This window comes from Centruroides vittatus, unplaced genomic scaffold, assembly GCF_030686945.1.
Source record: "Centruroides vittatus isolate TY-2023 unplaced genomic scaffold, ASM3068694v2 contig_963, whole genome shotgun sequence".
In the NCBI taxonomy this organism is placed as follows: Eukaryota; Metazoa; Arthropoda; class Arachnida; order Scorpiones; family Buthidae; genus Centruroides; species Centruroides vittatus.
Window position 1 is genome coordinate 269,318 of NW_027122639.1, and position 72,089 is coordinate 341,406.

At 29.1% G+C, this 72,089-nt stretch overlaps 3 protein-coding genes and 1 pseudogene across 3 annotated transcripts in view; 3 read left to right on the forward strand and 1 right to left on the reverse strand.

Moving 5' to 3' along the window:
* Window positions 1-2,307: 2,307 nt before the first annotated feature.
* LOC136985382 (uncharacterized) lies at window positions 2,308-18,539 on the forward strand. Its single transcript, XM_067282654.1, has 2 exons — window positions 2,308-2,546; window positions 16,290-18,539. The coding sequence occupies exon 2, from the start codon at window positions 16,330-16,332 to the stop codon at window positions 17,308-17,310; it is 981 nt and encodes a 326-aa protein (XP_067138755.1). The 5' UTR covers window positions 2,308-2,546; window positions 16,290-16,329; the 3' UTR covers window positions 17,311-18,539.
* Window positions 18,540-22,160: 3,621 nt separating this feature from the next.
* Window positions 22,161-40,747, reverse strand: LOC136985386 (rho GTPase-activating protein 19-like). The gene is made up of 8 exons (XM_067282657.1): window positions 40,536-40,747; window positions 40,367-40,453; window positions 38,269-38,478; window positions 36,957-37,168; window positions 36,669-36,821; window positions 32,320-32,472; window positions 24,868-24,963; window positions 22,161-22,303 (listed from the first exon to the last, which is right to left on the reverse strand). Exons 1-8 carry the CDS (start codon window positions 40,729-40,731, stop codon window positions 22,280-22,282), a joined length of 1,131 nt encoding a protein of 376 aa, XP_067138758.1. The 5' UTR covers window positions 40,732-40,747; the 3' UTR covers window positions 22,161-22,279.
* A 7,912-nt stretch (window positions 40,748-48,659) lies between these two features.
* Window positions 48,660-50,333, forward strand: LOC136985375 (DNA topoisomerase 1 pseudogene; annotated as a pseudogene).
* Window positions 50,334-54,217: 3,884 nt separating this feature from the next.
* The window catches only part of LOC136985381 (tetratricopeptide repeat protein 1-like), a 22,712-nt gene continuing 4,840 nt past the window's right edge, over window positions 54,218-72,089 (forward strand). Inside the window, 5 exon segments of the mRNA XM_067282653.1 lie at window positions 54,218-54,548; window positions 62,457-62,763; window positions 65,485-65,541; window positions 65,544-65,660; window positions 69,305-69,341. Of these exon segments, the coding sequence (XP_067138754.1) occupies window positions 62,476-62,763; window positions 65,485-65,541; window positions 65,544-65,660; window positions 69,305-69,341 (499 nt within the window). The 5' untranslated portion in view covers window positions 54,218-54,548; window positions 62,457-62,475.

A 72,089-nucleotide genomic window follows, 5' to 3' on the forward strand; every position in this document is an offset into this window, starting at 1 on the left:
ACGTTTTTACTATAGTATCTACCGGTTACAGTTCTTTGTCAAATACTTATAGTTCAATATATGGATTGACGGTTTTTTTTTTTTCTTTAACTCTTTCCGCCCTGTGGGCACTAAGAGGGCCTCTTTTAGTAGGCCCATTATGGGTTCGGCCAGGCCCACAATGGGGCGACCGGGTGGTGAGGGACGGGGCCCGACATATCCGAACGGACCACCCCCCGAAAAATTCTTGGGGATTATTCGACCCGTTCGGATTCGATCCCGGGTCCCCCAGAGCGGTAGGCTGCCACCTTTACCGCTCGGCCATCCGGCCGTTGGATTGACGGTTGGTGGCAGTCTACCGCTCTGGGGACCCGGAATCGAAAAAATTCAGGAATTTGTCTGGGGTGATCCGTTCAGCTATATTGAGCCCCGCCTCTTATCACTCGACCACCTCGTTGTGAGCCTGACCAAATCCACAATCGGCTTGCAAAAACGTTTCCTCGGTGCGCTCGCAGCAAAGAAAGAGAAGAAAACAAACAAATCATAAATCTAGTAATGGATTTTTGTTTGTTTAAAAATAAAAATCTCTTGGCGCTTTTCTCGTTATTTATCGCATCATATTAGTCCTAATAGCAACTTTTGTAATACGATATTTCTCTTCAAAGTTTTTCCACGTAGTAATAAGAGTGTTTCCTTTTTCTGTTGATTCTTTGTTTTACCTTTTGATTTTTTTTAAAATCTTTAAATGAAATTTCGAATAACGATACTTTAATTATTTAATTGTGCTTTAGCATATTAATATTTCTATAATTTTTTAACTAAATGAAATTAAAGTATTTGTTTCAATCACCTTATATTTAAAACCATATAATAGTAATATGGAAGGAACATTCCTACAGTGATTCGATCAAATAATAAAATAAAAGAATCCAGAATAAGGCAGTAATTTGTAATTTTCAAGCACTGTCGACGGAATTAAAATAAAAAAGAAATAAAAATCAAAGAACAATTATTTAAGCAACAACTTTGTATTCTGATAATTACAATCCTGACATTTGTCATTTTCTTTTCTTCTTTTAATACTTTTTTTTTAATATACAAAAGAATAAGTTTTCAAAAGAAAAATCAATATCGATATTTAGATCGATATCGATTGCTTACCTATAACCAAATATAGAATATTTATATCGTAACAAAGATTGTTTTAATATTAAAAAATTTTTTAAAAAATAATTCAATATCAGTTACAGAAGATACTGTATTAACAATTGTCTCGTTCGCATCCTATCGCTTTGATCGCATCGCATTCGCTGAGCAAAGCATTCAGTATGAGTATGGCGCGTTCAGTGTCGTTTTTTCTTCTATAAGTTATTTTAAATGGTTTTTTATCATCATTCTAAAAGTACTCTTTAGTGGTTTACTAATTATTTTCTATACATATAACTGTATACTATACATAAACTATTTCATGTCTCATTACAATTAGCATAAAACAACCATCCTGTAATATTCAATAACACAAATGCCAAATCTTTATTAGTCAAATCAATCCAAAATAAATAAATTAATGATCCAATTAACTTTATTCTGCGTGATACGTAATAAATAATTAATATGTTTGTGATATTTACATATTCACGCACACAGCCAAGTGCATGGACGCATGCAAACGTGTGTTTGAGTAAAATTTTATATTTCGTACTTAGTTTAAGTACTTATAAAAAAACCAATTAATTATATATAAAAGTTTAATAATCCACGAAAAATGCTACAATCAAAATGTTTATAGAATTTTATGGGCAATTTTTAGATTATTTAGAAATAAAGGATTTCTTTGTTTTATATAATTCCAACAATAAACTGAATTTTTTTCGTATTTTATAACGTAATTTCTAGAAAAGAACATTTTAAAAATATTTTATATTCTTTTAAACTTTAAAAAAGGTTTATTTTTCTATCTTGATACATAAAACAAAAGAAATGAAATGACATCATATAAAACTAAACGTTATATCAAGAAAGTAAACAGGGGAAAAAAAAAAGAATTTTAAAATACAAAATCATTTTATTTATTTAAAAAACAACAAAGTCAAAATTGTCCAGCGAAAAATCAATAAGCACATTTCACTCTTTTTAAAAATTTTACCTTTAACCTAATTTAAAATATAAATATTAATTAATAATATAACATTAAAATAGTGATGTGAATTTTATAAAATAAACGATTAAAATTTGATATTGTAATAGTTTAAAAACGAAAATAAAATACAAAATAGTATGATTTTTAGATAACAGATGGAGTGAGCAATTTCCATCCTTTGATTATCCTCCTCCATGTATCCTCAGCTTCATCTCGTTGTTATAGGTCTGCGACATGTTTCTTCTCTCTTAAATCTATTTTAGTTGTCTCATCAAGAAACAGGTCTCAGACTAAATTGAATCGCTTTCTACGATTTAATTTGGATTGTTGTAGTAAGATTGACATCAATACCAAGAAGAAGATGTCAGAGAAATATCCGTTATTCGATAATAAAGTGGATGTGTTTCGAAAGAAGTACGTCTAGTTGGTAAGTATTTTTTATTTCAAAAAAAGATTTACCATTTTCGTCGTAAAATTATAATAAAATTATTAAAAGAATGTAATTAAAATAAATTTTATTATAGAAGTTTAATCGGGTTTAATATTTTTATATAACTTTAAAGATTAATTTTTAATATCTTATATATAATTTACCTCAAACAGAAATTTTATTTTAATTATAGTCAGCTTATGAATAACATTTGATAAATCCTTCTGATAAATTTCTATTAATATTTTAATATATTCATGTTTTATTAAAAGTAATTACAGTTTGGTGAAAATTATATTATTAGCGATTAAATAACAGCTTTATTAAATTATTTATTAAAAATTTTGATGTACCGAAAAATAAATTTCATAAAACTTTCGTCAGCGATATTAAAAATTCTTAATATAAAAGCTAAATTTACAATCATTCGGTAATGATAAAACTCTATTAAGGATAGTTTATATGCGGCCTTCGAGTTTTCTGAATAGAAAATATTTTTCATGAAAATCGTCAGAAATTTATATGCAAAATATCGGTTTTTTTCTACTTATTTCTTAAAGAATAAACACTTTTTTCCTTAATACTAGATTGAAAATTTATGTTAAAAGTTGAAGACTATTTTTTTAAATAATAATGCTTAATTAAATTTTACCGTTATATATTTAACTAACAAGTATTCTACTATAGTTTCTGATCGTGAAAAATACTTATATTAACGCTATATTATATTTAAAAAAATAAGTTTACCAACAAAATTATTTATTTTTTTTATGAACTTTTATATTCAATACCCAGAAATATCCTTGTTTTATTGACATTGCATGATTATTCGTGATTATGTGTAACGTTCAATCGTGTTTTTCTTCCATTAAAATATCATTATGCAAATAAAGTTATCAGAATAAATCAATTAGAAATATAATTTTTTTTTTCTAAATCCGATTTTTAAATTTAATGCCAATAAATTTCTAAACAACATAATTTAAAAATAAACAAATATCGTTAAGAATTTGTTCACTCGAATATTAAATCTTCAGTTTGTTTTCTTCTTTGATTGGAGAATTGATGCGTTTTGCGAGATTTCTATGCACTTTCTCTTTAATTAAAATATATTTTCATCAAAATATATTGAATATTCCAAGAGATAACTCATTGACCACTGCTTTTATTGTCATCTATCGATTATTTTCTAGTCAATAAATATGGCAGAAAGAATTTATGGAGTTAATGTTCGTTCATCTATTTTATATACTCTGTAGTGTCAGTTACACAACACCAACCCTTCAGTAGGACAGAAAAATAATAGGGTTCTACTTTCATAAATTTATACGAAAAAAAATTATTTCTCTTAATATAAAATACTTACAAATAAAACTTCAAATATTATCTCGTTGTAATTATTATTTACAACGTAACTTGATTTAATTATGCTAATATTTGCAAAATAATTGATATTGTTATATGTATTCCCCCCATAATAGGGGAAAATTTCCCTTGGAAAATAAAATAATGATATATTAGATTAGATTTTACTAATATTTAATCACTTTAATTAAGCATTAATCTTAATTAAGATTTCACTAATTAAGCATCTCCATTATTTGGTATGTGATGTATTTCTAATATAATCGAATAAAATATAAATTACATATCGTAATTTATATGGAATTTAATGGAAATATCGTAAAGATTGTTGGAGTTGTCATATCAACTACATCAGAATTTTATGGAGGAAAAATAGCAAATCGTAAATCAAAATAAACTACATTGTAGATATTGTAAAAATTTTTATATAAATCTCAAAAATTTATCTGTTCTAAAAAAATTTATATTTTAAATGATTCTAAAAAAGAATTATTTAATATCATTAGAATCCTTTTCTTCCAAAAATCGATCGACATTTTAAATGTCTTAATAAAATTTAATTGATAATTAAAGCAAAAGTTTTTAGAAAAATTAATTATTTTTTACAAAATATATATATATAATAAATGTATCCATTTGTTTTACTGATTTTAGTTCTTGTTAATTATCAAATTTGTCTTATTATTAATTTAGAATTATGAAAATAAAATAAAATAAAAAATGTTAATTATTAACTTATTAATTTTAATACGAAACATTAATTTTCATGGTTTAGTATAAACATTTGTCTTTAAAGAAGTTAAATCATCACAAACTGTTGTTATTATAGTGATATCAGCTGATCCTCTTGGAATATTGATTTTAGATTTGCTTTTTTTCTATTAAAATAACATTATAGCAAAAAAACTAATAAATAATTTATTTATTTATTTGCATAGTTTAACATCTATAAATTAAAAAGTCATCAATCATTATAATTGTGAAGTATAAAGACAATCTTGCGCTCAATTGCTCCAATTGCACTAAGTTGTTACTAAAATTGGTTTTAGAATTTATGTAATTTAATTGGCAGAATAAAAAAAAACTCGAATAGCCCATTTGAAATTAATTTCGTTTAAAAAGGAAAAATACGATTGGTTATTTACAGAATTGTTTGCGATGTAATTCAATGTTTCATCAATCAACACGTGGCATTTATAAATAGGAACAATTTAAGAAACACCTTATCTCATTTTAACTTACAAAAATGGAATAAATTATAACTTTAAAAATTTTATAAGGAAACATTATGTTAATGTTATGTTAATAACCAAACAGGTCTGTTATTTTAAAATCATACGAAAGAATACAAATTATATATTATTTTAAATTATTATTATAGTCGCTTTCATTTAAATTATTTTAACGTTTAAAAAAATTATAATTAAGTCAAAATTACCTACTAATTTATATAATCTGCTGTTGATCTGAAGAATTTTTAAGTAAATTCTACACACGATTTAAAGTGTAAGACAGAAATTACTTTTTTTACTTATAAAACCTGGTTGTTTAGAATGCTATATTCATATCGAACAGGAACCGTACTAGCTCACGTTACACTCTATCCTTCTTAGAAAACGTTATTTTTATAAGATTTTTTTAATTTTTATAGCATTAAAAAGGTTTAGATAAGCTAAACCCGAAATAAGTTTGTTTCTTCAAAACTAAATTTATTTTATCTGTTTCTATGCTATGCAATTGATCTATCATATCTTTCTCTATTCAAAATCGTTTACCACCCGTTAACATTATTAAGCATATCTTTAAAATTTCTTAATCTATAACCTTTCCAAGCCTTTTTTAACGGTCTTTTCAAACGTTCTGTTAGAAATCGTTACTTGGGTGAATATCCTAGAACTTTTGGGTATAATATTGATATATAAAAACTATTATCTTAATACAAATACAGCAAGCTTACAAAACTCTATAATAAGAAGTTAAATTAGATTTTTTGTGGTTTTTTAGTATAAAATGAGTTACATCATCATTCCAACTTCATCCATTATAATGGATCTGACTCGAAATGATGCTGCAATATGGATGAGATTAGGTAAAAATACCTGACTGGTAATATCTATTGAAAATCACAAAGGAATTCAAACTCAAATATATCAGATGTCAAGGAAATTATTGAAATTAACAAAAGAGAACATTATGTGATTTTTTTTTTTTTTTTTTAGTTATCAAAATTGGCATGATTCGATTTTTTTAAATAGATAACAAAAGAAACGTGGAGGTAAAGCCATTAACATTTATCACTCCTGAGTCTTCAAGTTTGTTATTGAATATTGAAATTTCAGAAATTGGAAAATTGATTTTCTCGAAATTTGAGACGAAATCACTCTGAAAAAAATAGAGGACATTTATTTCAAAATTATAGGGCATATTACTCAAAATTACATGAAATACAGTATAGGCATGTACAGTACAGTACTACATGATGTTCTATAATGTTATATTACGTGAATTTTAATCTTGGAAACTGCATTATGCTTATTAGCAGTCCCCGGACTTTCCGGATTTATCCGATAATCCGAAGATGGTTCCGAAAATAACACATTTCGCTTCTAACCGACGAAAATGAACATTTTTTTTACATTTTTTGAACCGAAATCAGCAAAAATGCTCGATTTATTAGATTTTCTTGCAATTTTTAAAATACATTCATAATTTTCGGAGAAATACTGTCATGTATGCGGTCCTTGATGCCATTGTAGGTACTAAAAAAACCATTTCCGATTTCAGAACAAAAACAGAGATATTCTGACGTCGTTTTGTTCACGAAGTTGCCAGGTTGAATTATATTATGCCAAATTCAGGATTTTTTTATTTTTAATTGACAAAATAAAAATTATTAGCGTCTTAGGGGTCGTCCATAAATTACGTAAGGTATTTTGGGGTGGGTGGGGGATCAAAGATTTCTTACGATTTCTTACTCAGGGGTAGGGGGTAATAAATCTCGTTTTACGTAATATTCTTATTTTTATTTTTTAATCTCATTGAGTGAAGGAATTTTGAATTTAGCTTTAATTTGGCGGTTTCTATTAAGAATGCTCGTTGTACTAACGCCATCTCCTGTGACGTGATACAATAATAACACTAGCAGACTCACGCTCTACACATTTTTTATCATGGGAGAAAGGCCGTGTGGTGGTTTCTTTCTCTTGTTTTTTATTAGAATAAGTGCATCACTCCTATGGGTGTATAACACTAAGAATATGTAAACCAAAGTACATGATACAAAGTAAACATAAAATTAGTATTCGGCTTTTACTGAAAACTAAAACGTAAAACTAGAAATTATAAATTATAAATAGTCTTTTCTTCCATATATTTTGAACATAATTGTAAAAGCATCAAACAGTGGCTTCTGAACAAGTATGTCAAGTGGATACGGCCTCCTGAAACCAAGCGTAAAGATTTCTAATTTCAGAATAAATCTATCTTGATCGTAAATTGTTTTTTTTTCTATGTGTCTATGTTTTCTGCAGAGCAAAAGCAAGAGACAGTTTCTGTCCGGTTATACATCGCCAAGTAGCTTCTAAAATTACCATGATTAGTAAGAAGTTGAGCAGTAGCAAACGTTAAATCTTTAAATGGTGATGAGAACCTGCATTCAACAGTAGGAAAATAAAGTCTTGTTATTCTGCCAGTTTTACTCTCAACCATTGTTGATTTCACTTTTGCATAGCGTTGTCACGAATATAGGCTAATGTTTAAGGCTGCTACGTGAGAGAGGGATGTGAGTCTAGTCCAGTCAGTGTCCTTTGCAGCTGATATAGCCTCAAAGTCGGCTTTTTTATTTTCAAGTATGCCACTATGGCCAGGAACAAATATAAAAGTTATCTTATTTACAAGATTTTTAATATGGTGCTGGATATACGTGATTTTATTGCTATTGCAATTGGGATTTAATAGAATCACTGACTGAGAATCACTGTAAATGTTGATAGACAGAGTTTTGTTTGATATTGAAGTGGCCCACTGAACAGCTTGGTAGACCGCATCTTTAGTTTGATAGATACAGATACCCCCACATATTTCTATCTTCTAACATATTTTGGGCAAAATATGCCAGTTTGAAGGAATATACAGATACTTAAGCCGACATGAAGAGGGCTTAATATCTACACAGATATAGATATGTCTGTGTACATTTTAATGTCTGCATGGTTATCCATGGAGGATGCAGATGACACCAAATGTACCCTGGGAATAACCTTGTTTACAGAGTGATGATCAGAGATAGTAGGGTAATTGCAATGTGGTAGCATATGAACAGCCGTAGATAGGAATAGAGACCGTTGTTGAGCCTTGATGTTTGTAGTTCTGACGTAGTAGTTTAGAATCTTTCTGCGATACATTGTGGCAAAGGAAGGAGCTCTACTAATATCAGAGAGGCATTAGTAGAAACAGTTCTGTAGCACTTTGAAATTCTGATGGCAAACTGTCTTTGAAAAGTAATTTAATTAATTTACTTGCTACTGAATTTTTACTAGTTACATACATGATTCCAGCTAGAGCCGCATAAAGTAGCATTGGTTGTATTGCCCCATTATATAGAGTTTCACAAGTTTTATGATTTAGTCCCCAGGTGTACACCTAGCACATTTTATCAGCATGTAGTTTATTTTCTTGGCCTTAGCCAAGATGTAATCAATATGGTAACGGATGTGGTTTGTCTCTATTCTCTCTTGTTTTATTTTGTATGAAGTTTCTGTTTACACGTGACAGATCGACTAGCACTAGCTAGTCGATCTGTCACGTGTAAACAGAAAGTTTTTTCCGTCCTTTCGTGAAAATTAAAATTAATATAAAAATGAATATTATGACGTTGAATAATGATGATAATAATAAAAAGATTGTTAATAATTAAAAAATAAAGTTCTTAAAATAAATTGTTTATTCGAATTCATTACATATTTTTATTTTTAAATTTATTCACATAGTCTTTTATAAATAATAGTACATATTAATTAACTAATTAATAATTATATATTTTGGACCTGAACTTTGAAATAAAAAAAATTTTTGTTAAAATCTTTTTAGAAAATTATGCCTAAATATTACGTAAGATAGGGAAGGGGAGGGGGGATCAAAGATTATATTACGGTTTCTTACGCAGGGGTGGGTGAGGGTCTAGAATGATCGAAATAGCCCTTACGTAATTTATGGACGGCTCTAAAGAAATCACATTTTGAAGATCATGTGCGTTCTGCAAGACACATGCAAGCAGCACGTCGACAGGATCGAACATCCCAGATGCTGCTCACAAAAATGGAATCTCACGATCAAGAAAATATATTTTCTTAGATACTGCCAGTGGTGATATTCGGCGGGTTCGCACAGGTTCGGCCGAACCCGTTGTTAAAATTTTCAGTTTTCCGAGCGGGTTCGCCCGAACCCGTTGTTAAAGTTTTCCGAACGGGTTCGCTCGAACCCGTTGTTAAAATTTTCAGTTTCCCGAACCTTGTTAAACACACGGAACATTTCTCAGTGGGTTTGTTTTTTTTAAAAAAATATATTAAAATATGCGTATTATACTCTGTAATACTACTAAACTAGGGCCTTATACCCCGTTTGCACCGAGCATTTCAATCTAGATTGTGAGCAAGGTCAGGGAGTATGTCGTGGTGCGATCTCTCTCGACCGTTTCAATCGAGGTTTAATCGCGATCGATTCAAGAGTGTTCTTGAAAGTAGATCCAGTCATAAGAGAGATCCCAGAATGCCACGCGCGCGAGACAAGATGGCTGTGGAACACGTGTCGGGCTATGGACAGCGAAAGAAAAAGTATAATGTATCTCGAGAGATGATGACATGTGCCTATTTCTAGAAGCGCCATATTGCGGTAAAGAATTTCTCTGCCTTAAAAAAAAAAAAAAAAAAAAAAAAAAAAGGTCGACAGCCCTAAAATACTATTGTTACCTGGCCTTCTCCCATGGCTCGTTACGTTCTAAATACGCCACTGATTGTTAGATATATGGTTGCAAGAAAAGGTATTGTATTTATTTCTAGCCAAAACTTCCATTTCGTTTGTCGGTGATTGTCAGGGAAAAATTTTCTGCTAGCGAACCCCTTGTTAAATATTTCGAATATCACCACTGGATACAGCAAGAACTCTTATAGGATATAATAAAGAATTGCATAAACTGAAGTATCCCTTGTTCAGGAAGTACTTAGAAAAATAAGCAAAATCTTCCCGATGAATCAACACAGCAGAAAAATTATCTTCCACGTGTTCACCATAAAGTGCTTGAAGAAATCCGCAAAGAAATTAGTGACAATGCTACATGGTTTGCTGTAGATGAAACTACAGACTCATATGGACGATATGTTGCTTCTATGATAGCGTAATCTTTTTTGTCAACTTTTCCTATTAAAATTCATCTTTTATGCAAATTTCTGGAGAGGCGATAGCAAGATTTGTTCAGGAAGGTCTAATGTAATTCTGGCAAGATAAATTTCTTCAGAATACTGAAAAAGTTCTCGTCATGCTTACAGACTGCATAGCATACATGAAGGCTGCTGCCCACATTTTGAAGCCTTTTTTATATAATCTGATTCACGTAGCTTGCCTGAATCACGCATTACATCTTCTGGCCGTTTACATTTTAAAGATGTAAACGCCCTCATTTGTTCCAGCAAGAAACTACTTGAAAAGGCACCAATGCGAGCTTCTGTGTATCGTGAGCGTCTGCCAGCTACTCCTTTGCCACCCACTCCTATAGTTACGTGATGGGGCACATAGATAAAAGCGGCAGTATTCTACGCGGAACATTTAAGTAACTTTCAAAGTTTTATCGATGAACTAGATGAATTAGAAAGTTCTTCCATTGTAGAGGATTAAGGAAGCTTTGGAGAATCCACACATAACCGCTTCTTGGTTTACATCTGCGCCCATTTGTTAAATCTTCCGGATATCATTGACGCATTAGAAGCAAGAGAGTTGTCACTTGAAGAATCGCTAAAAATTTTCAAACAGCAGAGGATTCTATACAAAACCTTCCTGGTGTGTGTGGAGACAAACTTCGCATGAAGCTAACGGCGCTTTTAGAGAAGAATAGAGGTTTTTCTGTGCTTCGCAAAGTTAATAGCCGTCTAGTCGGAGATCCCTGAAGATGTAGGGCTTGCCAATGTACAGGACTGTACCTTTACTGAAATACTGTCCCGTGATCGGTCGAGGCCAAGAGAAGTTTTCCATTGTATAAAAACATTCTCACTGACCGTCGACACCGTCTGACAGAAGAAATATTAATAGATTTCTTGTATGTGCATGGTCATATTCAAACAGTTTATAATATTGTATACTACATTAATTAATAAACAGATAACTGAAGAAAATTTGATAGTTTTGTTTTATTTTTATCATCATCATTTCTTTGTTCCGAAACTAGATCCGAAAACACGATCTTTTCGATCCGAAAAATCCGGGGCTTAGTAATATTTTGCACGTGTTACAATGAAAACATTGCATCTTCAAAAAGAGTTAGTTTATTATTATTTATTAGCCCAAATACATTAATTTTGTAAAAAAACTATTTTTTTTTGTTTTGTTTTACATAAGCCTATTGTAAATTTCTTAAATTTTTACTCTTGGAATGATCAGTCTTCACTCCAACAGACAAATATCTTTTTGTTCAGAAATCTATCTGTGCCTTCTCCAAGTTCCATCATTTGAAACTCTTAAATCTAAAGCCTTTTTTTTTTATTTTTCACAAAATCGGCAATTCTGACATTCACATTCTTTAATTGTGTGCTGACATTATTAACAATTTTATTTACAGTTTGCGGAGAGGGACAAGCTGCAGGGGTATTCTACCCCCTGCAGCTTGTTCCTCTTTCATATTTTGAATTTCACATCCCTTCTGGAAACGTTAATTTGCTTTCTTTATAAGTTCCTGGCATTGTAACTTTTCTTGAAGATCATCTCGTTCTTTTAACAGTTTATTTTCTGCCTCCCTGGCTTCCGCCTTCCTTTTGTGCATTTATTTTCTACTCCCTTCTTTTGTTCTTTCTCATTACTTTCTTACATTAATTGCGTGCATCTCTAGCAGCTTTTAGCAAAAGTGGAACGTTGATTGAATTCTTGTTCATCGGTACCACATCGTTGATAGTACGTAGTCCATTGATTGTTTCGATTAAAATTTTTTAAAATATATCATTATTAAAAGAGACGCCTTTCAACATCTGCCAGTCCATGGTAAATTATTAATGCTGTTTTCACAAGCTTTTCTAGCTTGGATCAGTCATCTTTTTAAGTACTGTGACCAATAAACAAACTCTCTGGAGTTTCACAAAGTGTTTCTCATTTTCATTCAGCCCTCCTTCCAAAATGTGATTTTCTTCTTTTTTTTTAATACTGTTATCAATAATTTAACATTTCCATTCGAAAACAATAATATCACTTATTTCTCGAAATCACCTGTGGCAACTTTTTTGCGGGTTTTTTAGTTGTAAGAGGAATATTTTCTGTTCATACTAATAAATAGAGACACTGAAGTGTTTGCAGCAATATATTGTTGAGAGGTAAACGTTGTATAAGATATCTTATAAAGACACAAAATATTAGTATAAAATGCCAAAGCTGCAAGAGTCTGCAACAGCCCTCTTTGCTGATCTCATTCAGACACCCACCAACCAATCACTTTTTGGAACCATTCAACGGAAATAAGAATATGCTTAATCACTACGGTAGATATTTTGTGTGAAATTTCAATAAAAAATAAAGTACTCAAGAAAGTCTAATTTGTAAAAACATGTTACGATAACTAAAATGGATAGTAAAACAACCACACTTTTAGAGATGCTACAGTTTGTTTCCATGAAGACTATTCAGAAACACTGGAGCGGCAGCTTTCTGTTGTTACTAGCAGCGTACTTGAAGCTGGAGGTGGCTTCACTGTAGAACAAACTGCCACATTGTGAGGGGAAGAAAGTTTGTTTTTCTGTTGAAATCGACGTTAGATAAGAGAAGGCAAAGATAAAGAATAACATAAAAACAATGAAGAAAACATTCGGTTAGGTTTAATATTTGGATTCACGAGTTCTAACATAAAAAAAAATCTCACGATGTATAAATTTTTTGCTCGAAATCCTACAGAAGCCAAAAATTTACATCAAAAGTTGGGTTTTGATAAGTTGTGATCTCTATAGGCAGCGCTTTTCATTATTCTTCTGTTTTAACAAATAAAAATAAGGTCTCTTTCGCGATTTTTTAGAAGAAATTAAATACGTAAAATGCTTCTTTATTAATAAAAAGCCGTCTTAAAGATTTTATTTTCTGTTAGTAAAAATAACATTAATTTTCATAGGGATAGGAACCACTACAGGTTCCCACCTCTAGGCCTGGGGGGAAATCCTTAGCTCCTTGAACATCTCTCTAGAAGCGAAATTATCACGGAAGCAGACATCACATCTTTATAGGACAAACAAAATTTATAGAAATAATAGATTATAGTACACACTTCAAAAATATAGGACAGATGCACACTGTTTATATTTTCTATATTATAAGCATTATGAAAAATTTTAGGAGACAATTCCTTTCCAAATATTTAATCAAACACATAATTATTTTCCTTGACTCTAGATAACAAACTATCGAACATCATATTTTTTTTTTTTTTTTTTACCTTTTAACTTATTACTACGAACTTAAACCATTGTACTGCGTCATTAACAACGATTACCGGAAGAATGAATGTGCTTATTAGCTTATGAGATGACTTCGCTAGCAGAAATTTCATTGTCTGCTTAATAAGTATAAAGCAAAGATAACGAGTTAGGTTTTTTTTCTGTATTATTCTGCTATAATGCAATTCTTAACAAAAATTTAAAAAATTTTTAATAGTAAACCGATAAAGAAATTTTTAATTAATTTCAATTTTTAAATTAAACGAGGACTTAAAGATTGTAACTTAAAATATAATGGAAAGTAGGATTTAAACACCAGGAATTATGATTTATAACATTAATTATTTTTAAACTTTTGGGCATTACGGCCTTTTTCATGCCATAGTGCCAAATACACAGTGGGGTTATTGAATGATTATGATTTTTAGTTTAGTTTGATGAGATAAAGCAGCAACACTTGGGCGATCTGCTAAGGAAGTGGATGCTTCCCAGCAGAACTTTCTATGGGAAACTAGCCTCCTGTTTATGCGTTAATATTTTTTTTAAAAAAAAAAAAAAAAAAAAAAAAAGAGATTCTTAAAGATCGCATCGTAACGAAGTTAAATACAATGTTACTTAAGCGTTACTTTTTTAGTTTGAAATGTTATAAAAATTAAGTGAAAAGTTGGAGAAATGTATTGACGCAATGAAGTTTCTGCTTGAAAAACTGCCTAGTAATAATTTATAAAATATGTAGCCTATATTCATTTTTACATATTTGCATGATTTATTTACGTCGGTAATAACCATTGGTTATTAAGTTTGCATTATCATACAAATTTCGTTTTGTGAAGAATTATAGCAAACTTCATAGAAATACTGTGTCGAAAGGCCTAATTGTAATATAAAATAGTATACAATTTATAAATTATAGTTAACATATAAAATAATTTTTCGAGTTGATACTCTCTTATTCTGAATTGTATTAAGCAGAAACAACATGAAACGATTTCCAGTTCATAACTCCGTTGTGATGAAATTTTTAGTATAATGAGTATTTTCTATCAATAGTTAATCAATCTAGAAAACAGTTTCGTTACGAAAATTTGAAAATATATCATCATAATTATTATTTTTGGCGTAATTTTGTCGCAATGTTCAAAACCCACAGCTGCCATACGGCAAATAATGTCCTCAAAATTAGCATCAATAAACACCTGGATAAATTATCTAACAATTCTACCTGTGTATTGATTTTTCTTAAACCAAGTTTTCAAAATATATTTTAAATTCAAAACTAAAATAATAATAATAATAATTATTATTATTATAAGGGCTGTCCATAAATTACGTCCACATTGTTCTTGAAATTTTTACTCCCCCTCCCCTCTTCGGACGTCCATTGAAGTTCAACCTCTCCTCTCTCCCTTGTCTGACTTTGTCCAACTTGTCATAACTCCTCCCCCTATCAGTATTAAGGATAGCCCTAAGTCATGAACGTTTCACAATTACAAAATGCTTAGTCATAAAAAAGTTAATTTAAAACATTTTGTTAAATATTTAGATTCAATCAAATGAAAGTAAACAGTATGAAATTAGGCGAAATTTCTCTCTCTGTTTTCCGTTTAATTTTTAAAAATGAAAGATAATCAATAGAAAAATACTGTGCCAAATTTCTCTTTATTAAAAACCCATTAAAATAGTTATCCATTTCAAATTTACATTATTAATCACCAGACAATATTTTGTATTTCTAATTTGATTTAAATTTTTTATATTTAAAATTATCACTAATTATCTCCAGCAGGACATTACATAATTTCTAAATTTAGCTGAGAGATTTTTAAAGAATTTCTTCTTTGTATTAAGTTTGTTTGCTTCTTATACAATATATTTAATAAACTTACATTCTAAAAATATTTAGTTTTTATCACCCTTCACAAATGAACTTTCTCAAATTACTCCTAACTCCACTAATTTACTCTACATTCCTGGATATAAACAAAAATTTTCTACACATTTCTAATTGTTAGTTTTAAAATTCATAAAGTAATTTAACCAAATTGAAAATTATAGGCAGATAATGAAGTGTGTGTCCAAAACTTTCAATATTGTCTCATTTTTTTCAAAATTCTCAACAGTTTGTTTAAAAAAACCCTAATTAGTAATATAATTCATAAAAACAATACTTGCTCCATTTTCAGTGAATATTAATTAAGAAAATTATTATTAAGAAGTAAATATTTTCCATTTATTTATATAATGTGATAGAAATACAAAATTTCCAAAAATAATAGAATAATAAATATGACATTAACATATAATACAAACTTACAAAATTGTATAAAACACTTTTGTTATTATATTATTTATCAATGAAACTAATATTACTGATTATAATATGATTATTTTGATGTTAAAATTGTCAGATTTTCAGCTTACAAGATTACATGTCTGTAATTGATAGTACTTCAATATTGGAATGAAATTACCAACATGTTTTTATTTCTTAATATTGAAATTAAATTAAATAAGTTAAATAAAATATGTAGAAAATATAATTTTAATTATAGTAATTAATAAAACACATTATTTTGATGCAGTAAAATCAATGTATTTGAAACTTTGTGAAATGACTGCAAGAACAATTTCACAATATTAAATTAAAATAAAATCAAAATTACCGACTCTCAGATTTCTCATTCTTATTTTATTTTTTCAGATACCAATTTGAGCCATTATGGTAAAAAATAATTGAGGGGATGATTGGTGAACAAGATATAACCTGTGATTCACTGAAGGTATCTTGCATAGTAAGGTCTCCGAGCCACGAGTCGTTTGCTACAGATTTGTCACTGATGTCTTTATCAAGTTTGGGCTCAGATTTAGGTTTAGTCAAGGAAAAGAGTATAAGAAATGGAGGAGAAGGAGAAAACCTGAGAAGAAGTCCCAGAATGATGGAAGGAGGAATAGGAGGATGGGCTTCAACTAAAGGAAGTAAAATTTTTAAGGGAAACTTCCTTCAGGTACCATCAGAATATGGAGATAAAAACTGGCATAAGGGACATGAGACATTGTTTGAAGAAGAATCAGAAGTAATTAAAAATTGTGGTGCTTTATCATCTGTCCTTGGATTAATGAAGAGTTTTAGTACTAGTGATATTGTAAACTGTTCTTTAAATGAGAGTGAAAATCTTAGACTGACTGTATCAGAAATAGCTCTATGTAGTTGGAGTAGATATCAACTACCACATGGAAAATTAGAATATGCATCTAGATCTTGTTCTACATGGGTTGCTGTTGGAGACATGAATTCAATTTCCCAATTACCTTCTCCACAAACCCAACCTGGTTCCATAGGAGAATCACCAGCTATAACGGCAGCCGAATTAATCAGGTCGGTTAATAAAAAAGTCCGTCAATTGTATATAAAAAGAAGAGTTCTTTCTACATACAAAGCTCTAGAAAGACTCACTCAAAGCCAATTGAGTTTGGATTCGGCCTCACATCCGACACTTCCAAATGTTCCTCAGGTACAGATTTCCACTGAATTAGACACTAGCATCCGCAACGAAGTTGATATCGCATCAATTGGATTCAAAGGCAATGCTAAAACTTTAACATTGACTGTAAAGGATATAGAAAGACAAAGAGGAAAACCACTTTCCAAATATCAAAGAAATATGATGATTTTTAATTGGTTACAGAGTTTGGATGAAAATGCATTTGACAAATTGTCATAAATTTATTACAATACAAAGGAAGACAATTTACAATTTGATATTGTAATTGTAATGATAGCTATAATTAATAACTCTACAGATTTTATCTAACATTCTTTATTCATAAAGTGAGAATGTGACATTTCAATAATACATATTTATAGAAACTATAATATCATTGTAATGTTTTCATAAATATAAAATTTATAGTTGAATTACTTAAGCAGTAATCCGCAGAATATATGAATTGACAGTGACCAATAAAATGTCCAAATTTTAAATTGGACTTATTCATATATCATATTCAATTTGATACATAATTAATGGTGGATTTTAAGAGATTGACTGAATATAATTATCTAAGGTTATTGTTTAAGTATGTCATGTATCTAAGAATATTGTTTAAGTAATCAGACTATGAAGTAAGTACAGTATTTGAAATTATTAAAGTCAATTGTTGATTATTCAAGGCTAGAGTTATGTCAAAGTATGTTAATTATCCCAAATTTCAAATTCAAATCATCAAAAGTACCAAATACAAACATGCTCAAAACACATGAATCAGATATATTAAATAATTAAGTAAATTATTTTCTGATAATGTAAGTCATTACTGCTTTCATCAAGCATTTAATATAGAAAAAATGACATTTAAGTCCATGAATCCATAAAATGCCCATAACTGATAAGGAGTTAGTTCAATCATAATTATACATTAAGCATTTATTGATATTATAAAACAATATTTTAATAAAATTTTGAATTAAAAAAATTTTAAACTAGTATTAATAAAGCAAAATTTATAAAAAATGAAATTCAGTTTTTATGAAAAGTTTTATTAATAAATTATAAAAAATTAATTATGTCGGAAAATTAAGTTTTGTTTGTTAAATTTTTATGACTATATATAAAAAACTTTTTTAAGAGTTATATTGGTTTTTTATCATGATTTGGGCAAGTCTGTAATTAGTTTTCTAAGAGTTCTTTATAAAAAGTATTAAAATTTTAATAAAATAAATATTTTAATCAAAGTTATTGCAAAATTGTTTTATTATTTTTAGTAAATGAATTTAATATTGAAGAATAATGACATTTAGTGCAAGAGTAATCAATTTAATAGAATTTTGTAGTTTTGGGAATTAGTTCATTTTTATACATTTTGGTACAAACAGGATTTTAAGAAGTTAGATATTACTTTTAGAAGTTACGTGCTCATAATATCAAATTATAAGCACATATTGTAAAATTAGAATGAATACTGAAGAGGCAATACTCACAAAAATATATCAATAATTTATATATTTAAGTTGAAACATTTTAACAACAACAATTGTAAAAATTTGCAATTAAAATCTGTAATACAGACTTTGATAAACTTTTCTTATATAATTTTATTTTCTCAAACATTATTTTTCTTTTAATTCTATACACAAGAAAAATTTAGTCTTTCATTGTAAATTGAATCACAATATCATCAATTTATTCATATTATTTCCAGAGAAAAATAAGTTTTGATATATAAAGTTATTTGCAATTAGTTACATGATAGCAATATTGTCATAAAAAATTACTTATTGAAGATGTCCTGCTAATGTCTTTTTGCATTATTTATGTAAAAAAACTTCATCAGATACAACAAAGTAACCATTTGTAAACAAAATTCATTTACAGAACATTTTCAAAATTAATATTATTTTCTGAAGTAAATAATATGAAATTTGTAAATTTTCTATTTAAAAACTCTCTCTTAAGTTAATTAATTTGTTGTATCTGATAAAAGTTTCTATGTCAATAACAAAAAAATTACAAAAAATCATTTCATTTTGTGGTGAATAATTTTATTTTAAAGATATTACTGAAATAGAAATAACTGATTATTTTTTATATTATGTCAATATTTATTAATAAAATATTGTAAAATTTAAAAAAAATCAAAAATGTATTAATTTTTTAAATATCTAGACTTTATACAGAAAAAAAAAAACATTTTGAATTCCCAAAATATGTCTAATGATTCCAAAATGGACATTTTAATTAGTAAATGCTAATTTGCTGTTGAATATTTAAATTATAAGAATTTATTTTCATTAATAATTTAAATATTGCTTAGTTAAAAATTTATTTATTGAAAACTTTTACCAGAGTTTGATACTTCAATACTTTTTAGGTAATTTTAATTATATACATTTTTTTATTGTTATAAGAAATAAAAATTTATTAAATTCAAATTTAAATCTGTATGATATTTATAAATTGTTTTAGAAAAATTTTAATATTGAAAAAATTTGTATTTTATTTAAATATTTAATTTTAATATGTTTTGCTATTACATATCTAGTACATTTTAATAAAATATTGTAAATGAAATAATCAATTGTACTTAATACATGATTTCAATGTTTTTCAGAGTTGTTATAAATGTTGTTATAATGTGTTGTTTTTCTGAATGCTAAATTAAACCATGATTATATTATACTTTTGGTTTTATAATTTTTAATATCTGACATGCTTAACTGCAGTTATATTCTATTTAGTATCATGAAAGCAAACTACTGTATAATAATTTAGAAAATATAAAAATTTAATTAATAATTCAGTGATTTGTTAGATTTAAAACAAAAGAAGGTAAAAGAAAGTTAAAAATAACTTCAGTAAAAATGATCTAAACTGTAGATATTGACAGATCCAAGTGATCTGTCAGATGATCTGCATATGCTAAAGCAGCGATTCCCACCCAGGGTATGCCAGAGATTGTTTAGGGGTACAGAACAAACAGTTACGTTTTTCAGCCTGCTTCACAGGCCATCTTCAGGCTTGGAATACATTTGAAATTAAAATATATTTTTAATTTCAAATGTATTCCAAGCCTGAAGATGGCCTGTGAAGCAGGCTGAAAACGTTTGTTTGTTTGTTGCAAATAAATATATTTTTTATAAACAAAAGAAGGTAAAAGAAAGTTAAAAATAACTTCAGTAAAAATGATCTAAACTGTAGATATTGACAGATCCAAGTGATCTGTCAGATGATCTGCATATGCTAAAGCAGCGATTCCCACCCAGGGTATGCCAGAGGTTGTTTAGGGGTACAGAAAAAAGTTAGTTATTATGGCAGAAAAAATAATATATTATGTATCACAAATTAATAGTATTAAAAAATTATTAGGTAAAAAATGTTCCTTGTAACAATCACAAACTTTATTATACATTTCAAAATGCAAAAATATAAATAAAAACTTATGCTGCCGATTGTACAATGCAACAGATCAATAAATGTTGCGTAGTCGGTCAATGTAGTGGGGACACCATTATGCGTGATTAGTGATTATGCTACAAACTTTTGATGGTGGAGTCTGTTATTATTATTATTATTATCTCTCAACAACATCCCCACGTGTTGTTTCAAAAAAGTATTTTTTATTGTTAGCAAGGAAAAAGAATAGCTAGTTTCTCCAGATTTTCTCTACAAGCAGTAATTTTTTTCATTATTTATTCAGTATTTTTATTAATATTTTATTGACAAGACCGTGTCTTGTTTATAAAATCATTCTGCCTGCTGTGTTACCAGCATAGAGGTATGAAGGACTACATGTCAGAAGTTGCAATTTGGCACAGAGTATTAAGTGTCCAAATCATGCATGCATAAAAAAGCTAGAGTTGTAGGTACTCAGGGAACCAAGAACCGAGTCAAAATAAAATTGAAAATGGCAACACACTCTACAAATAGGAAGTGCGCAAGATTTGCACATGCGTTGCTCGTTGGAAAGTTGGAAATGCCATGGGGATACACTAATGAAAAAAGATTGGAAACCGCTATGCTAAAGACTTACTATTTAGTTTCAGTAAATATTATGAAATTGAGTGATCTAATTTAATCACTACACATATTATGCATTTCTTTTTTAATAAAAATTAAGATATAACACTGCTAATTATGATTACTTTAAAAATAAATACTTATTTTTAATCAATAACTTAAATAAAAAAATTACTCTACATGAAAGAAACAGATTTGAGGTTTTCTTAAAACACAAAATACCATTGTTTCATAAAATTTAATAATTTTTTTTTTCATTTACTTAATAACTATGCTTATTAAATTCATTTATTTTAAAATTATCCTACATTTTATTTTAATTAAATCAAATAATGAGAAATATTATTTAAATGTTTATTCTTAATAGTTACTAAAAATAAGAATTTAAAGAAATACAAAATTAAGCATAATTGTATACATTACATTTAAAAAATAATAATACAGTATACTAAATATGGAATAATAAAATTCTATTTATTAATTTATAAAAATACTTAACAGAATATTTGGCAGTTTATGACAATTAATTGTACAATCTTTGGATAAATAAATAAATAAAATTATCTAATACAATTTTAATTTTAGTTATTCTTATATGTGCGTAAAAGACTAGAAAACTTCAGGAAAAGCTATACTTATTTACTGTAAAGTATATACAAGTTTAAATCTATCATTTAAATTTTATTTTATGAAAATGAAACACTTATAGTAACAGAAATTTTATAATTAAATCAGAAAAATTTAAAAATTTAAATGGATAATAAAGTTCACATTTTCAAAGAATATATCTTAAAAATATGTTATAACATCTAATACAGTATTTGTATTCAAGTGTATTATTCAAAAATCTCATTACTATGAGCAAAATAGAACATTAAAATGTTTAGATGCTCTTATTCACTTTCTCAGATTGAAAATAAGCTGCTTTAATATTAGACAATTTATTTTTATGGAGCATTATTTCATTAATTACTATATATTATTTACACTTAATTATATATACTAAATAATGTTTTTATTTTAATAAATATATAATTAGTTTCAATATTTATTTTAAGAAAAGAAAAATAATCAAGTTATATTATTTTTTCAATGTATAATAAAGTCATTTGCTTCTTATTATGATGTTCTGTACTCTATGCAATGCAGTGTTCTTCTATCAGTTAATCATCAATGTTCATTTAAGATTTTCCTGATTATTCTAAGAAAGAAATAATGGTTATTAAATTATTTTTAAAAATTTCAAATTTTCTTTAGATAATATTGATTTCATATGGATATTTTAAATTAAATGATGGTTTTAGTTAAATAAATTAAATTGAACAATTTCAAAACTGACACTAAAATATTAAAAATTATCTTCATTACTCTCATAAATTTTTATACATAAATAAAAAATGTATTTATAATTTCATCTATTTTTTATATATATAAAAAGAAATAGTTAATTTGCATTTTTATAACATGTATAATACAATTTTTAATATTCAAGTGTAATATAAAAATTCTTTGCCAATTTTTTTATAGTTTTTTCAAAAATCAATAATTTTATTTCAAAATATTTTTTTTATTCTTATCATCTTAACTTTCCAAACTATCAATATTTAATATTAAAATTAGTTATAAAAATTTTAAAATAGTTCTAAACTGTTTTCATTAAAATCAATAAACTTATCTCAGAAACAAAAAATTTATATATACACATAAAACTAATCCAATTATTTGATGATAGTGTAATTTAAACAATTTAACTACATTTGAAATAATAGATTAAAATGTGAAAAAAATATGAGAGCAAGAAAGAAAGAAAATCAACAAAATAAAACACAGGTATCCCTCTGATAACATGGTTTTGAGAATTGGGGAAATCTCAGATATAACACTGTGTTCTTACAACATAGTTTCACTCTAACACAGTTTGAGAATTGGTGACATCCCTGTACAAAATGTCATAATTTTTAACTGCAAATACCATCATTCAATATTTTTTTACTCAAGCAAGTATGCATGTTGTTTCATATTTGCCCATGGATTTTAAAATGTTGAAATTTTTAATGTTGTTTTGCATCTTTTGTCCTCTTTCCTGAGAACTGATTGTTGTAGCCAAGTAATAAATAACAGAATCCAGAGAATCGCTTGGTGTTGATAAAAATTTAATGGTTTCAAAAGTTATTCCAAATCCTGAACATACAAATATTCATGCTTACAAATTAACTGGGACCGGTCGTTACAGTACAATTGACGGGTTCCCAAGTACCGACAACAAAGAGCTTACTATAGCTTAGGTTTAACTTAATTATACTAATATCGGGCTCAAAATTTAGAGTAAAATATAAGTCATAGAATTATACAGGAATTATACAGAATGAAAAGTTTAAAGGGGTGACTGGCAATAATAAAAAAAAAATCTTTGAATCCGTTCCTTAATAATTGTCTTCTTTATGTACTCATCCTCACATATCCTCCGTCCTGCTTTCCTCTCTCCCCGAAAATGTTTTTCTTTGTTCCGTTCGAATCTACATCCCTCTTCTGCCAGTAACCCCTTGACCAATCAGGTGTCACCCCCTTTTGTTTTATAACAGATCAGACCACATGGGTCAACAAACTACAGTGGGGTTAGGGAAACAGAAGCCGGAAGTACAGTTTTACCGCAGGAAGATGGTATAAGGAAAATAAAGAAAAGAAAAATAAATAACAAGGCTTAATAAAGCCAAATTGTACAGTTTTTCTTCTTCCTTGTCCTAGCTTCTTATTCTAGCTTTCCTTTAAACTAGGTATCACTGTTGTTGGGAATAGTGTTCTAAATAAACCCAAAAGACTGTCACTGTCACTGTGTTTTGTTTTTATAGATTAAATTAAAAGTTACTACTAAAAAATATTAAATTTTTAAAAATCTCTTAAGGCAAACACATACAAATGAAAATGAAAAAAGTAGAGAAAAATTAAGATGTTGCAGATACTTCGTGTTAAGGTCAACATGAAAACTCAGATGACGATATTTTGCCAAAAAGAAAATGTCCTCGTTTAACAGTTTTTTTAGCAGAAGGAAAAATTAATATATACATGCAATAATTTTGATTGTGATTGATTGTTAGTTAATCAGTGATTGCTTTAATAAACATATTTCTCTTAATAATGAAGAAGAATAGTATACTTTTGATATAAGGAAGAAAGTGTATAGGCTTTCTTCCTTATAATATATTTGGCATCTTACGTGAGCTAATAAAGTATTACAATTTATACTTTTGATAACTTTTGAAACTTAACCCTATGTTTTGTACTAGTCCTTTGTTTCATATAGCATGGATTCACATAACACAATACTTTTTCAGAACCTAACTACCTTGTAAGATAGAGAATACATAAATTGGTTTTATAAGTTTTATAAGTTAAAAATGAAATCTACTAAAGTTATTATAACATGTATCTTCATTAAAGTTTGTTCTACATCTTATTAAAATTCTTTATATTCAATCAATAATACATTTGTAAAATTACTATAATTAATACAAAATTTAGTTTCTTTCACTTCCATAGTAATAAAACTGTGATCTGATGATGAACAGTTTTAAGTTCAAAACTCTAGAATGTTAATTTTTGTAAGTTATTACTCATAAAAAGCATTTTCTACTTATAATTAATGTAAAAGCAGTTGATTAAAATAAAAATACATAACATTTATTTTTTTACAAATATATAATATTAAATTTTAACATTTATTATTAATTGTAATGATACAATAATTTATAGTTTAATTCAGCTTACCTTAAATTTACTACCAAACAATTTTTTCTTCAAAATCTTTTTCAGAGATTGTGATGGAGAATTTATTCCATTAATAACTGAATTATGATTGTTAAACTAATTAAAAAAAAACAATAATTTAGTAACTCAAACCAATAAGAAATTAATAAATTTTAAAGATTTTAATTTCATTTTTTTACATAGAAATTTTGAATTCACAATGCTTGTTTAAAAAATTTATTTAATTTTAATATAGTAAATTTTATATAAAGTTTAAATTTATTATTGTCTATATATTTATTGTATTTGAAAATATTAAAAATTAGTAGTTTATATTTACATGAACTTTGAATAAAACAATATTCCTGAATAAATAAACACAATATTCAATATCTAATAATATACAATATGTAAAAAATCAAAATATCCTTATAATTTTAATGCATTAAATATTAAAGAAAATTGGTACATTTTGAAGCATTTAATATTAATTTACATTTATCTAAGCAACTATAACTATCAAACTAAAGTAAAATAAGAATGTTTTTTATATAATTTTTTTAATTTTAAAATATTTAAAATTGAAAAATTCATAAATTTTAATATATTATTTTTAAACACTAAAAAAATAATGAAAACAATTGAGTAACCTACCAACCTGGTTAATATAAATTTTAAACAATGTAAAGAAAAAGAGGCTAGCATACATAAAAATAAATACATATTTTATTTTCATTTTTGACTCTCTGCTCTGTAGGTGGAGAGTCTTTTCTCCCTGTCTGTAATGGGTTTGACAAAGCCCACAATGGAGTGACCAGGTGGTGAGAGAAAGCCCCATATATCTGAAAGAGATCCATAAAAAATCCTTGGGACTGCACATCAGATTCAACCTGGATTCCCAGAACTGTAGACTACTGCTGGTAACTGTCATCTGGCCATCCAACATAAGAATAAATATTTGAACTGTCAAGTTACATACGTACAAAAATATTTGATAGAAATCACATAATAATTTATTAAATTCTGAATTTCCTTATATATCTGATTTTTATCAAATCATTTTATAACCTGATTTGAAAATTTAGGTTACAAAATAATTTGATAAAATTTTATATTTGGAAAGAATTTAATTTCCTCAGATTGAACCAACTATTATCTACTTTAAAAGTGGAAAATTTATATTTGAACTCAAGCTAACAGAAATTAAAGAAACATAAATAACTGTTAAAGTGCATAATGCATTCTTTAAAAGAAGCAGTAATAATTGGTGTGTAAAATATTAAATGAAAATATAAAAGTTTCAAGTAAAATATTTAAACTATATTAATGGAAACTGCATGTAGATTAAAGATTTAATTTAAGACTAATTTAATTAAACTGATACAATAAACTGAAAATTAAATCATTTACAAAAACATTGTACAACTGTAGTTTGGCTAAATATGATATTTCATTGCACTACATTTCAAAAAGTAATAGCATATACCATAAATAGATCTTAAATAATTGATTTTTGATTATATCATTGTCTACTTTGGACTTTTATGTAGTATGGGTGCTGTATAATACTGATGTATATAAAAAAATCACTTCAATCTAAATTGGTTGATTTTTCTCACAGCTATTAAACACCAAGCTAGATGACTCAAGACTTTATTGTAGCATATTTAAAATGTACTATACATCATATGCATTTTGGGCTGTTGTGACTAGAAACAAGGGTATGATTATAAGACTTGACATTGTTGTAATTATTTATTAAGATTTTTATAATATGATTTGTATATTTACTTATATGTATTGGAAAGAGAAAAACAGTTTGAAACTCTGTTATACATTCAATGTTTTCCACATAAATACAATTATAAAACCATAAAAAATATTTTAAAAAATGGGTTAAAAAACCATTACATCTATAACACACATCAAAAAACAAAAATACTCCAATCTTCAAATACAATAATCAATAAATCTTACTTTATACTTATTACATCCAGTTTAAGTTACTGTAATTTTAGCTTTTATTCACAGACTGCAAAGATGATGGTGACTACAGATCAGCTTTCTCACATGGCTGGAGTACTGTACAGTTGTATAATAAAAATTTAAATTATATTGAATAAAAAAATAGAACATACAATATTTACATTGTAACACCTACTCATATAGGTTTACAAAATATATTAAAAGTTTTTTGTAATGTTCACACAAGTACATAGATAATAAAAAATGATGATGTATAATACATTTTAAATATGCTACAATAAAGTCTTGAGTCACCTAGCTTGGTGTTTAATGGCGGTGAGAAAAATCAACTGATTCGGATTGAAGTGATTTTTTTTATATACATCAATATACTTTGGACTATGTTTATTAATAGAACTTATTACACTGGTGTAGTTTCCATTTAGCAAATAGAGGAGATTCTAGTCAGAAATAATAAGTCCTATTAGTAAGCAAAGTCCAAAGTAGATTTAATTTGTATTGATTTTGCTGCCACTGTTAGTGATTAAAGGAAATGGGCCAAGATTTGTTAGAAAAAATTGGTTTTGTAAAATGTTTTTAAATGTTCCCGTTTACACGGTCTAAAACAGTTCACGGATTATTTATAACACAACAACAACAAAACTATTTGAAATTTATTTTCAACACTAGCGAGTAACACTCTGGCACTCCACAAGCGAGTAACACTCAGGCACCCAACAATTAATTAATAAAAACACAACACTGGTTCTTTGCCAGCCACACAGCCACACACTCTGGTCAGCACAGACCGGACACACCAAAGGGAAAGCACAATTTCTCCCGCTCTGGACAGGAAGATCTCTCCTTGCATTCCCAAGTCTATAGTTACACAACACACCTGACACGTGTGATAGAGCTGTGGACTACATCAACACTACATAACATAAACACACACGTTACAATTTTGTTGAATTGAATATCGAACTTAACAGGTTTGAACCATTGGGAATCAGAATAGAGGGACTATATCACCAACATGATGCAGATGATCTGATGCAAGAATTCCAGCATTTATTCAATAATTCAGAAATGGATCTATTTAGAGGCAACGCAGTCAGTTTAGCGATAAATAAAGAAACAAAGCCTATTTTTATGTGAGCAAGACAGGTTCCTTTTGCATTGAGAACAAAGGTAGAACAAGAGTTGAATCGACTTCATCAGTTAGGAGTTATAGAATCAGTTAGAACTTCCAAGTGGGCCACTCCTGTGGTACCTGTTGCCCCAATTTGGTTTCTTCTCTGGTTTGGAATTTTTCTTCTTCCACTCTTTTGTTTCGTGATACATACTTTTTCTATGTGCCCTTTGTTCCGCAGAATTTACATATTACCTGAGCAAATTGGCAATTATTCAGGTTATGATTCCCGGTGCACTGAAAACAGTGTAATATGGCTGGCTCATTATTTCTCTTGTAATCCACCTTTAAGTTATACACTTGGGTGTTGTTTCCATCTGACCCAAGCTAGTTAACATCTTTAGATGCTGCCTCTGCTGCATCCAAATGGCCTTATAAGTAGTGTTCGTTTTTGCCAATAACATGTGTTGTATTCCTTTATCCCTTAAACCAGCCAGTAACCTATCTCTTAACATATGCTCTAGTGAGGCACCAAAGTTGCAATTCATTGCAATTTTTCGTAGTTCCATGACATAGTCGTTGATACTCTCTCCTGGTTTTTGTGATTTCTAGTTAAATTTGAACAATTCAAATGATTTCACTAGGTTTCAGGTCAAAATGGCTATCAAGATCATTAAGTACTTCATCGAAGTTAACTTGTGTTGTTTCTTTCGGGGCTATGAGTATTACTACAAGTTCATATAGAGTTTCACTGCACACAGTAAAAAATAAAGCACACTTGTCTTGGTCATTTTCAATCTGGTTTGCCTTCAAGCAAAAATTAAAGCGATCCTTGTGTTTTCCACTGGCTGTCCATCTTGAATGGTTAAAAACAAACTGCACTGGTTGATGTTCCTGGGATCAACATTTCTGGCTTTTGATCTCAAATTGTAATTTCCACTGGTAAGTCTCTATTTTAATCCTCATCGCCACTTTTGTATTGATTTTGTTTTTGACACTGTTTCACATAAAAACAAGTAGTTAATTAACAATTAACTTTATTCACTCTCAGATATGACTGACTGGGGTGATGACAACACAAGGACTTTCTCAGACAAACAAAAGTATGTTGGAATTTCCACCTTTGACTTGATGCCCAGATCAAGTTACAACAGTAGACATGGATATAATCAAACATCAATAAAAGTAAGGATATAGAGGCAAAAAATAATTAAGATCTTAAATAAATTTATTGCTATTTGAAGCAACAGTGCATCCAATCATTTGAAATTATTTCATTTAATTTATTTATATAAAATCAAAAAAATAATTTTGTTTCAATTTTTAATGTACTCATGATGTGGTTCTGCTTGAATTCAACAAAAATTTAAAATTACTGTTATTTGCAAAATTCTGTCTACTCTACCTATTTCTGTCTACTCTTCATATATATTTACATTGCACAGTTTTTTCATTTAATATGTTCATTATTTAACATACTTTTTACAATTTAAAATATGAAAGAGACTAAGTCATCTTCACTCCCATCCTGTCTCATTTACATATATATTTTAAAATGTTTTGGCTTATCATCAATGCATTTCAAAACTGTTTTACATAATTTTGCAGAGGCATAGCCTTAATAAAAAGTTTGTCTTCAAGGAAAGATTGTTTTTCGTTGATGATTGGACAGGATGAGAGTGAAGATAACTTAGTTTCTTCCATTTTTAAATTGTGAAATATACCGTCTGCCATTTTATTTTGAAATTATAAACATACTTTTTATTGGTTTTATTATAACTTGAAATATAATAAGAGCCATTTTGATATAATGTAAATATTTTCTTTTTTTACAAATAATAACAAAATGATATTATTTTAAAATACGTGAAATATGAGGATCTTGATGTAAGATTCTTATGAAACAGTATTAAAAAAGTACAAAATAAATTACAATTTTAAATTTATTAATTTGAATTTTATATAAAAAGTTATACTGTTTCAGAGTTTCGGTGAGAAGAAAGTTTTACTGAAAATGTGAAAATAAAATTTCAATAAAAATAAAAAATTATTGTTACAGAATTAAACTTGAATTGTCATTATATTTATTTATTGAATCTCAAACAGAGAAGCTAGATGGCCTGTCAGGCTAGAACGTTGCAAATTAATTATACAAATATTAGAAAAATAATCTGGACTAAAGATAGGTGTTGGTTAAGCCCCCATCCTTTAGCCAAGTTTTTATCCAATATCTTTGTCTTCAGCAGTTGATTATAACTATAAATTGGGCTTAGGTTCCTATGTAATTTTATATAAGTTATATACACCATGCCAAGGTGCTTAGAAAAACATAAACAACTGTTAATTGAATGTTCTTAGTGCATTCTTTAAAAGAAGTAGTAGTAATTGGTGTGTAATTTCTTAATACTATAGAGACCATCATTCTCAACTGGCTTACTGAGTGACTATATATCTCATAAATTAATTGGCCAGAAGCAAAGATCAGATAGAGATCTAGCTAGTATAATTGGCAACAATCTGCATGGTAAACAGAAGTTGCAGGTTAAAGTCCTGTTTTGGATCAATCTTTTCTTCTAAAATATTCTAAGTGAAATTTATTTATTTTTAATTATAAAATTAAATACAAGATGGCAGCTTAACTGCCTACCTTTAGTCCAAATTACACACATCTGTGTCAAGTTCTAGCCAGACAGGTCATCTAGCTTCATTGTTTAAAGTACACATTTCATTACATTTATATGACTTTCATAATACATAGAAACTATTGGAAAAATTTCATCATCTACACAAACAAGAACATGCTAATGAAATTTTATTACAAGTAAAAAGCTGTCAGGGATGAAGAAAACTATTAAACAGTGTAGAGTAAATATTTGTTTACAAATATTTATATATTTATATATATTATATATAAATTACACTTTCTACATTTCACATTATTGTCAATTTTTTTTATTGAAAATATTTTATTTTAGTTTAAGTATATTTATTTTTTAAAAGTAACAATGTATTCAGTGATAATTCCACTCTGTTTATTTTCAAATAAAAGTATCAGTCTAAACCAAAGATGGACAACCTTTTTCTATGTAAGGGCTGCATTTTAAGACTTTTGAACTGATGCGGGCCGCATACAAGAGAAAGAGGAAAAAAATGTTGGTAAATCAGAATTATTTATTCATATATATTTATAAATTAGCATAGGTATACTTAATTTAGCTTCTGGAACTGATGTAAACGTAATATATTGGAAATATTTGGTTAAATATTCATCACTGCTAGTTTTAAATTAGTTTCGATGTGTCTGTTAGCCGGTTTCTTGTTTTAATTTTTACTAAATTCATTGCGGGAAAAACTATTCACATACATAAGTTGTAAAAATAATGTTTGAATTTTGTTGCATACTTCCTTAAGCTGGAAATTGATATATTTATTCACATTTTATGCATCGCGGGCTGCAAAATATATGAATGCGGGCCGCATTCAGCCCGAGGGCCACAGGTTGCCCATCCCGGGTCTAAACAAACTTCTGTATTTCAAAATATTTAAAAAAATTAAATTCCTGTTTGGTCTATTGTAATCAATTTTATTGATGTATTAACAAATAATATAAATTTATTATAAAGGACAGCTAATATTCAAGATTGTTTTTTGTTCATTTTAATATTAAAGACTGAAATAATAATTTAAAACTTTATGGAATTAAAATAGTAACATATAATTACTTGTGTTCAAGAATATTTACAGCATCTGTTGAACATTAGAATTAACTCATGCAAAAAAATTATAAATACAGCACTTTGGGATTAATATATATATATGTGATATCTTTCCGTCCCATTTGTTATTAAAATAAAATCAGTAAATTATTTTTAATACAAATAAAATATTAAACTATTTCAACTAGAATGTGAAAAGACTAATATAAGTAAATTTATTAGAATAAACATACAGTAAACCTGTTTAATGATCAGATAACAAAATTAATGTAATTGTAAAACATTAGATAAATAAATTGTTGTATTATAAAACATCATAAAAAATAAATATGCTAAACTTACTGATTTAAATAAAAATTATGTTTATATAACACTAAATAACTCCATAATAAAATATATCATTTATATTGTAATTAATATGATTTTTTTATTCAGTCAACTATAAAATTTAATTTCTTATGAACCCTGCAACTTGAACACAAACTATATGGTGTATTTTCTCGGACACATGGCAAATTTCATCACTAATTTTCTTCAGTTGATTAGTGATGAAATTTGCCATGTGTCCGAGAAAATACACCATATAGTTTGTGTTCAAGTTGCAGAATAAGCACCGGCACGGTTTCATAAACACTTCTTATGAACCCCTTAATATATTACCTGTTTTAAAAATTTCTTTTTCTTTGCAGAATCAGGCATACTTTGTACATAAGCATATAAGTCTGCCACAGCATATTTAGTATATTCAGCAGAATCACTTTCTGTTGATGTCTTTCTGTTACAGAAAACAACTTCTGTTTGTACAGATGTAGGCTGTAATATTATTATTAGATAATTAATTTTATAATTCACTTTTTTAAAAAATGTATAATATATATAGAAAGAAAGAGAATATGGAAACCTAAAATTTTAAGCTGATAAGCTTTTAGTGATTAAATGTAGCAATTTTTATATATATTTATATCCGCTAGATAGCTTCTTCTCCCCTTGCCCAAAATTCCTCTCTCCCCACAAAAACATTGTCTTTCAGCACCTCCTGTGCCGATTTGTTTTCTCCTGTTCCAGGAAACTTTTTTTTTAAATAAGAGTGAAGGTGTTGGAATTTGACAAAAGTGAAGCCATTTTGTTTTATATTCTTGTTATTTCAAACTAACTCTTCAAACTAGAAGACAATGACAATTTCTATTATAAATATTTAACATTAAATCCAAAATATACGCATGATATATATTTTGGATTTTCTCAAAGAAATTATTTTGTTTAATTTCCATAATTTGTAGAAATGGTTTCTAATCATGAAATTGAAAGAAAATTCCAGATTGCATTCAATATACAAGAAAAATATTTGAACTTTATACAATATGATGACATAAAAATTCATTTATATATCAAATGCAAAATTATTTTTACAAATATATATCATAGTCAATAATTCATAATTCAATGGAAATGCTTTGAATTTTATTTAAATTCTTCTTTGAAACTAATTTCACTTGACTTTTTCAAAATTAAGAAAGTTTACAAGTGATTGAAAGAAAGCAAATGATGAAAGGGAAAACTAAAAAAACAAAATAGAAATATATTCAGAAGAATTGTCAATAGAATTATAGAATCAACAGTATGTTGTGGAAAGAATATCATTAATATAGAAAAATTAATCATAAATTATAAGTACTGAGAATTTTTTCAATATAATTCAGCTAATAATAAGTCATCATACAGAATTGTTCAACTAATGATAAGGAAGTGAACTGAAGGACACTTTTTCCTTAAAATTTTAATTATATTTATTTTATACACATTGTTATTGCATATCTATATGTCCTATTTATTATCATTGTATAATTTTTTAATGTAATTCACTAATCATGTATTTCCTAATAATTAATAAAATGGAAAGGAAAAGGCAACAACAAAGGTTTTATCTTTTGTGAATGCTCTGTATTTTACATTTTTTTAAAATTAATAAAATGTTCATAAGAAATATGAAAATTTTATTAATTATTATATCGATATACAGTAAGACCCCGCTTAACGCTGCCTCACTTAACGCTGATTCAATATAACGCGATCTGCTCGAAGCATAAAAATAGCTCAAAATTTACACTGATTTTAATTTTCACAGAATTTCATTGATTCGTACATTATACGATTATTTACGAACACAAACCAATCAGCAAAAGGTGGCAAAAAAGTGTACTGTACTTCCCTTAAATCTATGTTTGTTTGGTGCAATTTTGGAAAAAATATAACATTATGGATGCCATAGGAAATATCGACTTGGCTTGGCAAGAATTAACTGATAAATGCGTGAACAGAGTATGGAAGAAGTTATGGCTGAAAGTATCCAAGAATTCTCAACGAGAAGAGCCTATCGCTGTATCGTCAGGTTGACCAAATTGTCAACCTAACCGATACAGTATGACTAGGAGATGTGTATGAGCAGAATATTGAGGAGTTACTGCAGGTTTCTGGTGAGAGCCTTATGAACGACGACCATCAAGAACTGGCAGAAGAAGGAATTTGTGTAGAACTGGAAAATAGAGATTTTGAAAACAAAGAACCCAAAGAATTTCTCCACAGATTTCCTTAGTAAAATTTGGTAACAATAACCAAAATTGTTGAGCAAATGATCCAGATTTTGAAAGGAGTGCAAAAGAAAAACGAGACGTTTTGGATGAGATCTTAAGAATTTCAGAAGAGCCAGGACCTTCGTCACAAAAAATGTACTTTATATTTCTGTGTGCATATGTTAATGTGTTATTTAACATATATTATTATGCAAATTAATATAAAAATAACTTAAAATTAAAGTAAAATCTGTTTATTTTTGGTTGCATGTTAACCTATCCCTATTTACTCAATGTTAAAATAACCTCATTTAACGCTGTTTCGCTTAGCTCTTTGTCGTCTAGGAACGCATCCCCCACGTTAAGCGGGGTCTTACTGTATGTCAATATTCTGCATCATTGTGCTATATATAGTATAAATCAGATAAGTACATAAAATATAAGTTCCTCAAAATTTTATGTATAGTACTTATCTGTGTACCCACTTAACTGTACACCTTATAGCAGCACAAACCACATAAATGCATGTATTTTTTAAAGCCAACTGGTGTTTTACCATCGAATTTCAACTTGATATGTGCATTAAAAAATTCCAACAAGCAACAACTATTAACAGACAGCTGGTTTCTTACCCCAAGACTGTACATTGCAAATCTGTCCAACTTTTGCAATTTTAATAGGTTCATGACTATTCTTATTACTATCATACTTTTGTTGTCTCTCACACTTTCCTACTGTTGCATTCATTTGAGGAGTTTTTAACCAGGAAACATCCTTGGTTGTTAAGCTAAGTTTAGGTCCATTGCATATCCACTTTAGTCACGGCAGAGAGGAAGAGAAAACTTACCTATTTAAATTTTGATCAAAAATTGAAGATTTTGAATTATTTAAAATCAAGCTGTAAAACAAGTAAAGAAATAGCTAAAGAATACAGTTATGATTTGTTAACTATTTCTTATATTGTAACAAGAGGCAAAAATTAACAAAATGGCTGTACAAAATGGAAACACCTCAAGGAAATAAGTCTGAAAAGAAAAGCATGATAAAATTGATTAAGCTGTTTGTATGATTAAACAGATGAGAAGCATGGAGAATCCATAATGGGTATGGAAAAAAAGACTCTTTTGGTGATTACAGGGCAAAAAAGAACAAAAAATAAAATAAAAAGTAAAAAAAAATCTCCATTGCTGTGTGAAAAACTGAAAATTTTTTGACATTGAAATTTGTAAAAGTAAAAATTATAATCAATTTGTTCAAAATTATTGAGAAAAATCTTATCAATTTCCTTCAACTAATTTGTATTGTAAATATTTTTAAATTCTGTGATTATCTTTTTTTTAATTTTCAAATGATTCAATTTAATACTATTTTTATCTACAGTAAGTGCTAGATATATTATTTTTTAAATACATATTATTTCCTTAAAATCATGGACATTGATTTTATAAATATACAGTCTGAAAGCATTCAGCAAAATATTTTTCTAAATCTTACATCAAAGTAATAAAATTTTAATATTGAGCAACTTGTTATGTTTACCTATATTTTATAACATTTATTTTCAATTACAAAAAAAAAAAAAAAAAAAAAAAATTATTTTCAACAAATATAAAAACTGCTTCATTAAATTGCTTAAAAATATTGCTTAATTCATCTAGAAACTAATTCAGAAAAAAATTAAAATTTATAGTACCATGCCCAATTATTAGACCTACTGACTAAAATGATACTTCTTTATACTATTTTCTTTTGTTTTCTTCATAATATTGCTGAAGGAATGAGTATATTTTTTATTTTATTCTTACTCTATTATAATTACCAAATATTACTAATACATTTTTTAATGGTGACACTAAATGTAAAAATATCAACTTTTCCTAAAAAAGGAAACTGATAGAGGTTTTTATTAAGGTATGGCACCAGAGCCCATTGATGAGAACAAAAATAAAAATATACATAATGAGTATTCCTCATCATATATATGCACTATTGGCTGTTAAGGTACTGGTCATACAAAATACTAATTTTAATTTTTAATTTTTTTAAATTTTATCATATTACAATTTTTATATACAAAAACTTACTTTTTATTTCATAAGACATAATAAATATAAATATTTAAATAATCCTATCAGCAATTATATTATTATTATTACATCAAAAATTGTATGGATCTAATAATTTGGCAAGGCGCTGTGTTTATTTTTTAAGTTTTTGATAAATGACATCAAATACCATTTAAAATGGTTTAGAAATTTACTGCTTTTGAACATGTAGTAAATTTAGTATACATTTTGTCATTATTTATAGACAAATAAATTTTTAGTAATTTATGATTGATAATCTGTATTTTATATAATTAATTAATTAATCAACTTTACCATAATTTAAAAAAATACTATTGTACAGTAATAATTAATTTCCTAAAAATTTTCTTACCTCTGGTAATTTTGTATCATTATTTGAAAGATACAACTGAGCATCCTTTATTAGTTCAGGTGGATGACAAAATAATTCTGGAGCATTTTCAATCATAAATGTCATAGCCAAAATTACAGAATTTAATTTTTCTTGCATGGTTTCAGGAGATGTCTAATGTTTAAAATGTATAATTATTTAAGAAGTCTTATAAATAGAATCAGACATAATGATAATTTTATATCAAAACAAATTCATAAATATATTTAAAATCATTTAAAATACAATTTAAAAATTTTATATTCAAACCATTTTTGGATACAAAATATGAGGTCCAAAGATCATTGCCAGATTAGAAGCATCCATGCAGTTATCTTCACTAGCTTGATTTACACGATAAAGCAACATCAGCAAATCATTTAATAAACTTTTATTTTGTGGTGGCAATAAGAGAAATAATAATTGAATGGCTTTTATTCTTTTTTTAAAAAATTCTTGATGATTTGTATCTTTATACATTTCTAAAATAAATAATTAAAAATTAATAATTCATTACTTATTTAATGAAAATAAACAAAAATTAAAAAGTTAAAATTAGTATCTGAACTGAAATAAAAATTTCCCTGATGATTCCATATCATTTGAATAAATAAGACATGTAAAAAAATGTGTTAGTATTTATCTATAATTAATAAAAATAAAACTGCTTTTTTAGATAGCCAAAATTATTTATTTCACAAGAAATTATACATAAACACACTTATATCATCTTTTATTAATTTTATTTAATAGTTTAAATGTACAAATTTACCCAATTTTAATATGTGTGTGTTTTTTTCTTAACTCTTTCCACTCTATGGGCACTAAGAGAACTTTTTCAAGCCATTGAGAATTTGGCCAGGCCCACAATGGGATAGTTAGTTGGCAATAGATGGACCCAACAAATCTAGGACAGACCACCTCCGAAATACTCCTGGAATATTTCAATTTGCTTGGATTCAATTCCAGGTTTCCAGAGCTGTAAGTTGGTGTCTTAACTGCCTCAGCAATCATGTGTTTATTACTGTAATCAAAAATTATTGGAATGGTTCATTTAAACTATGCACTTGCAAGAGGGCACTGTTGTCATTTAGTATGACTTTCATTGACATATAGCAGCAATCCATATGTCATTTGTCTGTTTTTGTTTACAAATAATTGTAAATATTTTAATTGCAAATAAGTGTGTAAAGAATTTTTGCACCAGCAATTTTTCAAAATGTTTAGTATAATTAAGCAAAGAACATGCATTAGATTTTGTTTTCACAGCAGAATTACTGCTATAAAAACATTGGAAATGTTGCAAAAAGACTTTGGTGATAATAGTCTATCAAAAACAAGAGTTTTCAAGTGATCATATGTCATATATATATATATATATATATATATATATATATGCTAAGAAATAAAACTAAGTAAAACATTTTAACAATTTCCTATGTGAAGAATAAAGATATTGCCAACTCTTTTTTGCAATAACATCCAATTTATTTATTTTAAGAAATAATTATCTCAAAATTAGTATTTATTTTATTTTAAATTTCATTTTCTCAGCAGGAAAATATTAATAAATTGTTTTTACCTGTAATTTGACAATGAGCATGGAAATGTGCTTCAGTTAATAATGGCTCGGGTAAATCTGACAAAAAATACTTTAAAACACTTGCACAATCGTGAACACCATATTCCGAAGAATCTAAGTCAATTTCAGTTCCATTATATATCACACTTTTTAATAACTGTTGTTTGTTAACATTTCCTGTTTTGCGAAATATTCCTATTTGACGAATATCTGAAATTTTAATATTTATAGAAATATATTAGTATAAAGGAAAAAAAATAAAATTTTAGACTTCAATACTATCTACAAGAAAGCAACTGCTATAAGTTTTTATGCATTCTACTGTAAAAAAAAAAAATGTATTTTTATAAACAATTCATTTATTGAATTCCTATAATCACAGATATGAGGAAGAACCAATTTTTACAGTAATTTAAATGTTATTATTTCTTTAAATCGATTTGTTGAGACAAGAACTATATTACTACAATAAAAAGAAATACTAGTTTTTAATTTTTTTCTGTACAAACTCGAGTATAACAATTTCAAACAAAACATTTTCAAAATAAAATTTATAATAAAAAGCAGTTTGATATTATAAAATTAGAAATCAAATAATCTAACATTTAATACAAAATAAAGCCATTAATATATTTTTTTGAAACAAAAACATACATATATAAAAAAAATGACATTTAATTAAATCCCAATCTATTGCAATTTATTGAATATCAATTAGTATTTCAGTTTTATATATGAACAGTAGAATTTCACTAATCTGGCACTATTAAAATTCATCTATTACAAAATTACTGGATTTTCTGGATTATTGGATTGTAGGTAAATAAAACATGTATCTAATACATGCAAGTTATCATAACTTGTATTATTAAACTCTTTAATACAGTCAACTCCTTGTTTAATAGGGGCAGATTTTCTGAGTTTCAGTGGTTGGTAATGACAGGAATGCATGTGCAAAACAATTGCCAATTTGTTCCTGATAGTGCATGTCTAGTTGTTAAATTCAGTAGTGTTGATTTTTTAGGTTAATGTACTGTACCATTTATAATTATCATAGTTATGTAGCATAATTAATGCACAATTAATTATTTATTCATATTATTTATTTAAAAATGCTATTGTTTAGTTTTTAAATGAGTAAAGTCTTTGTGACTGGTAATGAGCTATATTTTTCATATTGTACTATGCATTTTATTTTGTTTAGTTCCCTTATGACATTAAAATATACTAAAGAGTCTATTATTGTGCACATATTTATTTTCAAATTATTTGTGAATTTATTGTGGAATTCAAATTACTATGGTCTACGTACCCTCCATTAACCTGCTAAATTGGGAGTTGACTGTATACAGTAATTAGTTACAGAAAAGAAAACTATATATAGTCTTCTAATATTACATTGTATCTCTGTAGGCTATTATGTATTTGATATCAAAAAAGTTATTGCTTAGAAAAAGTGTTCAACATATGTTTGTCTTTTTGCAACAACCATTTTAACCTTAAATACTTTTTCTAGTTATTTGCAAAAAACATGGCTTATTTAATAAGAATTTCACACCATAATGCAGATACAAATGTCTCCTGCTGGACCTTGCACTGTAATAAGATGTAGTGCCAGAATACTGGATTGCCACAGAAGCTAAGTGCCAGCTTAGTGAGATTCTACTGTATTTCAAACTTGTTAACAAAAAGATCATTGAAAGATTATTACTAACTTTTCAAAAATAAACTGAATTTATAGTTTCAAAAGTTAAAATTGCATTGCTTGATTATTCATTGCATCTAATTATGAAAAGTTTTTGAAATTAAAATCAATATTCAACATTTTTTAGAAATTCAAATAAAACATTTATGCAGTATTTAATACAAGCAAAATAATCTAGGCTACATACTTTTTGAAACTTTTTAAACTGATAATTTTATTAAAATATTGTATTGAAATAAAGATAATGAAAATTGTTTTCAAAATTATTTAATTTTTAATAAATTATTATTAAAAAATAAATAATTATTATAAAAATTAAATAAGTTATTATAAAAAATCTTTTACTTATTCTATATCATAAATTAATCATATTTTTTTAAATATGAAACTCACTATAATCTTTTCCCAAATATGCAATCAGTTGATACACTCTACATACTCCTTCATGAGTTAACGGAGATCCACAAATATTTTCTTTATCTAATCACAGAAAAATATATAATTTGAATTTTAAAATTTAAATTTTAAAATATTCATTTTATATCAAAATTAAACAAAATACCTTTTTTAGATTTACAATCATTAGCTTCATTTGTTATGTTTCTGTTTTTGCTTTCTAATATTATCTCTAATTCTTCATTACTTAAATCTAATAAAAATGATAAATGCATAATACATAGTGTAGAATATGTTTCAGGATCTTTCATTTCTAACTTCATAGCAGCATTCATATCTTCAACTTTGTTTATGTTATTCATTTTGTTATTCAATTCAAAACTTCTAAAAATGATAAAGTTTATATGGATACAATTCTTTTTATTAAAAAAATTTCTAATTTTTTCATAAAGTTTTAGTATTTATAGATCATATATTAAATTCAAAATAAAACTATTATACAGCCTTTAACAAACTATCTTTATAAAATATTTTGAAAACAGTACATCCCTTTCAATCAGACAAATACTGCAGTACATTGCATATTTAACTAGAAGATGGATATGACAAGTTGGAATATATTTTTTAGAAGAAAAATAAGGTGCCTGTTATATAACAATTTTATGAACAAATTATCTCATAATACTTATTTATTTTAATGTTTTCTTTTAAAGAAATACAAATAATTACATATTTTTCATACAACTCATTAATAGATTAATAAAAATTAAAAATTTTTATTGTAAGTAGCCAATAGAAAAAAATGAGGTAAAAGATAACAAGATTATAAATATTTACAACTTTCAAATTATAAGTAAATTAAAGGAAATTTTTTAATGGGTAAAGACAATTTTTTGGCTTTTTCAGATGAAATAAAGAAAACATTTAATGATCTTAAATGTTATACTGATGTGAATTTTCTTCCAAAAAATAGAAACTACAGCAATTGTTTTGCCAGAATACTGTATTTCTATGCTGCCACTCTACAAAATACAATCTGAACTCTAAAATGTTTAAACGAGTCTCTCGTCAGTTGACAGCGAGAGCTTACAATAATCTTAAATGTTTTTAAAGCATATATAACTTCACTTTTAGAGGTTTTTTTTTTTTATCATCATTCATTCAATTGTATGTAACATGAATTTATCCAATATCATATTTTTTCAAACCACAATTGGCAATATTGTTTTTTCATTTCATATTTTAAGATAAATTCATAATTGATCTTCTAATGATGATGATTGTTATAACCAATTGCCAGTAAATGAAATTGTATATATTTAAATTATTTACAAAGAATTAAAATAATATTATTAAAATGTTTAATCTGTTTATATAAACTTTTAAATAACTTTAACAATCAAAATTAAGATAATTAATATTTCATAAATAAAAATGAAGCATTTATAAATTAAAAATGTGATCAAAATAAATAATGTATATTTTACTTTTGTAAACAATCGATTACTTACAAGATTAACGAAATTCAAAATTTGAACCAACCGCCATTCAATTAAACTGTAACAAACCAATCCAGACTCTGATTGGTCCGTAGCGTAAACGTGATATATGGACCAATCAAACTATTTCTTTCTTTTATTTGATATACCAGAAATTAATACGATATTAAAATGTATAATATTTTTTACTTTCTATAATTTATTATTATTTATTTTTTATCAAATTCAAAAAAGTTATATATAAGAAATGTGATTTTACACAATTAGTTTTCGACAAATATTCTATTTAATAAACTATGCTTTTTTTTTTTTTTTTTTTTAGCTTTTTCCGCCCTGTGGGCACTAAGATGGCCTCTTTTAGTAAGCCCATTATGGGTTCGGCCAGGCCCACAATGGGGCGACCGGGTGGTGAGGGACGGGGCCCGACATATCCGAACGGACCACCCCCCGAAAAATTCCTGGGGATTTCTCGACCCGTTCGGATTCGATCCCGGGTCCCCCAGAGCGGGGGTCTGCCACCTCTACCTCTCGGCCATCCGGCCGCTTAATAAACTATGCTAGAATTTTGATTCTGATATTATAGTTTTGGCATTTTAATTGATAATATAGAACAGGGTATTTAAAATATAATATATATAAAATACTGTATATAAATTGGATATAATTTTTTACTCGATATAGTAGTTTACAAAGGAATATTTGGCGGCTTACATTTTACTTTCTCAGCTGTTATGTATGTATATGTATAGGGAAAGTATTGGAATCGTGTCAAATTTGACCCTCCGAGAATTTTCTCCGCGTTTTGAGATGTCTTGAACCAATAAAAATTAAATTTAAAAAAACGGAAAAGATTCCGTATATGTGTGTGTTGACGTCTATTTTGTTTAAACTTTAACTAAACAAATGCAATCCAAAGTATATTAAAATTTTTAAAAAGAATGTGCAAATATCAATTTTTTTAACAATTTAAGTATGGCCTAAGAAGAGGGTCATATTAAAGCAGCCGAGGTAGACAAATCAAGAATACTTGAGAACAAAAGAGTACTCAAACGCATCTCAAAAATGAACTAGAAATCTTCGACGCTACGGGTGAAAAAACAGGTTTGATCTATGTTTATTTTTTCTTTAAATTTTCAACTCAATTTAAAGGTATTTATTATTATTTTTTTTTTGTATGCAGTTTCCAACAAACTTTAATAATTTTTTTTCCATTTGTGAAAATTTCTACGTAATTCAAAGGTAATTATAATATATATTTTACACAGCATTATTATTATGATTTGGACGTTGCGGAACGTATTAAATTTCTTTTAAAAAATCGAAAATAATTATATCATTCAAGATATTTTTTATATTTTAAAAATAATTAATTACATCCCGGGATTTTCCGGAATACCGGAGAAACAGTGTTTTTTCCCCCGAAATCCCGGGACAAGCAAAAGACCTGGAAATGAGAAACCGTAGTAAATACCATGGTGACATCATAATATCTAATCTGATAGCTGCTTGATGCTCTTTTACTCTTTTCTGAGAATTTTTTTTCGTTTCTCCTATATACAGAGTAATATTTAGATTGATTTTCACAAGTACAAAATATCCCGTAAACCCTTCCAGCTCTTTAAAGGTTCTTTGCTTTTTTTCCTTTTTCATATAGTAATCTTGATACTCTATTCTTTTGAGGAACCAATGCTATGGAAAATTTATTAAATTCACTTTTATATCTTCCAAATAAACCTTTTATATATGGAAATTGGAAATATTGAAAAGTGTGGTTTTTATTTTAACTTTAAATCTTTATTAAAGATAAATATGTTTTATTTAGTATGTACTGTATGTCTACAGTATTTATACTGATAAAGTTTAGGTTTAAAATTTATAGTATTAATTATAATTTTAGTATTATTTTAATATTAGTGATATCAAAAAGGTGTATCTAAGCAATTATAAGAATTATACTAAATCTATAAAATTTTAATATAATTCTTATAATTGCTTCGATACATCTTTTTGATTTCAAAATTATTCCAAACTTTATTAATACTAACAAACAATTGTGAAATCCATTAATACTCACAGAAAACGAATTTAGAAGCAGCACAACGTATAGCAAATAGAGAAAGAAGAAGAAACGAAACAGATGAACAAAGAGAAAGAAGAGTCCAGTTAATAGTGAGAAGGCACGGGCTAGAGGAATGCAAGATAGATAACATCAGGAGAGACAACACCCCACTAATACATAATTCCTAGAATATTTTGAATGTTTTCGATCCACAGTTGGAGAGAGGATCCGATTAAGGCTGCAGAGATGGATTGTACTATATGGCTCCTTATCGCTTGATATTTTTATTTTTTTTTAAAACTCTTTCTGCCCTGTGAACACTAAGAAGGCCTCTTTTTTTAGCAAGCCTATTATGGATTCGGCTAAGCCCACAATGGGGCGGCTGGGTCGTGAGGGATGGGCCCGACATATCTGGACGGACCATCCCCGAAAAATTTCTGGAATTTTTTGACTCGTTCGGATGCGATTCCGGGTCCTCCAGAGCGGTAGGCTGCCACCTGACCGTTTGGCCATCCAGCCGTCCAAACCTATCTAGCAACCTGGGGTGAGAACAAAACACATATAGGTTGCTAGATAGGTTTTATAAAAAGTAAAACAGAATTCCTTAAAATATAAGTCCAAATTATTAGTAGCCTCAAAAAGTAGTAGCCTAGAGCCTTACAATATCTTAATCTGCTACTCGTAGCCCAATTTTGCAATCCTGAAAACTAGTTGTATTTTATGAGATAAGAGAAAAAAAGGCATTCATGTACTGTACCCCATTTACCCAGGAACTAACCTTTTTTTCTCTTCGTGACACCCGAAAATGTGTTAATGTAAAAGCAAAATCATATTGATCAGGTTGTTCTTGGTCTATTGTTCTTTTATTGGAAGCAATTCGATCTAAACGAACGACTTACACATATCACAGTTTGGACAGAATTTTCACTTCAAATTTCGATGTAGCCGTATTTCGAACTAGCTTAATTTTTTAACATGTAAATCTCTATACAACCAGCTGGGACAAAAGTACAGTTACGAACTAACGTGATTTCGAACTATCCCAGTTCAAAGTAACGAAGATTTCTTGTAGATCAATGTCAATCCGGAGAGTTCGAACTTTGACTCTGACGCTCGTATACGAATGATCGAAGTTAAACCGAATCGAGAAACTGGGAAGTTTAACAAAAGAAAAAGTCAGGACTAAAACCATAACGATCTAAAATACGAGTGCAGGTTTCGAAGTTCCATCAACATCTCCCGGTCAGAATCGAGAAACGATGCCGAGTTAAATACTGAAGATCGATCTTTCTTATGACACGATCCAATCTTATTTCCACCTGGAGAAAAGGAAAAAACCCAAACGGGAGACGACGAGACGGAACCGGAACCAGTCGGAATAATGAATTCAAGGATGAAATCCTTTAAATACCCCGAATTTCAAGGACAAAGCGCGGATTTCTGTCATTTTACCATTTCAAAGTGACTTGTGCACTCCTCTGTCTGTTTTCTGTGCCAACGTCCTCGTCGAAGTTCTGTCGTTTCAGTAAGGACCCAGACGAGGTTCGAAATCGCAAAAATGCAGAATTCTGTTGTGGAAAAAATAACGATAAATTGTATGAGAGAGAGAGAAACACTTGATCAAAATAACGTAACGAAAAATGTAAACAACGAGTCTCGGGACGACGCCAACGCGTGTTAAACGACCTGTTAATGTTCAACTCAAAGATAGAACTCTGACACACGCGCTCATAAATAGGTATAAGTTTGACACAAGTACTCAAAGAAAAAATTTCAACTTAGGAAAACAATTTCAGAAAAAGGGAAAAATTGGAGGGGTAGAAAAATATCGCGTGATCGTTAGAATTCCAAAATGACATCAATTATAAACAACGGATTAAATTATGAGTGCAGGTGTTGTGGTTCTATCAACAATCTCCGAGCATAGTCGACAAAGGGTGTCAAATAGACACCTCGAACCGGACCTCTCCCGCGACCCGACATGGTCTCGTTTTGCGCTTGAAAACAAAGGGGAGACCAATCGGGAAGCGAGGAAAGGGACGAGGTACCAATCCGAAAGGTGGATAATATACGAGAAAAATGTATAAAAACTGGGACTTCAAGGTCGAACAGGAATATCTCTTCCGAATTAAAAACTGTCTCTTATGGATTAAGCCGACGGTGTGTAGTGCCATCGCCCGGACATCTCAGTGTATCTCCGCTCGTCCCCATCGCTCGAGACATCTCAAGGTATCTACGATCATCCCCATCTCCCAACGGCCCTTCTCGTCCGCCCGGGACTGGATTACGATCAACCAACCGAACTCTCACGTTTCGGAGATCGCCGAGATTTGGAATAGTCTACTCGATGTAAGCATGAATTTGTCCAAATAAACGGTTTTTCTCATGTAAACACTTGTTTTCATTTGCCTCTCTTCGCAACCGCCCACATACGCGGGTTCCCTTAGGCTCATTCTGACGCGGGATTAATTGTAACCCCCTTGAAAGTCGGCCAATCTTACATTTCTGTCTGCGTTCTTCCGTCTCCAGCATCCTCCATCCACCGGACCCGTTAGTGACACAACCCCGGATCCGTCTACACCTCAAGAACTTCACTGGAACCAGCGGAATTCTCTCAAACTTCGTTAAAGTGATATCCGACTATAAGAAACTGTAAGCTTTTATCAAAATAAACGGAAGTCATTTGTGAAGGTGCTTGTGTCAGTGTGTCCAACACCACCACTCACATACCGTTCTAAACCCCTTGTAGTCCCGGATCCAATAGGTGCAAGGCCCGATTGAATTTTTTTGCGGGGCCCCTCAAACTTTAATTAACAAAATTAATTAACTGTTAATTTACATATTGAAATATGTTGTTTTATTTTTAATAATAATATACCTAGATATTTATTTTTGTAACATGTACTATTTTTAAATATATAAATTTTGACGTGATGCGGGGCCCCTTCAAGCGCGGGACCCGATTGGCACCAATCGCTCCAATCGCCTAAAATCCGGCCCTGTGTAGTTCTATAGTACATCTTGACTTGAATCTAATTGACTCCTCCTTTCCTTGTCGGCAATCCTTACATTTAGAACATATGCGCTTGCGCTTATAAAATAAAACTCCAATAACATAAAATATTAAAAATTAAAACAATCAAAAATAATTAAGAATTACAACCAATAGTAATAAAACAAAAGATGAAAAAAGACCAATCGTAATGCTCTTTAAGGAGGATCTTTCAGAGATTAGAATTAATTTAGAATACAGTTCACATGAGGTGGATTTGTTATGTAAAAATTGTATAAAGAATTGTTTATGTTTCATTATCAGAATGCCTATAAACTACAAGGGAAGCATGTCTTTCCATGTATTCTTTCCATCTTCCCATGCATGTCTTCCCATCTTCCCCAAAAACATTATTAGGATGCCTGTGAACTACATGGGAAGCATATTCTCGTAAATAGAAATTTTTTAGAAAAATTATTAGACTTTGTTTGGTTTATTTTATTACGGCAACACCACACGTAGGCCATGTTCAGGGGGTGTCTCCCGAGAGGACTTTATGGGAAACTGACCCTTATTTAGGTGTTATTAACGTGAATAAAACCAAGCAAATTCTATGGGTCCGGCTCGTTGGGGAGGCTCAAACGCTCGACCAACTACCAGTGTTCGGTGATTTTATTCACCGAACACTTATGGGTGCTTTTTAGAATTAAGAAAGTACCATTCAGAAATGAAAAAAAAACCCGAATTGTTACATGCAGAAAATGAGAAGCCGCAGAGAAAAAGAAGTTCTAGAGAAATATATTCGGGTAATACAGGAATGTATAGAGACGTGAAAGGGAACAGAACCTGTAGAATTAGAAAACTTTGAGGTGAAAGTTGAATCCCATCATGGATCGGCACTGAGTTCATAACTATTTAACAAAGTAAATTAATATGTTAAATAGTACCGTAACATCGCATAGGTACATGATGTACGCAGATTATGTCGTGTTGTGTCCAGAGTCAAGAGATGTGGTGATACAGAAGCTGGATTATGATGGATATGTGGAATAAGCAGAATGGACAAAGTGAGAAATGAACATATCAGGGGTACAGTGAAAATAGTTGGTATAGATAAAATACAGGAAGCAAAATTACGTTTGTTTGGCCATGTGATAAGGAGGGGAGATAGTTAGGTAGGAAAGAGAGTGATGAGGATGGCGGAGGATGGAAAGAAGAAAGAGGAAAACCCAAGCAAAGATGAAAGGAGTTGATCATGGAGGGCCTCAGGGTGAAAAACTTGTAAAATGATATAGCGCAGGATAGAAAAAATTGGAAGAAGCTCATAAGAACAATCCCGTATAAAAATGGAACAAGCTACAGGAAGAAGAATGAGAGTGTTAATTCTGCCTTCTCAAATGATATCTTGATTATAGCTATAAAATTTGAATATCGATGTCTTCACGCAGAGCGCTACGTAAATTGTCATTTACATATACTAAATAGGGCATGGTATGAAAAGTAGGTTATGCACCGGAAAGTATCCATCCTACTGATCACATTCCATATAAAATGCATTGTTTTCTTAAAAATAAACTTTATTTTTGAGTCATATTCGTAAAAACTTTTATAATTAAATACTACATTAATTATGTGATAAACAAAGCATCATTAATCGAAATTCAATTGTTTTTATAACGAAATAATGATGAGATACTTATAACGTGACAGTCGTAAGTCTGCATTGTAGGGATTGAACGTATGACAAAAACAAGAAAAGAAAAGTCGAACAAAAATAGGAAGTGGAGGAGGTTACAACACAATGGTCCTTGTTTAGAACCTTCGTATTCCAGACTTCCAAATTCAATCCCCTTCATCTACAACGGCCGGACTATGAAACTGAGCGAAGCTGCAGAAGAAGCAGCCAGTTACTACGCCAAATTGTTTAATCACAGATATTCCAGGAAGAAACGTTTTGTTAACAACTTCTTCGATGATTGGAGACAAATTATGACAAGTAGAGAGAGAGAAGAGATTACTAATTTCGAACTGTGTGACTTCCAAAACATCTCTGAATTCTACCGGAATCAATGGGAGGAAAGGAAGAAACTTTCTAGAGAAGAAAAAATAAGACAAAGAAACGAGCTTTTAGAAAAATATGGCTATTGTATCGTAGACGGAAAGAGACAAAAAATAGGAAATTTTAAAGTAGAACCGGGAGGATTATTTATGGGAAGGGGAAACCATCCAAAAATGGGACGAATAAAGAAAAGGGTTCGAGCCGAAGACGTGACTATAAATATAGGAGAACTTGACAATGTACCTAATCCTCCCGTCGGTCACCAATGGAAGGAAGTAAAACACGACGACACAGTCATATGGCTGTCGTCTTGGACTGAAAACCTTTTTAACAAAACTAAATATATTTTTCCGGATTCCTGTTCGAAATTCAAGATGCGCAGCGACCTCGATAAGTACGAAACTGCTCGAAAATTGAACGGATGTATCGAAAATATTCGCGAGACGTATAAAAATATGTGGCAATCGGGTTACATCAGAGAACGACAAGAAGCAGTGGCTCTGTACTTCATCGACAGGTTAGCGCTACGAGCGGGAAACGAGAAAAAGGGGGACACATTAGACACCGTTGGTTGCTGTTCTCTTAAAGCTAAACACGTCAAGCTGAGAAGAGAGGGAAATAATTACAAAGTATTCTTAGATTTTCGTGGGAAGGATAATGTTAGATACATGAATAACGTTTCGGTGGAGAGAGAGGTATATCAGAATTTAATCGATTTCCTTTCGGATAAGAGACCAGGGGATAAACTTTTCGACCAACTGAACGCTACACTACTGAATGGACTCTTAAATCAGATGATGGAGGGTCTCACGGCAAAGGTATTTCGAACGTATAACGCGTCAAAATGTTTCCAGAACGAGTTAAATATATTAACGGCAAGGATCACTAATCTTGAACAGAAAATGTTGGCTTACAATAGAGCCGCGAGAAAAGCAGCCGCTCTGTGTAATCATCGACGAAGCGTGCCGAAAAATTTTGCAAAACAGATGAAAAAACTGCAAGATAAAATACAGAAAAAAAGAAAATTAGTCGAAATTTTCGAAAAGGAAGCGATCCTGGCGAAAAAAGAATTCGAAAGGTCCGGATCGGATAAGGCTAGAATGACAAATTTCAGAATACAAAACAATTTACTCAAGACTAAAGAGCAATTGAAAAAATTAGAATTATCCATCATTAATAAAACGGAGAGCAAAAGTATTGCTATAAGTACTTCCAAATTAAATTATTTAGATCCTAGAATTTCGGTGGCTTGGTGCAAGAAGTGGAACGTGCCCATAGAGAAAGTGTTTAATAAAACGGAAAGAAATAGATTTGAGTGGGCGATACAAACAACCGATGCAAATTTTGTATTTTGAAAATGAAAAATAATAATAATAATTTATTCTTATACATTTTTCTAAAAATTATAAATAAACGAACATTTATATCTCTTTTGTATTCCTTCATTACATTGAAGCAGCTAGCCAGTAGATGAAATCAGCAAATGTTTAGAATAAAATATAGATATTATAATCTGAGAACTTCATAATGTACAGTACATACAGTATGTATAGGAATAAATAATACAGTACGTACAGAACTGCTCACGGAAAACACAAGAAATGTGTGTCATCGTGTAAGAATTGGGTGGGGAGATTCATGTCACGACATCCTTCTGTGCAAGCAGACACGTAACGGGACGGGGACCAGGGTGACCTTAACGGGAGGTGCGTCGGACTACTGAGCATGTCGGATTACAAAAGCGTCGGATTATCAAGGGTCAGCTGTAGTTAGAAACTTCTTCAGCCCAGTTTTCGGTGGTGGACAAGGATTTCAGATTACTTAAATGGGAAATTTTCTTAAAAGCGAACAATTTATATGGAAAAATTTTACACATTCCTTAATTAAGGAAAACAATTTAGAACTCGAATTGAACTGCTTTCAGAGGAAAACTGCTAATACGGGAACTTCTTAATCGAGTTCTACTATATTACCAAATTGTTTATGTTAATTTACATCAGATTATCTTAAAAACACTTTTAAAAATTTAGGATTTTTAAATGAGTTCTGACGTCGTTTGAAAAAATCCAGGATCTTTGGGGGCCTGGCAACACTGATTTGAAGAAAAATCCACGATCAAACGACTTTCGGGATTTGGCAACATTGATTGAAAGTATTTGTTGATCAGATGCGAAAATGAATGCGAATTTCTTATAGATTTTATTTTTGTAGGCTGAAGGTATAATTAACCTTAATTATCATAATTTTATAATTACTTGTAAACTATAAAACTTTGCACTAAGTTAATATATGATTAACAATACAATTAAGTTAATAGAATGACCATAATATTTCCTGATGACGTAGAAATGTAATGAATTAGTGTATTAAAATGCTTAGTGTTAAGTGTTTATAAGTGTCAAATAATGCTAATTTATTTATCAAACATATTAACAGTGACATCAATTGTAATGGTAAAAATTAATGATGGAACTAATTAATATGTAAAATTAATCAAAAACTTTTAAATGATATAAAAATTTATTGTAATAATTTTTCAAGTATGATTCAAGTTTAGATATTTTCATTTTGTGTGGAATCTCAATCTGGATTTAACTGATTTGCTCACTAGTGCTGAAGTGGATAACCCTGAACACTAGTAATTGGTTATGGATTTGTACCCGACCGATCGGTTTATCATGCTTCGGGTTTCTTTCACGTGTCTGATGTGCAAATAGATGCCGATATTCCACAGAAATTCTGGCTGTACTATAGATTACCACCTATGGAATTTTGGGACTTTGAGTATATATTTGAACTCGGGGGACCAAGACGAGTTCAACAGTACCCTACTTTTGGATCGGAGACAAAAAATAAGAAAGTCATCATAGTTTGTAAGTTATCATACTTTTTTAATGCTATCATGCAGATGACAACGTAGTTGCTAGTACTGCCATCTTGCAGTAAAGTCTGCAAACCATCTCCCGGAGGGATAGGTTAGGTTTGTTGGACAAGCCACGATAACGGTGTGTAGAACTAGCCGACTACGAGCGATAGCAAGTGTGTCGGCGGCTGAGGGGCAGTATGCCCCGAGGTCAAGGAGCACAAGCGTGTTCGAAAAGGACTTAACTCTAACTGCAGATGATCGGTGTGCTCATGGATCAACATCTGCCTCTGTTGAAGATATATGTGACCGACTTGCCAGACTGCCTGTTAAACACATGATAGGCTTAGCGGAGAGAGTGACGCAACTCCCGATCATCGCGCAATTGCTGAAAAAAGTGTGATAACTTTTTTATTTTTCGTCTCCAGTCCAAAAGTAGAGTATCATTGAACTCGTCTCGATCTCCTCAGTTCAGATATATACTCAGTCCTGAAATTCCGTAGGTGGTAATGTATAGTATCCCTGAAATTTTTCCTAGATGGCACTCTCTTGCAGATTGCCTGTGCATTGTGTTGCATATTTCGTCAATCTGGTCCACTCCCATCCTTTAACTGATTTGTTTTGATGGAAATTTACCATTTCTAATAAATAGTAATATTTTATTTCTACTGGATTTCATTAACTGTCTGTAAAGATTGTGGCTATCCCTATTTGTATAGAATAAACAAAAGAAACTGTTGGGGAGATATTCTGCTTCGACATTTTTATATTCTCTCCGATTAAGAAGAAATACCGTATCTTTAGGGTTGCTGACTATCTCGCATTGTGTGGGACTGTCGTATATTTTCAAATGCAATCTCACAATACGTGAAGACATGAAAATCCTGCAAAATATTTTTAAATGATACTATTAAAGAAATTTATAACAGCATATTTATTGAAAATGAAATAAATGTAAGTGTAGTGTGGACCGTGGACGTGTGATAGATCGACAGGCAAAGTTAGCTTATTATTGTTTTTGTGACCACCAAAAAGAGGTTTGTAGGCAAATAAAAAAATCTGTTATGTCCTTCTAAACCAATGTATGCCAGGGGTTGAGGATTGTAACTTTGATTGATGTAAGGTTACTAAGAAAAATCAAAATTGTCACAGAGTACATCTATACTAAGGAGGGATCGATACAAACTCTAGTCTGAAATGCAATTAAATAAAGACCTGTGAATTAAAATTGTCCTCTTAGTGGTTTTTGACCTCTGGTGAACATCTTATTGGAAGGACATAATAAATTTGTTTAGTTACCTACAAACCCCTTTTTTGTGGTTACAAAAATAAGAGATTTTGCTGATATTAGCTTTATATTAATCAAAGTTACCATCATCAATCACTGATCACATAAGGATTAATGCTGCTACTTGTATACAAAATCGGACTTACTTTCAAGAAGCCTTTGGCATTGCCAGATGCTTTTAGCTCTTCTAAACAAAAGTTTTTAAAAAAGCAGCTCAAAAGTAGCCAATTCAGAAAACAGATTCTTTATTGATTAATAACTTGTGATTTAACAATAAAATCAAAAAGTTACATTCTGTACTTTTCCAGCAATAACTTTAATCACAGAACAAATGTTTTTGGTCAATTTACAGGCTTGAAGCAGATTTGTAAATTGCCAAAAATAAGAATTGCAAGACTCAAAATACATACATAAACTGTAATTTATTGATAGGTCAAGAACACTCATTTTAAATGCAAAGTAGAATGCAATGAATTATACAACAAATGATCTCATTATAACAGACTATAAAGTTAATTTTCCAACATAATTTTGAATTGTAGTAAATCACTGCCAACCAATTGTAATAAACTTAGTCGAATTATTGTCGTTTTGCCTGATTATTCCAGCTGCTAATGCTTTTGTAGAAAGAGTTTTCTCTCTTATGAACCTGTTTTGGATGAAAATCTGAATTAGGTGTTCTGTGAAATTAATAAATAGTGAATCGATAATTAAGTTAAATTTGAAAGAATCCTGTTGAGATGTATACAACTGTCTGTGAAGTGCTAAAAGAAACTTCTTTCTGAAACATGTTCTCAATGTAAATATATGTTTAAGAAATAAATTGTTTCATATGAAAGTCTTGCATTTTCATAGGAAATGTCCCACTTTTTCTAGTATGTCCCCTGAAGAGATTTTCTCCAGTTCACAACCCCCTGTATATCTCACAAAAGATTGTAGTTTGATTCAAGATTCATTTTACTGTTTTCTTATAAATGTGATCTAAATTCTAAGTTGGTGTTAGTTTCATTTATTGTTGTACAGTAGAACCCCGGTTAATGAACTTAATCCATTCCGCGACTCCATTCATTAACTGAATTGTTCGTTAACCGAATTGTTCGTTAACCGAAGCAATTTTTTCTGTAGAAATTAATGCAAATACAATTTTTCCTTTCTAGCCTCCGAAGTTTTTGTGATTTTATTTGTAAAATATAGTAGGTTTTCTTTGATGAAATTGTAAGAAAATGTAGTATCTATCATTACAGCAACAAACACGTAAACTTTATTTAATAAAATAGCATTGTACATACCTTCGTTTGTTGTAGTTGGTGGCAGAGGAGTGGAGATATACGGAGCTTCATGCTTAGAAGGGAAATCCCCCTCCAAAAAAATAACTGGTGGCACTTCGTCGGGAGATTCTTCTAGTCGAAGTCTCTTTTGGTAAGGAACAAGAAATTGATCTAAAGTTGATTGTCTTACTCTTTTAATCAAAATTTTTCTCAAATGCAATAGTGCATTGTCTTCGTATTGCATTGTCATTTCTATTGCCACTGTCACTTTTCTCTTCCTTGAATGCCATATTGATTAAATATATAAATCACAAAACTGAAAAAAGAAGTTTAGCACAAACACTTGGAAAAGCAATGCTTAACTCGCACATGCTTAACAGCAACTAAAATTTGACACAAAAACCCATTATGTTTGTTATCCGAATTTCATCCATTGTCTGAGACAAAATTTTTTGCAAAATAAAAGTTTGTTAACCGATTTGGTCGTTAACCAGGGCATTCATTAACTGGGGTTCCACTGTACAGTACTTGCACCAAATATGTATTATATTAAAAATACATATAAATTGTATTGGTAATTTTAATATGTAATGACTGATTCTCAGTATAAATGTTGAGAAATTAAAATATTTCTATATCTCTCAATGTAATCTTTGTGTTTTAATTTGGAATCACATTATAACATATTATACTTTTAATTATGTATGTATATATTATATATTAGTATTAATTTTTCTTCTTGGACAAAAGGAAAACCTTAGATTTAAGCGTTGTTCAATACTACAGTTTTGCTTTTTTTGTTCCCTGTAAGTTTAATTTTCATTAATCAGTCTTGACAAATATAACTCTACATTTGAAATTCTTTATTAGTCAATCAGAAATGTATTATTAATTTTTTCTTCATGTTTTCATCTATTTGAAAAAAAATTTTCTTAAAAATAGGTTAGAAGTATTCAATTCAGAAATTATGGTTATAAAATTGTTAGAAATGTTTTGTACAATAATGAAAATATAAAATAACTTGCTGAAAAATAGCGATTTTACTTAGCTTTTTAGTATTAATTATAGTTATAAAATATTGTGTTATAATGTAAATTTCTTACATTAAAATTTGAAAATTTTTATGATAAAACTTTCTACACTAAAATTTTATTTTTCTTTCGAAGGTTTATCAACCATTATATAATAATATAGTAATTAATAGTTGTTATTATTTAAAATCTTTTGTTGTATTACTCTCTATTGTATTTTTTAAATCACAGATTGAAATAGTTAATTTTTCAGTTGTAAAAATAAATAAATTGTAGTTGGCAACTGCTTTTTAACTCACTGCAATGTGATTCATGATTTTTGGATTATCTAAGACCTAGTGAACAGAAATTACTATTTCAGGAATGAAGTTATTGAATATATGACACTGATATCCAAAATGATATATTAATGATCAAAACTTTCATAAAAATTAAATTTTGTGTAATAAAAAATATATATTCTATTCTTAATATTTGAACTGTTACCTTTCTCACCTGGTCCATAAGGAAATTGCAAACCACATTAGTCTTACCTGGATCAAAGGGCAATCAGGTCTTCCAGGTAATGAAGCAGTGGACAAACATGCCAAACTGGGAGCCATCTCTTCTTCTGTGGAATACAATGATATTCCCGTATGCAGCAATCAAGAACACAGTCTCTCAGACTGCTGTCTACTGTGGCAAAAATACTGAAGGAATTGCACAACCTTTTCCTTTTATCCAGACATTGAGAAAAGGCTTGCCATGAATTATATCAATACTGGCTTCACTATCATGCAAGCTCCAACCAGGCACGGTATCTTTGAGGCTTATCTGCATAGGTTCAATCACAGGAATAGTGCAACAAGACATCATTCCAAGACACAAAACATCTCATTTTTGATTGTAACACCTTTCAAAATCAGAAAAAATCTCTTATTAGGACAGTTCTCCTACAGAACTACAACTGGCCCTGTCCTCCGGATGCATTCATCAGTTGCAAGAAATCTCCCAGAATCTTGCCAACTTCATATACTCAATGCAAGCACTGTTATTGGACTTTCAGTGAGTGTTATATTGTTCTCTGTTGGTTATTTTGGACCACTGATATTGTAATGTATTTTGTTTGATTGGCCACTTCACACTAGTGGGCATTGCTATGCACCTTATGTATATTTCACTAAATTGTACAGTATCTTTTTTGTCCTTTTATAAATGTAATGCATATGCCCATGTCTCCCCTTTTCAACCCCTTTTTTATCGTCCTTAAACTTTCTTCTTACTTTACCCCAGACAATACCAATGAGTAGTTCTAGTTTTTTCCCCCTTTCTGAATAAACAAGTATTCTTAATATTATTATTAAGAATACTATTGTTTTCGATTTCAGGCATAAAGCATAACAATAGTACACTTTATTAAAATATTTCGTAAGTTAGTGAACTGATGATAGAATTTTCTTAAAAGCAAACATTTTATATGGGAAAACTTACACATCTTTTCAGGGAAAAAATTTAGGACTTGAATTGAACTTCTTTCAGAGTAAAATTGAACTTCTTAACCAAGTTCTATTGTATTACTAAATTGTTTATATTAAATTAGATTACCTTAAAAACACATTAAAGAGTCTAGGTATCCAAAATTATGATTATTTAAGTACAAATCATATATGAGTTGGTCAAAAAGTTCTTGGAAATGCTGAGGACAATGCAGAACACCAACTGAATACAAAAAAATAGAAATTGTAGGATATAGCAGCACTCTTTGGGAGGTATTGTTACACAGTCTCAATACTGTGCATGTGCTGGTTGACAGGTGGTAAAACAATCTGCAGCAGGGTTCATTATTTCTTGTTATAAGTGCAGTTTAGCAGCAGAATGTTGCTTCAGGAATAGTGCATTAACATCAAATTTTGTGTTTTATTGAATAAGACACCAGCAGAAACATCAAATACAGTCAAACTTGTTTTTATGCGGGGGATAGGGACCGCATAAAAGAAAATGCATAAAAAAAAATTGTGGGAAACTTCACCAGTGGCTATAAAAAATAGTTTTCGCAACACAATTAAAAAAATATTTTTTTTTTATGCGGTGAATAAGGACCGCATAAAAAAAGTCTCACGTAGAAAAATAACTCGAAACCATACGAAATAACTAGGAATTGCTTTTTTAACTCCTTGGGCCTTTTTCTGCAACACCTAATGGGGAAAAAATCCTCTAAGAATTTTAATTTTTATATTAATTAATTATTTCCACTTAAATACGAATCTAACATTAAAAAGTTAAAAATAATCCTTAAATAATGATTTTATTTGATAAATATAGCTGCAGGAAGTGTTATTTCATTTAACAAGGCCTGAAATTTCACACCTGCAGTCTAAAACTGGAGTGGAGCTAACTTACCGCATCTGTTCAAATATAACATAATATTTATGGTTTTTATGCTATTAAAATAAGAAGGGACCGAAATAAACGTATGAGAAAAAAATTTTACTGAATAAAAAATGAAAAAAACCTGCTGATGTCATAGAAAACAACCAATAGAGTTTTTAAAAATTTTACAGGAGTCAATTATGTTCCAATTTGATTGAAATTTTCATATACCGCGCACAAAAAAAAATCGCACAAATAAAAATCGCACAGAAAAAGACTGCACAAAAACAGGTTTGACTGTATGTTGAATAATGCTTTAGTGAGTTAGCAATGAAAAAACTGAAGTGTACAAGTGGCATAAGTGAAGGGTGGAGAAAATGTCAACAATCTATGTACTGGTTTTCCAAGAGTTTGTTGACTGATGACAACATTGTGAGACATCACACAAACCACACCCAAACAACTGTTGAAAAAAATTGACAGATGAGCAACTAGAAACACAGATGACTTTAGGGGTAACTTTATTGATATGGCTCACACAGGTGTCAACTTTTCGGATAACATTTTTTTGAGATGAAAATTAGTGTTTCATCATTCAGTTCATAGTGGGTATCTTACGCCTCTGAGAAAGATGGCTTTCAGAGGTGCTTTGAAATGTATGCTTGTTGGCAAAAATGTGTTGCTACTTAAGGTCCGTTCTTTGAAGGACATGTTTAATCCTCCTTATATGTAACCAATTCAAGACTTTCTTTTCACTTTCAGAAATGTGTTTGAATATGAAAATTGAAATTATATTTTGTGTTTATTAGATATATTTTATAAAACCAATTTTTTTTAAATGTGCCTTTATTTTGTAAGTTACTTATTTTTTTCTCAAAAAATGTTTTATATTTACAAGCAATTATTTATACTGATATCATCACAATGTCAGGCTGCAATTTTTAATCATATTTTTAATTTATTTAATTTAAAATATATGCTCTCCATCTCAAATTAGTAGTGGTTTGCCCCTGTACATTATACTTTTCCTTTAACAATAGTCATGCTGGTCATCTGTGTTTATCTTTCAGGAGAAAATTTTTGAATTAAAATAACGATTTTCGGTTTGCATTGGAAGCTTGAATATATTTAATTGGGGCCTTGTGCCCCTATGGTTTCCATATTTGGTCTTTTCTTTCATCTATCTAACTCCATTCTCAAGATTAAGGAAAGACAGATGGACAGCAGTGGAAATTTATGTCTACAATTTTTTCAAATTGCAGTCCAATAAACAGACCTCTTTATTGGAATAGCATTTAGGCCTACTTTTTTATGTAAAATTATCTAGATTAAACAATTTAAATAATTTAATTCTTTGATTAGGGTAGTAGTTGAAACATTAACATATACTTTCAGCTTGACTTAGAGTTATCTATTTGAATCAGTTTAAAATTAGAAAATTAATTTTTTGGCACCTAACATCTACCTCTAGTTGTTCTTATCATGTCATTTATAATTTAAGATTTGTAGGATAATTTCTGCCTGATTAATACAGCTGTTGATTGGTGTATTGTAAATTAAACATAACAATAAAAATTTTAGTTAATATTTGTAATAATACCAATAAAAACTTTGGTTTTTTCTTGAGGAATTGTTTTTCTTACTAACAAATAAAAGATGCTAGCAATAAAATGTAGATTGAATTACATGTAAATATATTATGATTGATTTTACATATCTGATATAATTAGAGAGAATCAATTAAGATTTAATTCAAACCTTCAACTTTCTCATTCAATGTATTCTCATAATCATGTCATTCATTGTTTTTTTTTATTGCAAATTAAGTACAGTAGAGTGTCGTTTATCTGAAAGCCAGTCAACCTAAATATCTGTTAACCGAAAGCTTTCCAGTCGGACTATGTCATGCTGAATTGAACGTTTTTGATACTAGATTAACTTCTAAAGCACTGGTTCTCAAACTTATTTCGACCACCGCCCACTTTGAGATTAAAAAAATTCCTAGTGCCCCATATTTTTTAACTTGCCTTTTTACATTACCATCTGTTGCGTATCTTAAAAACAGTTGCAAATATAATGTTTAAACATGCATTATTATATGGATAGGATAGATAGGGTGTGATCTATATCCTATTTCTGAGATCAAAGAATGTTTCAATGAGAGGAAATAAAACTCATACTTAATTATATTTAGAAGTATTTTTATTAACATTAAAAGAAGGCTTTGAATTTAAAACTTATCTAATGTGAAGGATGAATCTGATGTATTTTGACCAGTTTGTTAATATCAGGGTCGAATTCACTTAAAATCAGCCGTAAGTCGCTGCGTTCAGTAACTTGCAGCCGATTTCTGTTTTTAGTTAGCAACGTTGCTACAGCACTAAATCCACGTTCACACAAATACGACGATGGGAATGCTATCAGAAATCGTTGAACAACTGACCATAACTTGGTACAGTTGAGAGATTTGCTTCTGCAGCCAAAATTTTTGGTAGCCATTCTTGAACTTTCATTTTTATGCAATAATGTTACTATAATAAGTTCATTCATGCTATAATATAAGTCAACGTGTTAGAAATATTCAGGTTGTGATCTTCAATAAAAATTAAAACATATATAGATTGTCAGCATTTTATATATATTATAGTCAGATTTTTATAGATAGAATTTGTCTGCCATCGCCCCTCTAGATTTCCTTAATGCCCCCTAATTTCCTTTGAGCCTTCTACTGCCCCCTGAAAGCCTCCAGTACCACACAAGGGGGCGTTATTGCCCACTTTGAGAAACACTGTTCTAAAGCATAATTTTTTTGTTTTTATTATATTTTTCAATATATTTATTTTGTTTGTACAAAATAAAGAAATAATTTTTAACAATACAATAGCCACGATTATTATTATAAAAATTTTCGTTACGCTTAAAATCCACGAAAATTCAACACAAAGCAACACTTGACAGAGAAAAATTTCAACATCGGATAGATTAATATATTTTTTCGTACATAATTGGTTATCCAAAAAATCAGTTATCTGAACAACCCCAATTACCTTACCTAGTTATCTGAACAACCCCAATCCGTTGATTCGGATAAACAACACTCTACTGTATTTAAAAATAATTTTAAATTGTTTTTGTAAGTTTGTAAAAAGTATTTAAGTTGTTGTGAATTTTTATTGAATATTTCATTTTTTGTGTTTAGTTTTAATATGTATTGAACTACCAAGTTTCTGACAGTATCAACTGTTACTGATTATTAAATATTTTAGTTTATTGATTAGTAGAGGAGATGATGAATTCTACTGATATTCTTTTCTATCCATATTCTATCGCTGTTGGTAACAAATGAAAGCTTGAAAGCTCTGGTTTAGAGAATATTCACTTAGTTCAGTAACTGCTTAAATTCAAATATAAGAAATAAAAGTTTGATTTATGGGCACCTTTCAGATTTGGACCCTAAACAACTGTAATTATCTAGTTTGCATAGGCTGATTCCAGCCCTATTTTAGGAAGAGTTCAAACACTCCTGAGTAAATTTTTAATAGGATAGAAAAATTGTCAAGCTACCAGTGCTTGAAATATTGCTAGATCTGCCAACAATGCTCATATGGTGCCCATTCATCACTATGCAACACTTACAAAATTTGATTTTGATGACAAATCACATGTAGAAAAGATGCTCTGTCTACTTGGGTTAGTTTTACAGTGCAATAAAATGATGTAACATATGCATATTGAAAAAAATAAAAATGGATTATTGGTTTGTAAAATGAACTGATTTCAATATGCAGGTATATTGGTATCAGTTAAATCTCTATTGATTAGTGCCGATTAAATTTTCACTAATTGGTAATCAGTGCAAATTCAATTACTATTTCTTACAAATTTTAAAAATATTTTATATGTATAAAATATTAAAATTTGATGTTTCAGATTAAATATTAATGTATTATGCAAATAAAATACAGTCTCAGTTTAATTTTCTGCATTATAAATGCAAAGTTGATACTATCAATTTTGATATGTCAAACGAGATATTTCTAGATACTTGGCTGTTTTCCTTGATGATTGTATGATATAATACATACTTTGTAAAAGCTATACTTAAAAAGTGAAAATATAAAATCGAGGTTATGGTAAAAAAAAAAATACAAGAGGATAAATAAATACACAAATAACCAAATAATTCTAAGCTAAATATAAAAAATCAAGCAGTACTGATTATGTAGTTTTAAAATTTCTTTGCTGATTTGGTTTTGAAAAGTTAAATTATTTTAATTATTTTAAGAATAAAATTTACATTTTTATACCAATTAATGAACAAAGATGTAGTTTTTTATTAATTGATATAACAAATTAAGCTTATAGCAGTAAACTTACATACAATATAAAATATTAAAATTATCATTAGTACTTTTCAACTTGTGGATATTAATTTCTCTTCCTCCTTTCTACTAATTTTAAATTTATGAAGTAATAGATTTATTCTGGATTGAAATATCATTTTTGAATTAAATTTTATTTCTCTTTCTTGATAATTCAGTATAATATACTTTTCAACGATAAATTTCAAAGTACATAAGTATAATTATCGGCTTAGCTAATCTAAATTATAAGGATAGTATTATTCAGTACATAATACTATTAATTATTCAGTATTAATTATTCATGTTTTTTTGCAGAATTATTTGCTACAACAAAATGGATAATAAAGATTCTACTGAACATATTGAGAATGAAAGTAAATCAAAACATGCAGATGAAATTTCCTCTTCTTTCCAAGAGAAAAGTGATTCCAGTAAAATATCAGCAGATGTGGTTAATAATTGTGAAACAGTAACAGATACTAATGATAAAAACAAAGATAATGAAACTGTTTTCAATGATGAATCTGATGATGATGATGATGATGTATATGAAGATGTTATTGATGCTGATGAAGAATATCTTTGTGAAAAAATGAAGAATATGTCAGACACAGAAAAATTGGTAAGTTTAGAAATATGAAGAAATATTCAACCAAATAATCACCCTGATTAATTGGGGCTATAAAGGCCAATTAATTAATGCAATTGTTTGGAGTTGAATATGAATGTATTGGGCTTTTAGGATGTTTATTATATGTGAAGAAATATGTCACTAGAAATATCTAAGTTTTAGGGGATTAAAATATTCTAAAGCTATTTTAAAATTCAAATTTCAAAAGTTTTTTTAATCAAAATTTGTTATACATTACAGCTGAATATTACTAAATCTAATTTCATGGTTTTTAGATTATTTTGAAAAAATTGTTTACAAAAAATGTTTTCCTTTTTTCTACAATCTTATAACAAACATTAATTCATATTTTAAAATATTTAAAATTAATTCATAGTAATTTATATGATATAATTAATATTTATTTAAAAATTCATATTTAAAATTAAAAACTTCAAAATTTTTTTTTTGATTTTAGCATATACAAGAATACAAAAAAATGTTGAAAATTTTGTATTCCTATATTTGAATATGTGAATACAATAAAATTAAAAATTTCTTACTTTTGTGTATTTTGGAACAATAATTAAAAAAATTGAAACTGCTTACATTTTGTTGTTAAAAGAACACACACAGTTTATGAAATAAAGTCAATATTATTTACTTTTTATGTTTAATGATATAAAACTAAAACAGATTACTTGAAAAAATTGATAATAGACTGTAACTGATTGTAACTGTTGCTATTAAAAATTATTACATAATATTATTTTTAGTGCATTAAAATTGCAATTGAAAAAATTTCGGTTAATGTTACCCTAGTTATCGAAGATGGTGGCGCTTCTGGTTGCCATCTTGTTTGCGCATGCACATATGCAAACAATATGGCAACCGTCGACAATAACCAAAGTGTGCTTATATTTAAACTTTTTTTTAAACTAAAATATTTTTAAAACGTAAATTTGCTACTTACTTTTTCCTGAGTCTTTGATTTCATATCCTTATTTTGGATCAAAAACGAAAAATAAAAATTTCATCATTCTACCTCAAGTCCATCGATAACTGGACGTAGTGATTTACAATATTTTACACATCAGTGGTTCGAACAGAATTTGCCTGGAGTGTACATAAAGGTTTAGGCCTCTAAGTTATCGCAGCCTTCCAATTCACATCTCTCACCATTTCAGCTGCCAGAGGCTGTCTCTCCAAAGAGGGTGGCACATGCAATCCATGCCCACCTCATCTTCAATGTGTTGGTCGCATTGTCTCATGGCATTGGAAATCAGGAGTTGCATATCCATGATTATGACAGATTTAACACATTTAACACACAATTAACACACATTTAACACATTTAATACACATTTAACATGGTAATTACATTCCCCAAATTTTCCTACTTGTTAAACTTTAAAAAAAATAGAGATAATTGTACAAAACTTTAAATAAACACGGCAACCTTTAAAAAACTTAACAACAAGCACCATCCATCTACATTGTAACAAAAATCAAAAGTCACATTATTCCTCATGTTTCCAGAACAAACTTTTGATGAAAATTTGCATACAAAACCATTAGTATAATCAGCACCATCTACATTTCATTTCTAAACATGATTGCCATCAAGATTACCGGAAGCGCCACCATCTTCGATACCTAGGGTAACATTAAACAAAATTTCATTCAAAATTTTGTCAACAGTATTTGAAAACAAATACGCTATAGATTAATATATCTATATTATTAATTTTAAATATGGTTTGACTCTTTATTCACAAGTATTTGATAGATTTTGATACAAGCTATTTTCTTTTATCTTTTTCCTCATTTATAAGACAAAATATTTATTGCAATGATCATAATTTACAACAGCAAAATAACCATGATTTGATTTGATTGAATGTCTGGATATTTTCTGATTGGATGGTTTGTACTTTTGGTCTACACTTTGCTTCATTTATGTTGTGTAAACAGAATAACAGGTACTATCACTCCCTCAGACAAAAAGACTTGTAACAACTGATTCACTTTTCCAAACAATTTTTTTCTCATTTTCATTGATTATTATAATTTCATTAATTAAAAAATAATTTTATTGCACTCTAATATTACTTCTTTTAGAAGTAAAAGTTAGTTACTTTTATTTTCTTACAGTTAAATAAAGAAATGTCTTGTTTATCTAAAGTACCTTCAGAAGTAAATGTTTCATTACTCTAATGCAAATGGACTATTTTTTTCCTTTCTTCACCAGAAGTTTGTACTTGGATTGTCAAATTCGCAGGAGAAATTAATTATATTTGCTTTTTTCGTCAACAAAGATGCTACTATAATCAATACAATCAATTCCAGTTATAGAGTATTTAAAGAAAAGGCTAATAATTTGTATATTTCTCTCACATTGTATTAACATTTTCTTTATATCTTTATGCATTCTCTTATATCAGTGAATAACCTAATCAACACTTTCATTTTATTTCATTTAGAATCATTGATTGATAGTTAAATATATGTTTTGTAGTGTTATAATGTTACTTGGGAATGGGGGTGGTGTGACAATGAGATACAGATTTTGATCATAACAAATAGTAGAAAAGATTATCTTTATTTATGGTATTTTTGTTTACAAGTGATTTCAAGAATGAAACAGATTTGTAAATTGGAGTTACACTGCATATATTTAATAATCAGTTTAACTATGTATTTTAATATATAATTTTAATGATTTATTTTTAGAAAGCCAAAGAAGAAGCATTAGATTTGAAAAAGAGTGGGAATACTTATTTTAAGGATGAGAAAAATATACAGAAGCAGTAAAAGAGTATACTAAAGCTCTAAATATATGCCCATTATCGTTTTCTAATGAAAGATCTATACTTTATGCTAATAGAGCAGCCTGTAGAGCACGATTGGTAAGTTTTATAATGTTAACTTTATTCTATTTAATATTAACTTTTTAATTTTTTTTAAACATTAATATTTTTTTAAATGTTTACTTTAAAAAAAAATATTTTTACAAAAATTTTATGTTTGGATAAAATTATTTTTATGTAATTTTTATACACTGTTGTACAATTTGATTTTGTTTAATTCAATTATAATTTAATATAATTGAACAGTGTAAGTCTGCTGACCTGGTGGAGATTGGGGACTTAAAATCCCACTTCTCAGACACTAATGTATGTTCTCCGACTTCTAGGAGGAATCATTAATCCCGTGAAGGATGGTCTAGGGTTATTCGCGTTGTAGGTGTGGCGGAGAGTCACGGATGACAAGTATCTCACAAAAACCCGTTTATTTTAACATGGAAGAACTTACACTATGAAAAAAAAATGTTCTTAAACATAATCGGCTGTTCGGTAGTCTTGAGCATTGATGTTTCGTGGGTTTGTCGATCGAAGGTGGCCAAGGGGAAGTGGAGTTAATCAGTTCTTAAGGCAGGTGGGGAGACAGTTGGTGTAGTCGCACGGCCCTCAGAAAAGACAGATAAAATGTTCTTTTGTGCGTTGAACATGTCGTCTTCGTGATTTGGAACTTCACCAACCAAGTTCAGGTGCACAGTTGCACTGTTTTCGGAAAAGTCAATCTGTCATTGAAGATCAGGGATTATATTAATCTCCGTTCTTCTTTTTGTCTACCTGATTGGTTCTACATCCCTCTTTCCCGCTCCTCGATTGGTCCCACATCTGTTCCTAAGTGAAAATGACTTCTGTTTGAGTCACAAGAAAGATCCGCTTTGAAGAATCTACCCGACACCATCTACCAACTCTGGATGGAAAGTTTTGATGGAACTTTGAAACTTGCGCTCATATTTTTCCCCATTGTTGTCTAGTCTGTGATTTTTTTGAAATTTTAATGATTCGAAGCGATGTTCTTTTTCGTCATTAACCTTTCCCCTTTTCAAAATTTCTATGTTCTAATTATTTGTATATGAGCACCTTGTCAAAGGTCCATCTCTACCGGAGGACGCTTGTTTACAATTATTAATCATTTACAATTATTGCGTTCTCTTTTACATTAATAACATCTTTCTCATCACAGTTTCATATGACTAGCACAACTAATCTGAACTTTGATCGGTTTTTAACAATGGAGGTTTTTTCTAGTTTTGTTTTAACAATTTTCTAATATAAATGTTTAATGTTAACCTGTTTTTGGGACCTGACAACAGATTTTTTTATTTTTAAGTAGTTGTATGTGAGATTCTGAAGGTTTTGAGATAAAATATTCTAGAAATTAATAGAAAATCTTTTAAAATTAAATGTAATAATTCAAAATTTTTATCAAAGCTACAAATCAAAGAGAACAAAGAACAAATGTTTCCTGTGTTGACAGTCAGAAGATGATGCTGTGCGTTTGGTGGGATCAGCAGGGTATTGTCTACTATGAGCTGTTGAAACCTGTTGGCTCTTTTGGACGAGGACGATACCCAATTGCAAAAAATGCTTGCCGAGCGACTGGGTGTTACTCAACCAGCCATTTCCATGCGTCTACGTGCCATGGGAAAGATTCAAAAGATCAGAAAATGGGTGCCACATGAATTGAACGATAGGCAGATGGAGCAATGCCAAAACACATGCAAAATCTTACTCGCCAGACAAAAAAGAAAGTCGTTTCTTCATTGACTGTCAACACCAGGTTTTCAACCTGTGTTGATGATCAGTTCCTGAGAGAGATCTTTATCTCGCATGACAAAAGGTCTGACTAAACCAAAAAGACTCATCATGACACCCAGTCAAATGATCTTAATTCTTAATCTCTATTGGAGGAGAAAAATGGTATAAATAGAGGATACGCACCAAACTCCGGGCACAGCACAGCACAACACATCATAAATGTCAGTTATAAAATTGTCAGTTATAATAGGGAATAGAGAGTAATAAAATATGAAGTGAATATGGGAGAAGCATAGCTTGGAAGTGTGGCCAACCATAACAGAATTAATTTTAAACTAGGCTGTAATGAAGGAAGTTGGCACTACAATGACCAATTACATAAAATGGATCAGAGAAAACTTAGACAATAAGTAGAGCAAAAAGAATGAATTGAGAAAGTAATATAAAAAAGAGCAGTAACAAAATGATATAAATTTCATCACAGTAGACAACTAATGGTAACATAAACTCTTTTCCAACTGTGCCACTAATGTTTTAATCTTGGAAAAGATAATATTTATTTATTTTATTTACAAAACTACTACATTTTTTACTCAATGATGTATTATTTTAAGTATTTTTCTCGATTTTGTACCATAACATGTATTCTTGATTAACAGAATGTGTATTATGTTTACCTCTTAAAAAATTTGTCATTGTAATTTATAAATTCTGTAAAATATCACATGGATGATCAATTTAATATTAACTGATTAAAAATTGAATGATTATTGTATACTATGTATTGGATTTTGTATCTATGAATTTGGACTTTGTACAGAGATTATATTATATTTACTATATTTGTGTTTTTTATTGGACAATATGTTTGTTCAGTATTTTCTTTTTATTTTGTTCCCTGTACACCCTGTACAAAGGGTACAAATGTAACTTTTACTAAGTAAATAAATAAATAAAAATAAATAACTGATTAAAAATTGAAGAAAAAGTCTGAAGTTGAAACAGTCACCTTTTATTTACTTTCAAGTTCTGGAATACGTTCCACGATGTCCTGACCTTTCCCTTGAAGCTACTTTGGTGTCAGTTTCAATCAGTTAATATGAAATTGACCATCTGTGTGAAATTTTACAAGAATTCACTGCCAGAGGTCAGCTTGAAAACTACATGTTACCCTCACTCCTTTCAATGAATAAAAGATCAAGCACTAGTACAATTCCAATGCCATATGGATGGAAATATGTCTGTTTGTCTCCATTCTGTTTTTATTAAAAAAATGTTTTATTTTTTAATCGGATATATATATTTTTCTTGTTTTAAGGGAATTTTTAGTTTTGATGACTGAGTAGCCTCAAAGGTAAGGTCAGGTCAGGTTGCCATGGAATGTATTCCAGAACATGAAAGTGAACTAGGACACTATGCAACTTTGTCATATCATGATGGAATTGAAGCAGAGCATTGCATTTTTGTAATTAAAAATTTTTTAATTAGAATTAGTACTTATAAATTAGCTTTTATTCCATCTGACCTGAGCACTGACACATGTTTGAATGTAAGGGCATTGTGTGTGATCAGAAGGAAATGGTTGCTGGTCTCATGAGAAGACAATCTTTATAATTGTTGGCCACGGAAAGGTGATCCTTGTGCTTTCTAGAAAGAAGTAGCAATCCATACACCTTTTTGCACAGATAGGCAACCTTTACATTCTCAGCATTTGCTTTGTTCTTGTGTTTTGTTTTTGTCACCCATTTTCTATAAGCTACATGCAATGCTTTTCCTCCTTAAATTCCATTTCATCTTATTTGTAACATGATTTTTAAATTAAATTTTTATTATATCAATAGATATATTAAAGCAAATATTACATTAATGTTTTTGATACTTAAATATCAAAATACAAACATTTTTAATTTTATTATATTAATTTAAATTTAAATTTGCAGGATGAAAAGGAAGAAGCTATTTTAGATTGTAATAAAGGTAAGATGATTATTTAGAATTCTATCAATTGATTTTTATTATATATATATTTCTACAGGGAAAATTAAAGATTAAAATTTTACCTAATCTGCTATTATTTATTTTTTTACATCAGTTTTTTTCTATTTATATTGCATCTTGTTATTATCTTTATCTAACATAGCTTAGGTCTTGATTTAGGTGGGATGCTCCCATATTTAAATTTCATATATTGCTGTCCTCAAAATGCTTGGTGGGTGCAAAAAGTTCCACTTTAGAAATACAACACAGAATTTTCCTTGTAAATGTAAGAGACTTTTTGATGTCGTCAATTTGCTGAATAGATGATTATAGTATATTGTATAGACTGCATTGACAGCTGATTGAACAGTCTCTTGCAAAATGGAATTCCTCTTGCATAGTATACATTATAACTATAAGTGAACCTATACTCCAATACAATACTACCTATAGTTCAATACAATCCAATATAGCTTGAATGATATTGCTGAAGCTGACATATGGCAGCTTCCTGTCTCCCTGGCACTTAAACATCTACTGAAAGGATCTTTCACATGGATACTATACTGACATGTGAGAAAACTTATTATTGCGACATTGAAGATGATGCCTCTGGTTCTCGGAAGTTGTGTGAGAAAGTGTACAAAGTAATCACCAGTAAAATATGCAACAAATATGTTTCAGCAGAAGATTCAGTTCTGAGCACATCATGTTACGTGCAGCAGTTGCATTGTGGTGAATCAAGAGACAATTTGAATTTACAATTGTTACAATTCAGTTTTTGAAGTAGCCTGGTGTCCTGTGTATCCTGAAACATATGCTGTTCAGTGTCCACTCTAGTTAATTGTAAATATAAACTTGCACATATTAGGGTTACTGGGTCAAAAGTGATATCTTAATAAAGATTTAAGCAGATGCTGATCTGAAAGAGTTGGTCTCCATGTATTTCTTGTGTAGACCATCTTACTCTTGTTGAAGATTGTTGCTGGTGTAGATTGTAGTTGTAAAATAGAGTAGGGTAAAGCTGTTGAAGGCATGTAGGTAGTCAAATATACAATATCTGAAATCAACAAAATATGAAAAGCATCCCACTTCAGCTTGGCCACTTCATAATTAAATATGAAGGATCAAAGAATGGTATCATACTTAATTTAAATGTAATTATGAACAAACATCTTCAGTGAGTACTTACATTTCAATATTTAAAATACCAGTATAGTTACTTTTTCTACATAAATAATATGAATTTTGTATATACCGTATTTTCTGGCATATAAGATGACCCACGACTTTTACAGTTAAAATATAGAGTTTGGGATGTACTCACCCTATAAGATGACCCCTGACTTTTGAGAAGATTTTCCTGGGTTAAAAAGTTGTCTTATACACCGGAAAATACAGTAATAATCAATACTATTAAATCTTATTATTTGTAATTATCATGAATTAAAAAAATTTGCTGTTTTTTGTTGCTAGAAGCATTGTATTAATTTAAAAGAAAATCTATTAGTTATTGAAAGTAGCTACTGTATTTATAACAATCAAACCTAAATTATAATTATCAAATATCTAAGTCCCAGACCCAGCATTTAGATAATTGTTTGTTGAATATTCACTAAAATTCTTAAACTAAATCTTAAAATTTTAAATTCAAAAAACAATAACTAAATCATAAATTTGTTTAAAGGTCAAGATTAAATCAATCTTTTTAAATGAGTCACAAGCTGAGAACAACAATTACAAAATGTTGACATTTTATAAAATTTTGTTGTTGTGATTTTAATATAATTGTAATTCAAAACAGTGGGTTTGTTTCATAATAATGTTTTATTTATATATATTTTTATTGAATTCATATTAATTATGAATTGAATAATAAAATAACATTAAGCTGTATGAAGAAATTTTATTTGGTTTTAAATATAAACTACAAATTTAATAATCAGTTTTATAATTTAGCCTTAACTTATAATAATCAGTGTTTAAAGTTCTTGTATTAAGATAACATATTTTCATGTTGATAAATATTCCATTGATAAGTTGAACTGTTGACAAGTTAAAATAAAATTTTTTCACTAAGACAGGGATGGTGAACCTATGGCACATGTACCCAAAGTGGCACGTATAGAGAAATCATCTGTCATGTAACGTATCATATGATTTCGATTGATCATCTGTCTTTTTCAATCGTCCTTTTTTCAATAAGCTTTTTGTACCTTTTTTCTAATTAAAGCATATTCATTTAATTTCTTTAGATATCGTTATTCGAAGTCTAAAATTTTGGCACACACAAACATCTTTAAAGCTAAGTGTACTTACTATATGGCACATGGGCTCAGAAAGGTTTGCCATCCCTGCACTAAGACATGAAATATGAAATATAAAAAATTAATTTAATTTATATAAAGTAATTTAAAATCATTCAATATATGATGAGTTTGATATATGTGTTATTGAATGAACGTTGTCTCAGTTTATTTTCTGGTTAAAATCAGTTTTAAAAAAAATTTTAATGTAAATCAGTATGCCTTATCTTCAATTTACATGGTACTCAAATTATACAATTTGATTTAACACAGAAGAAAATATTAGGCAGAAGAATGCAATAAATTTTATTTTGCACAATAGAGTTTCAAATTATGTATTTTGGTAATGGTATTTTGAAATATTTTTCAGTATTTTGAAGTAATTATTAAAAATTAATGATTCCTCATCATTTATTTTTCAATGATATTACATAGTGTCTAT

Excerpts from the sequence above, each read along its gene's own strand:
- LOC136985386 (XM_067282657.1), bottom strand. The coding sequence starts at position 40,731 with ATGAATAACATAAACAAAGTTGAAGATATGAATGCTGCTATGAAGTTA. Across the intron at positions 32,473-36,668 it reads ATGATACAAAATTACCAGAG|CCTACATCTGTACAAACAGA; the intron begins GTAAGAAAATTT and ends ATAATATTACAG. Across the intron at positions 24,964-32,319 it reads AAAAGAAATTTTTAAAACAG|TTTAACAATCATAATTCAGT; the intron begins GTAATATATTAA and ends TTTTTTAATTAG.
- LOC136985382 (XM_067282654.1), top strand. The coding sequence starts at position 16,330 with ATGATTGGTGAACAAGATATAACCTGTGATTCACTGAAGGTATCTTGC.